Source organism: Lipophrys pholis (assembly GCF_963383615.2).
Source record: "Lipophrys pholis genome assembly, chromosome: 3".
NCBI classification, from domain to species: domain Eukaryota; kingdom Metazoa; phylum Chordata; class Actinopteri; order Blenniiformes; family Blenniidae; genus Lipophrys; species Lipophrys pholis.
The window spans coordinates 9,697,584-9,769,262 of record NC_137627.1 but is presented as its reverse complement, the minus strand read 5'-3'; the positions used below and the strand labels follow the sequence as shown (position 1 = coordinate 9,769,262).

Sequence of the window (71,679 nt, the reverse complement as noted above, 5' to 3'; positions counted from 1 at the left end):
TCTCAGTCCCTCACCCCCATGCATTCTCATCTCCTCCCTTTCTCCTGCTGCCCCCTCTGTTTTGACTACCCCGTCCTCCGTCACCTTGTCCTGTCATTACCTATTTTTTCCCTGCTCTGTCATCCTTGACTGCTTTTCTTTGCAGATCACCCTTGTTTTTGCACTTCCGCACATCCTGTGTTTGATGACGCATCTGCCCTCTGTCGCCTGTCAGAATTTTGTCCATTAAAGCCTGGTAAAAAAATAAATGAAGAAAAAAAAAGACAAATCTGGATTGCAATGTTATCTAAAACAACTCCTGTGTCATTGGTCCTCATTAACTGGTTCACTCATTAATTAAAGTGAGTTGATGGATACTGGCCAAGTGTGAAACCAAGCTGTTTTACCGCGAGCCAGCCCTGTGCTTCCTCACCCCTCCCAGCAATTGAAGCTCATGTGGAGAGGCTGAAAATAGAATCTGCTGCATCATATTCCCGGCGCTCATGGTAAAGTACCTGAGACTTAATGTGGTGCTGTGACTGCTGCTCTATGGATCTAGGTGAAATGCTCCCAGGATATATGCACATTTCTTTTTCCCAGTGGGACTTTATCTATCTATATTCCTATCCATCGCTCTATCAATCAATAGCACTTTCTGGAGGCAATTACATCTGTGTTTCGCCTAAAACCTATTGGGGCTAGATTGCTATTGTGCTTGGTATTGAATCTGATAATGGTCTCAGTTTCCTCCATTGTCATCACAGCCTATTCAGGTTCCCCTGGAAATGCATTCTTCAAAATACGATGTGGTGTCACATAAGTGTGACTCATGACTCTAAAACACTGCATAAAACTAAACAGCTTTGAATAACAAGTATATCCGAAAAAGGGCTTTACCTTTCTATAATGAAATGCAATGAAAGAGACACAGAGAGAAAGTTAGGGAGAGGGAGAGAGGGAGAGAGAGAGAGAGAGAGAGAGAGATAATGAGTCATCTCAAGCTCTCTTTGAAATACTTACCCAGTCAGTGTCAAAACTTCTGCCAAGACGGTTGCTGTAAGTGGTTAAACAAATCAAATGGGGATTTTAATTTTGAGATGTGTCCTGGCAGAGCTCTAAACTGTTAGATGGCAGCCTGTGATACTGTGAGGCTGCCAGAATGAACGCATAATGGGTTTAAACCAAGGGCACAAAGGCAGGCTCGCCTTCAGTGGACCATCAAGGTCACATCCTGGACCACAGCGCAGCAAACAGAACGCTGCGCCATAAGAACAGGTGGACATGGTAATTTTATCATTGGCATCCCAGTGTTGACATTGTGCACATGATTTCTTTCTTTAAGTGAAAAATAAACTCAAAAACACACATCGAGAGTTTTTATTCAAAAGCTGTAAACATGTGGCCAGGTAGTGACGGCAATCATACATTATGAATCAAAGAGTACAATTTGGTGCACTCTGATATTTTACCTTCTTGTGTTTCAAAAAGCGCTGTGCTGTTTTTAAGATGTGCACTAATCTAACATGTTCAAACAATTTAAAGTAAAACAACTCCTACAAATCACATGCTCTCGGTTTGAGCATTAACCAGATTTATGCTGCAAGTAAAGTTAGGCTCATACTCAGACTCAAACTATAGCAGGACCTCATCTCCATTTCTCCATTGTAGTCTCCTCAGCACAGCGAGCACATCCGAAAACCTCGCCGTCATTTTTTATTCTAATCTGACTTTCTTGCCTCACATAACAAGGAGTCTGCTATCACCTCATAAACTTCAAACTGAGCTGTTTGATCTCCCAGTACATTCAGCTGGTTAAATACCAGCAACGCCGTCTAACAAAAAAACTATTCACAAGCTTTAGCTTATTCACAGTCAGAGGACTGCAAAACCCAAAACAACTACACTGAGAAAACTCCACGGGCTTCCAGTTGGCTACATTATTCAAAATCTAAATATTACGCCGGGCCTATAAAGTACTTCACCGTGTGCAATCTCAGTATGTTTCAGGCCTGTTTTGCCACCATCCAACCGTATGATCAAGGCTTTTTGTGTGTGTGTGTGTGTGTGTGTGTGTGTGTGTGTGTGTGTGTGTGTGTGTGTGTGTGTGTGTGTGTGTGTGTGTGTGTGTGTGTGTGTGTGTGTGTGTGTGTGTGTGTGTGTGTGTGTGCATGACAGTTTTATGTTATATAATAGTCCTTTGATTCATGTCAAGTTTACATTAGTATAAAACGTGTTATTCAAATAAATATTGTTGCTGCGACTTGAGTTAATATTCAAATCAGAGCGTCAAACATTCTTTGGGGGGAAATTACATGCCATTTTAGATAAATTAATTACCAACGGTGGCCAACTGTGTTCTCGGGAGTTATTAAATATTCATCATCTGCACACTTTTTGTGGTTAACAGCAAAGTGCTTTTAAAGATTATACATGTTTAATAATCTGAAGAAGCCACATCTGTGTCTTCATCAGCAAACCAATCAAAAGTCCAGTTGTGGTAAATATATTTGTATCTGTGATGTATCTGAAACATATGTACTGTATGTGGTTTTTAATTTCTCTGTACAGAAATATGCATCCATCACTTTTCTTTACAGTTTCATCCTGTTCAGGGTTACAGGGCGCTGGAGCCCATCCAAGCTGTCTCTAGGCCAGCGTACACCCTGGATATGTTGCCAGTCCATCACAGGGCAAACACAGCGAGACGATCGCTCACTCTCACATTGACACCTACGGGCAATTTAGGGTCCCAAACTAATCTGGGCTATGGGTAGAAACTGGAATACTCACAGGAAACCAGGATATGCGTGGCAAAAACATGCAAAGCCTGAGAGCACAAACCACTGTACAGATTGTGCTGAAGTGACAATAAAAACTACTTTTGACTTCTGATTTCTTTGACTGGTAATCTGTATTGCTGTCATCACGGACATCACGGAGTCGGAGACATAAGACACCGTATCCAGATAACTCCCAACATGGAGTTTATTTAGATGGTACCTATGTTGTTCTACATGCTACACATGTGGAGCATGTGACTTTTCGCAGAATTTTCTCCCTTTAAGTAATTCTGTGCTGCTAAAATATTCAGAAAAATCTCTTTGATCATCAGTACAGGGCACATTTCTTTATTTAAATTTTTTTATCATAACGATTAAGTAAAACTCACAAATGTAGAGACGAGGTGCTAAGCTCAGAGGTGTTCGATTCAAGCAGGGTCAGTTCCAGTTTATGGAAAGAAGTCAGAACAGCTAAATGCAACAATCAGCAGGTGAAAAGTCTCAATCAGACAATCGGAGCACAGGGAATTTAACTGAACATGGGGGGACAAAATAAAACAGATATCAGACAACTATCAAACCTTGACGTAGTTAAAGTATGTCCAGTTTAAATAATACACACGAATCTGCGTTCATCTGTGAATAACATGTTATCTAATAGCAGTAATTAGTGTATATGATGTGACAAACAACTCTTAGACATTTTTCAGAGAAACCATCAAAAAATCTTTTTGCATTTTGTCAAAATGATATGACGTCACGATGTAGGTCTAATTCAAACAGGCTTCATTATATATAGATGTCATGTTATTGTGTTTATTTTTCGAGCTTAGAAGAAATCGCAAAAGTTAAACAAAAAAGAGCGAGGCGAAGTATTTTAATTCTCCAGTGTTTGTGTTTTCTCTAAGTATGCATCTCTCGCTGAAAAACTAATGTTTGTTCAGATTATGCTTCACAAATCCATTATGGGTAACCCACAGAGAATTCAAAGCTTGCTCTGTTTTTTTTCCGTTCGTTTTTTTCCGTTTGTTTTTTTTAGCACCATGGGGTAATGCTCGATAAATTGTAAATTGTTATAAACGCTAAATGCAGCTCAGAAACCACAACCAAGGAGCGATTAAGACATTCTCTGTGAGAACCACACCCTTTCAAAAAAATACCTTCATTACCTCATTTTTGCAGAGGGGTCTTTTTATTTTTTCCTTTCTTTTTTTTTTTTTTTTTTTTTTTTTGTCCAACGAACCTGCTGGTTGATGCTGAGTGTGAGGCAGCAATTACAATACTGCCTGTGTGCCGATCTTTGATCTTACAGTCCTAAAGGATTACCACAGTATCAAAGAGAATATCTGGAGTTGTTCAGAAGCTAAAAACAAATCCCAAATTGTAACCCGACAACAGAGACTGAAGGTGGTTGAAAACTCCCACACTTGATGTATGTCTGCTCTGCTCACAGTCCTCTGCTGTGATGCACCCGGGGATCATGATCTGATTGTCTTGATCTCAGCTTCATCTTTACCATATATATAGTGGCAATATCTTCAATCAAGGCTTAAAATCCGTGGTCCTAAATCATATGGTGAGAGGGGCTTGCGGACGGTCTTTGCCACATCTGAGATAATCTTCTGACCACCATCTCACGATAACGTTACTGAAACCACAAGTTAATAAGACGCAGAGAAAGATGCATGAATCAGAGCAACAACAATTTATTAGCTTGCAGGTTTCCTCGGAGGCAAAATGAGGACCACATCCACATGTTAAGTCTACTTCGATACGGAGGCCTTCGATTGTACATAAATGCTACATGTAAATTCAATTAATTATTTCCCGAAGACACATGCCGCACACATCTGACATTTTACATGCAACGCTTCTGTCAAACCCAGGTTTATGAAATCTGTGTCGCGGAGTGTCGAAGAATTAATTCAATTTAAAAAAAAAAAAAAAACAGTTCCTGTAGGAGCCCAAAGATTTTGCCCCTAATTTATGTGAAATGTGAAAGTGGAATATACAGATGCTCCATTCATTCTCATTAAGCTCGCATTCAAAGTCAAATATTCAAGCGTGCCTGCCTGCCTGCACCCATCGGTGATGGACCCTACAACCGCCTGGTCCTCCTGCTCCCCCGTGGCTGACGAGAGGCGCTTGAGAGGTGCCTCTGAAGAAGTTGTCCACACTCATTTGATCTGGTGGACAATTACTGTCCTAGCCGAGGAGCGCTTTAGTGTGAAGCTGTGCATCAGCGCATACATCCTCCCTGATAGAGATGCTGGCAGACGGAGTTTGTCTTTCTCCGTGTCACCAGAGCATCTGCCTGCGCGGTCCCCCAGGCCGCCGCCATTCAATCAGCAGCAGCTGGTTATTACGGCGAGGGGAGCTGAGCGGGCTCGCCTCTTTAGGCTTCAACAGGCTCTGGCTGGAGCCTCAGTCATCTGAAGCCTGTGGCTCAACAGCTAAAGAGCATATTTTCAACTCGCTCCTTCATTTGATTCCCGACTGAAAATACACATCTCTTTTGTGACGTGTCACTCTTCATCTTTCTCCGGGTGGATGTAATATGCCGAAGATATGAAGCAAATATATCTCTATGTTGTGACGTTTACTGTGTGACAACAGTATTTAATGGTGTGCAGGCCACATCCAGAGCAATTTACAATATGCATAATTTTTTTATACGTTGACATTGTGTGTCTTCATCAAGGCTCTGCAGTTATTTTAAAACAAACCCTGCGTTTATGGCTCTGGGCTCACTCCTGAAACTGTTTTCTCTGCCAACTACTCTTAAATTAGCTTGCTCTGCCAAGGTTTTACAACACAACACAACACAACAACAAGCACTGATTTCACACAATATTGGCCATAAAAGAAGCTCCACCCGTGATGAGAACCAGCATCACAATATGGCTTAGCACCGCTTAAAGATTTGTCAGTACTGGTGAATGGTCAAAATGTGCTAAATGCTACCTCCACAATCACTTCATCACTTTGTATGAACAACAGCACCTATATATATTTTGGCTGGAGGCAGGATTTGGAGAAATCCTCGTTCATCTATTTCTACACAAACATGCAGAAGGCAGAGAAAAAATTGCATTCTTGGCACATTTCTCTGGGTGGACAAGCAAATGTTTTCTTTTCTTTCTTTTTTCAAGATGATTAAATGAGCTTTGGACATTTCCCTTCTGCATGGTGTGATTTAAATTTTCGCAGACAGGCGCATATGTCAGCTTGTCGAAATGTCAAACATAACCTTCCTAGAAAATACACAAAATTAGACTGCTGGCTGCAGAGATGACAGACCACTCAAGTGTGTCATCATTGGCTATTAGTTTAAAGTTTAACTGGTGATGGGTTTAATTTTTAGAGCAAAACACCAGCGTGTAAACAATGGGAGGGACTATTGCGTGACAAATTGATTTCTTCACAGGCTGCATGACAATCTGCTCACATAGGCTGGTGGACACAGCCTAGGATTGCTTATAAATAGGAGGTAAGTAGAAAAAAAAGAGGCAAAAACAACTCTTCTAAATGACCCTTCCATGGCAGATAAAGCAAAAAAAAAAAAAAAAAGAGCTGCAAAAAGGGAGATAAGGTTGTTTTTTTTCTATCTCTGGGAGCAACCCTACTGGTGGAGGTTTTGTTTAAATATGCGGTCCATACCAGTGATTGGAGGCATGGCGGAGTGCTATAAATCAGAATATGGCCTTCAAACTACTATGAGCCATCTCACCTCAGTTTTGAAAAGGATTTTATCACCAGCTTTCACAGGATGAGGGCAAGAGGATAACAGAATCATCCCTCCTGCAGTGCTTTGGTCTTTACTCATTGTCTAAAATATGGGTGTTCACGGCGCTAAAAACAAGCTGCAGTTCACGTAATGTTCTTACCTGCCACTCCTTGTCTGTGCTGTTTTAAGCTCCAGGTGAAAAGGCTTTACTCAGGGAATTACGCAGCACAGCGGGAAATGTAGACGCACCCAGAAGACTTCCCCGTGTCAGAACTATTAAAACACAGAGGGTTTATTTCTTTCCTTTCAAATCACGTGTCAAGGCACATCGATGTGTGTGGACAGCAGCTGCGCCTACTTTCCATATTAGTTACGCGACGAGCTGCTTTTAAGACGAGGACAAGACAAAACTCCAGTTTTGTTGGAAATCACAGCATCTCAAACATGAGAGGACTGATTTTAGTTTACATCTGCCACCATAGACAGCAGAGCTAATGTAAAATCAAACCAGTCACCCACCAAGTTTATCCAACTTGACCTTTCTCACTAGAGATGTGCAGATCAATACAGAAATATTGATCCAAAATGAGTCTGTTCAAGAGTGTTTTGTCATGTTAAACGGTTGATATTCAAATGTGTATATTTTCAATAATAGAAGAAAGTTACTTCCTTGTAAACGTTATCTAATCTATTGGGCCGAATATATGAAGACCCTGATTACAAGACAACCCCAAACCCCAATATTTATTTTAATAAAAGGTTGGAAATAGGTTGCGCAGACCAAATTATAACACTTGGAACAGTAAAGGGACACACATATTTCACAGTGAAACGTCTCTGAACTGGTTTTGCATCACTGCCATGTACTGGTTTCACCTGCCCCTCCCCTCCAGCATCACCTATGCTGCCATTCAAAGGATTTGAGACACATCAGTTTGAAGCATTCAAATAGCTTTAAAAAATGATGTCTAGCAATTGTAGCTGCCTTGTCATTCCCTCAGTGTGACGACCCCAACACTGTTTATTGAGCGCACCTGACACTCCTGTTGTTTTAGTGGCCCTCTGCTGTCGTTAAGCACAATCAAAATATTGGACCCTGAAAAAAAGATAACCTCAGGAAAGAAAAGAAACTGTGCTATATTTGAACCGATATAGTTTTCATGAATGGTCAGAAGCTAATTCTCCTTCCTATCATGGTGCATAAAAGCATTAGGATTATGAAATAAGAAATACAGATTGATGAAGGCAGCTCTGAAAACAAGGACACCAAAGAAAACGGTCTGTTTGTTATTGTAGATGTCTTTGTATGTATATGAGGTTTTATAGCTCATAAGTTAAACTGTATTAGTATAACAAATATATTGTATTGGTGCCATATTGGTATTGTGTCTCGGTCTCATGTCAATATGAGATAGCATACATATTGTTATATAAAAATGACAATTGGTTAGATCACACACACGTCATGCTATGTGACGTCTACTTGATCCCATCATAATGACTTTATCCACAAGGTATCACATCCACATTCGTCCATCTTCTTCACCCAGCGAGCACAGAGCAAAAGGCAGGGGGTACCCTGGACAGGCCATAAATGCAAAATATTTCCATGGTGCTCCTCATGTTTTTCGAAGGAATGGACAATGAAGCCTTCAGATATGATGTAAATGTTTTATGTATGGCTAGTTTAGTCAACAAACATCTTCCTCCTGAACGTTTATTCGAGTTTACTCATCGCAGCGGCACAGACAGTTATCTTAATAGCTCCATTTGCTTTTTTTTTACTGCCCTCTCCGAAGTGTGTCCAAATCTGTAAATTGATTTGGAACCTTTTAGTTAGTAGCTGCCCTTCATTATTAGCCTTGGCAGTTCACACTGTTAAGAGACGTTTGCGTATTATCTAAGCAAGCAGCCACTCACGCCATCTCCACCACCCCACAGATAATCTACTTATCAACCGCTGATAGCATGAGCTTGAACGGGCTCCACTAATGGCAGCCACTCAAATAATGGTCTTTTCCGCACAGTAATACTCCACATTGTGTGCCGCTAAATGGAGCATGTATCAGCATTAAGGATTTAGATTTAACATAAATAAATATCTAAAATGAAAATGAGGACGTCATCACTTAATTGAACTATGTCCCTGTTGGCTTGTGAGATTCGGTGTGCCATGATGAACGTGGAGTCAGTCTTCATCCAATGTAATAGACATTGCCCTTTTATTCCGTGCACAGTGATTTTTTTCCTATTATTTTTGAAGTCGTGGGAGGCAAAAAAGAAAAATTGCAGAAGAATAAATATCAATATGTGGGTTGTTGTTCATCCTCGTGCTGGAGTACTCTTTATTGGTACTGAACCAGCAGCCAAAAATATTAGGTGAACTTCACACAGTCCAAAAACAAACGTGCTCTCCAAGTTTATTATTACAAATGAGTCAGACACAATGCAATCATTTTGTACAATCTGATATGGATTTGTGTAAGATCTGATCAGGCTAAATACTGAACGTTAGCAACTAGGTCACAATAAACTCTGTGTCTGCCTGTATGATGTTTCTGAGTTTAGGTGATAAACAACTTACCAGTAATACATTTTCTTTAAATCTATAGGTGTGCCATACTAGTAGTAGTCAGATGCTTCAATACAACTACTCCCACAGAAAGACAGGAACATTAAATGCATAGTGTGCAGAAAATGTAATGCACAAGACAGTGAAGAAACGTTTTTTTTTTCAATTGCAATTATATTTTACAGACAAATCTCCAGTAAATTCATAAGCTATAAAGTCTCGATTCATCTTGTACATTTGGTTTATCAAACACAGTTTCGAAGACGGCTAGAACCAATCCCGGGTGACATTGAGGGAAAGGCAGGACACACACGCACGCACGCACGCACGCACGCACGCACGCACGCACGCACGCACGCACGCACGCACGCACGCACGCACGCACGCACGCACACACACACACACAGGAAAAAACTGTGGAAACACCACACCAAAAGGCCGCAAGCCAAGAATTGATCCGGGGTTATTTTGCTCCAAGGTGAGAGTGCTTGCCACAAATAAATAAACAATCCCCTCCAAACAAGTGAAACAATACATTTGTGAACCCGTCTTTCAGATTTTTCCAGAAGGAAAATGTTTGAAGAAATTTGTTGATATTACCAAACAGAATATAAGCAACTTTAATGAGTGAAGCCATGCTGCCTTTAAAAAAACAAAAAAGGGAAAAGAAAGAATGTCAGCCGTCAGAAAGCTGCTGTTGACAGAGAAAACTTTATGTCGAAGCCACTCTGAGACAAGAAAAGGTGGATGCGATTATACCATACGTGTGTGATCGCTTCTTAACCTCCACATAACAGTTCTCCATCCTGAATAAAAAAAAAAATCAGCCTTCAAGTCATAAACGGAGTGTCACAAACACCACGTCCATCGTGTCATGTTCGGCCACGTCCTCCATTGGTCGTTTGGTGAATATCTGGAAATAGTTTTCCAAGACAACAGTGGCCCGCAAATAAAGCTACTGCATTGTCTACCGCTTTAAGTCGAAATACTTGGATACTCTACTCAGAATCGACCCAAACCGCATTTGAATGGGGGATATTCTCGCTGTAATGTCAGTGTGCTAAACATTACACCTCTCTGCAGCACACCACGACACCCGGCTTGTGTTATTTTCCCGTGTGTAGAGTTTTTCATTAGTTGGGCACCAGCCAGCTTGTCCTCCCTTCCTCTGATTTTTTGACGGCTTATCACACTTTGTGAAATTTGCCAACATGATCGCTCTGTCAGATATAACCAAGACAAAGTGTCGCTGCTGCATCGTGCATATCTGCGGGGGCTCTGACTGTGATTATAGCCTAACCGTGCTTCTTTTTTAACCCAGACGGTGGTCCGACACTCCAGTGTCTCCTCTGTCACAGTGCCTGATAAGATTTGGGTATGACAAGAAGCTGATAAGAAATATGAAAAAAACTTAAGGTACATCAATCATTGAATCACATCTGCAGTTAGTTGAATTCCTATTATTGTTATAATGTTATGATGATACTTTTGTTGTTGTTGTTGTTCTTTATATATGCCATCATATGTATTTGTGTATGATATACTAAAGTAAAGTCCTGTGAAAAGATCCATTGAGCAATAGAGAATTTTCCAGCCATCAGCACATTTCTTTTAAATGTCATCCCCACTTAAATAAAAGAAGCTATTTGGACTCGATCTATTTATAAAGACTTTCTTTGATGGCCTAAACGTGAGTTACATTCGGATGTCGCTGTGCGTTTTGGGGAACTGAAATGTATCTGCTTCACAAAGCCACTCCGGTTTATGTCTGACATGGATTTAACATCAGTGGGCCTAGGGACTACAAATCCTTTTTCGTTTTCAAGGTTAGTTCGTCTTTCTGTTTAGATTTAAAAAAAAGAAAAAACATTTTTTTAGGAGTTTATCTAAAGCTGTAAATCTGACTGAAAATAACGAAACACTCATTTTTCAAAACCTTTGCTGCACATACATGTTGGTGAATTTATTATAGAGAAGAAGAAAAAAAGTAGTGTACGCATGCTACTACGTCACAACAGACAGTATTTAAGTTTAGGCTGGTATATTCAAGATGAAATTAGTAAACACGCTCCCGACGAGAAGGAAAAAAACAAGTTAGGTTTAGAGTAACACAATTTTGCTTCTGTTCTTTTAAATATTTATGCTGTTGAACACCAACATGGAGCCTCAGCTCACACTTTAGCGTGAGATTGAAAAACTCTTAATGTCAAGACTGTTGCCAGAACTGAATATTTTAAGATAGCCAAAAACTTGGACTGAGTATAAGTACAAAATAGGAAACACGTCTTGGCCTTGAAATGTCAGAGATGGAAATGTTATTTACATTCTGCTATGCTGGACGTGTGCAGCTTATATATATCTTTATTCATATCACCATCAGGATACTTCACTTTGGCTCCAAATTGACTTGAAAATAAAGAGAAAAGTAGTCAATTATCCTGTTAAAAACTCAATGCAGTATGTGGATTTTATCAAGTCAATGTATGTATTCACAGGTCGCTATATTCTATGTACTGATGATGTAATTGACTCAGAACCGACTGACTAAAAGCAGGTTAAAAACACTTGCATTTTGGGATGAAAAACAGAAAGAGAAAAGTGGGAAAATATAAAATAATATTTTCACAAACTGGAATCTTAAACTTGACTTAACGTGTTAAAAAAAAAAAAAAAAAAAAACGAAATGCTATTTTTCACAGTAAAAACGACAACCTTTGTTAACGATAACACAATGTGTTAAGCATATTGTAAAACTGAGTTCTTGGAGCGCAGTCATGTAGAGTGCAAAGCACACAAGCCAGAAAATACTGGAGCTGATGAAGCAACTGTTAAATCTCTGGCTTCTTCAGTAGCTCTCTCAACACTTTCTCTAAAATAGTGGCTAGTTTTTATTTAAGTGCAGAAGGAACAAAAAAAAAAAAAAAAGACCATTTGTAACTGTAGTGCTTTAGAAAGATGTAAAGGTTTTTCTTTCTCTTTATTATCCATGTTAGAACCTAATGTAGAGAGAATGATGCCTGACCTGAGGGTGGAGTCCCATTACATTGCAGGACTCTCAGGAACCTTTTGTTAGGATGGTGTTGAAATAATAAAGGAGTTTTGGAGCCTCATCTGCCCATTACTGACTCTGTCTCTTTGGAGCTTTGAGTACCCAGCAGCCTAAAACTCTAAATAGCCAAAGCTTGTGATTGCATATCTCTTGTGGACAAAACAGGAAACAGAAAAAAAAAAAAGGCATTTGTGCACAAATGACATTTCCAGACTTTAACATGTTGCCATTCTGAATCCTATAATTCATCAGAGACATTTAAATGTTAAACATCAGCGATCCGGAGCTCTCGCTCCACGTGCACAGCAGGGCTTCAGACTAGAAAATGCAATTAAACCGAAGCCAATGACAATTTCTCAGTCCCCATTCTTGATTCAGAACAGATAGTGGACAAAACGGAAGTCTGATGGAATAACATGACTTTCACAATATTTATAAAATTGAAATGGGCAAGTATTTTTACAAGTGTCAAGATGTAGTCGTTAACTAATCTCCCCAACCAGCACTTTTATCTGGCCAACAGATAATTAGTCCAGACATAAACAGCCACAATCCATCTTTATATTTTGATTAAATTATACATCTTTATCTTATCCTCGCTGACAATTTGGATTAAATTAAATGAAAATGTTAAAGCTTGCCCAAACCTGATTAAAATCGGGAAACACGAGAGCATGTAAGTGGATAGATGTCTTTTCACAAGAGATGCAGTTCAAAGTCAGTCTTTCAGATAAAGCTATTAGTATCCTTGCTTCCTTCTCCTGCTGCTATTTCATCTCTCCAGAAATGTGTGAGCAGTGGAAAAAAATAAATAAAAAATGTGCACGCAGGGAGAGAATCTTTCACTTTGTAAATTAAAGGAGACAGGCTTTCACTACGCTGCCTTAAAAATGTGCCTCTCTCCACATTGCGTGGTTTTTGAATTTGAATTCGCTTTGAAGGCTTTTATTTGGAGACGCATTTTCTCATGTTGTCGTACGAGTAGCGGAGCATGATGGACTTTGACCGGTCTTTACTACGACCAAACCCTCCCCCACGTTTCATTGAATATGAAAGAAATTGCCTTGCGAGTCTCCCGAGCATTTAACCAAGAGGAAACTGCAACAAGGTCGGCAAGCATATATGACCCAAAGTCCTAACAAAGAGAGTGTAGGTCCAAGGTAAAATTGGAAATACTCAGTTAATTTCATCCAGCATGTGACCTCTGCTACTCTGGGACGTTAATGCTTTTAGTTCATCAGGGTTTTGACTCCTAGGTAATTATTCTGACTGGTCTCGGTTATTGCAGCAGCATACTAAGACCTACAGCACGATTGTATCAGCCAACTGAGATCACCTGACAGCTCATCGGGCCTGAATTGATGCATGATTGCTGCTGGTAAACCGCAGCAGATTCTCTACTTCACCTGGGCTGCATGAAGGGAGGAGAATTCGTGAAATAGATTGTATAATTGTCATGACGACAAGAGCAGGCTGTGATTTTCCCGATGCATGCTGAAACATTCTGTCATACCTAATAATGATTCACAGAAACGCATTGGTTAACAGCAGCTACCATTTTTCTAATAAAAAAAACAACAACCTCAAAACCCCCAAAAAAACAAAAAATAAAACTATCCAGTTAATTACAAGGCAATCATATCGATGACAATGTCTAATAATGTTCCACTAATTTGATGTTGTGTCACACGCTCTCTCTGTTCTGTGTTTACATGCAACGTTGTTACCGATTGAAATACTGATGATGATTGAATTTAGATGAAGCTTCATGAACAAGTAACTTATACAAAGCAGCATTACCTTCATCTTATCCACACACATACTTCTAGGGAAGTTTTATCTAAACAAGAGTACAAGTGTGTCTGTGTCACTGCCAGTTCTTCCTCTGGCGTTCTGTATATGAAAGGCCCACTCTCTGAATGTTTTAAGCAGACAACTATATTGGCGTCATATCAAAGTTGTATTTTGCTTTCAAAACACTACAGGTTATCAAAAGTGAGAGTCACATGATGATTTCTAAACTCATGTCATACGTCACTTGTCTAACAACAAGTTCATTTGGATTGATTTCCTGTATTACTTAACAAAATGTGATGCGTGGTGCTACTTGGCAGCTCTCACTATCAGTAAAAACTGCAATCTACCCGACTCATTTGTACAAAAGATTGCAACTTTACAAATTAGCAAACTGTCAAACCCCTTATGAACGAAATATTCTGTTTTATTTGCCACAATGGTTCACTAATAGGACCGATGTCGGCTGCCGCCTGTCGCTTCTGCAGCTGTGACAGTTCTGCAGCCTCCAGGGTGCACGCTTTCATAAACTCTCCCTCACACCGCGGAGGTCGAGGTGATCTTGCTGGTTTAAAACATCTACTGTATCTCCAGGAATCTGCTATTTAATTGTTGGTCTCAGTGTCCAAAAGCGGAATTGCCTTGTCAATGTAGAAATTTCTGCTTATTGTAAATAAATGGGAAATGCCCTCACAGAGATTGAAGGGCACCCACGAATGTTATATCAATGTGGTTGCAGATTTTGTCCTTTGATGTTGTGTTACGTCTGCTTATCTTATGGGAACTGTGACTTCACAGTGGAAATTTTCAAATAATATAAATGTCTTTTTTGTCCTTTTTGTCATCCTGCTCTGGTGTACTGACTGCAATTAGAGAGAAAGCAGCAGCGGCCACTGGTCGATGACTGAGAACTGACTGGATTCTTTTTTTTCTATTCAATAATGAACAGAACACATTTGCTTAAAGTTTATGTAATGAACCTTGAAAGAAAAGAAATTATTTCATAAACAAAGCAGGCTATATGTACACAAATGTTGTTTTTTTGTTACTAAATCCATTCATGTGGGAAGGCGAGGATAAAAAGGATAATGTGTTGGGTGTTTTTTCAGGGCACTTAGTGCTCCACTATCTCAGCTCCCGCTGCTATATCTGACAATCATGGTAAAGTGATTTCACACTGAGAGGCCTGGGAGCCTTTCCAAGATATTATAAGACGAATATAGCGTTCAGATACCCCAACTCTTGAATACAGTGCTTCACTGTGAGACAATATCCATATGTGATTCAACTGTAAAATCCCACAGTGTTGGTCAGGACGAGCTTATCTTTGCAGCCCGATTATTATAATCCCTACAACTGAAGTTCTCTTTGAGAGGCTTCGGATAAATTAAAAGGCAAAACACATCAGCTCCCCGAGAGCGCCGCATGATCTCCACCTAAAATAATCATCACTTTCTGTCAAACCATAAAGGACAATGCAGGTTTTACTGTCATGAGAGTGCCACCTGCTGATCTGAGCTATGTTCAGCATCCACGTGACTTCCCTGTAATGGTCTCATATGTCACAACTAAAACAGGGACGAGATTTGCATGGAAATAGCAAATTTAGCATTTTTGAAGCAATAATATATTATGATAATGACTCATGTCTGCTCTCTGTTTATTATTAAGCTTCTTAATTACCAGGGGGACAGAAATATCAGAGATATCAAAGGTGAGAGGCACTGCTGAAAGCAGCAAACATGTAATTGCCAGGATCTTTGATGCGGTCTAGTAATGATGAAGGAGCCGAGGAAATGTTCCTGTTTTATAAGAAAAAAAATCAATACATGTATGTAGGCCTGGCAGCATTCATGAATAAACTCAACGCAAGATGCCGCGCTAACACGTCTACCGTATGTGTTTTCATTCTCAAAACACAAAATGAGATAGCAATAGATGTAAACTCAGTTCTCCTCAGGCACACAAGACAAATTAAAATGTCCCAAGATGTTATACTTGATACCATCAAAGTTTTATGTGCACTTTATGGTGCAGGCTGCCACTGCAGCGCAGCCTTTTATAAATAACACACGTCCTCATATTCATGAGCACAGAACATGAAGCAGAGGGTATCTGATATGAAATGACTCTTTACTGCAGGTCTTCTCGTGGAGCTAATTGCATGAAGAAATAATTGCAGCCGTGTGTGCTGTCTGTGCATGGTATTGTTCCATCCTGCCGGTAATATAAAAGACCAATGGTCTTTTGTTTTCACGGGGAGAGGAGGGATGGTTGCTTGGCAACAGTGTGCATCAAAACCCCCCACAAAAATTAATCAATAAAAATAATAGCGAAAAATAAACTTTTTTTTGTGAATCCTTGCATGAGTGTGTGTGTGTGTGTCTGTGTTTGCACAGTCGTGTGTAAGTGTAAAAGTGTTATTCAATAAAAGGTGTGACTATAATAGAGGTGACAAAGTGTAAGATAAAAACAATGTTGAAAGTTTTTTTTGTGTTTTTCAAATCAAAGCTCCCATTGGTTGATGAATCAAATACCTCTGTCATTTACTTCGGTTCATGATTTGATGTCTTATCATTAATTAACATATTTGCAATTTGCTTGACTGTATATTGAATATTGTCTTTCTGGTTGTTTACGCTCTTTATCCCACTACTCTTAAGTCAGCTTTTGCTGTCACGTCAGGAGGGTGAAGTGCACCGATTAAGCGTTTCTCTGTATGGCCTCTCGTCCAGCTGGTTTCATTATGCTGCATTTAATGTGACAGCAGCCTATATAATTGTCAATCACTTAAATGGCTCATGGTATAAACGGTGTCAAACTTTGTTATGCACTCTCACTCCCTAATAGGTAAATAGACACACAAATTGTACATTGCGGCAGCAACGCCTTCATTAGGTAGTGATACAACCTTCTCCCCCACTGAGGCCAAGAATCAATTAAGATTTGTGTTGGAGGCTGAGAGCTGGAGAGGCTTCTGAGGCTGCACGTGACTGTGGACAATTCATTTAATTGAACGACTCCTGCAGAAATTATGAACTTTTTGTAGCATTTCTATTGAGTTTTCACGACATGGTACGTAAAGGAATGGAATGCAGAAAGTGCTAAAATCCATATGGTGACTTATAATTGTTGCTTGAATCTACTGACTTTCCATATTGATCTGTACATTTTGGATGTTTGATGTTTCTGTGTAGTGCATAGCAAACCACAGCTTGTACTACCAATATGATACAGATGCAATTCTGATGCAATATATAAGATACAGCTTAATTTGTTCAGGTCACTGTGCTTTTAGGTGAAGGAAAATTAGTTAAAGGCCTTTTATTTAAAAAAATAAAATGATTAGGGCAAATACTATTTTTCTTGGTCTCATGCCTCCAAACATGCCTCGGTTGCAGTCAGCAGTAATTTGAACACATTTAGCTTCTCATATTATGACGTGTGGCGCATTTATACTGCCATATCAGCATCACTAATTGCTTGTAAAAAAGTAGTAATGCCAACTTTTAAGAAATATGACCCGGATAGCATAATAAAGTTTAATAATTAATATGAAAATCACATTTAACTAAATTAGTAACTACAGCATATGTTGTATCAGAATTCTTAACATTATGGTACTGGTCTGCACCTCCGGGTGTCGCCAAATACTTGCACTGTTCGAGGGTCAGGACTCTTAACTCCTGGTCCTTAACCGTTAAACTAAGAAAAAAAGAAATAAAACTCATGCTTATGTAGCTGGAGTGTATTTACAGTGCAGTGTGTCTCCTGACATGCGAGGGAGACGAGGCTCCCCTGTGTGGTCCAATGAGAGAAAGGCGTCCAAATACACAGCTAATCACTGACCACTGCTGAAAGCGCCACGTGAACAGCAAGTCTAGATTTAGGAAAAATGGAATAAGACGTTCCAGTCTGATGATCACACTTTCTTCTAAAGCATGCCGATGGACAGGTGTGTGTGTGCATGCCAACAGCATGCACTGGGAACAGTGGAGACAGGCTGATGCTTTCAGTTGATAATACAGTATGCTTGGAAACCTTGGATCCTTCTATTGATGTAGACGTTCCTTTGACATGTACCACCTACCTGAGCTTTGTTGCAGACGATGTATGCCTTTTCTGAGAATCAGCTGTGAATAAAGCAGGCTGCCACAAAGGAAAATGGTTCAGGAATGGTCCTCGGTCCCAGGTGAGGGCTGCCTCACCATTTAGAAAAGGGACTCCAGCATAACATGTCATTCTGTTATGGCTGACTGGTAGTACATCACTGTATATTGTCACTGTACTGGTATCAGCAGGCTTCATGATGAAATGTTCGATATTTCAAAGATCTCACTGGTTGCCTGGCAACCTCTGAGTGATAGAGTTAGTGTAACTGACCCCAGAAAGTCACAAGATTAGAATAACAATACAGATGGAGAGGACCGAAGAGCTGTTTAAGGACACTTTTACTTTTCAACATTTTCTCTCAAATGTAACCATTTTAAAGCAGGCTGTCCTGTTTCCCCAAAATATAATCTTTAGATCACACTTGTATATATATATATGTTATAATGTCATCTTATTCATTATACATTTATTTGTACAATTTCACAGAACATTTTTCAAACACGAGAGAGGTTCCATGTAGGTTAACAGGAGTCATGTACACTCAAGCTACGAGTTTAAAATTGAAAATATGCATTGACATTTTTGCCAAAATCTCATCTTCAGTGTGTTGCTATTTGACAGAAGTGGGGCAAAGCGGTCTCGTGTGTCAACTGATTTAGGTGGCAGCGAGTGTGAAAGAGTGAGCGCGCGATGCGGTGTATGTTGCTGAGATGACGCTCGAGCTCCTCTCATCCACCTAATAGCTGCTGAGTGACTTAAAGGGAGGCGGTAATTCAAGGGATTTATCACATGATTGATGGTAGCGGATGTGTTAAGAGACCTATGAGGCTCCGAGACGGCGAGTCATAAATCTTGGTTCATGCTTGAAACCACAAACATATTTGCATCTCTCATTTCACCGCATGAAATTAGCTGTAAAATGTGATGGAACAGACCAGAACCCATTCCACGCATCACTGGAGGAAGGATAGCTATTTTCAACCCAATTTCTGCAATCTAATTTGAGCCGCGACTTGGACTCCGAAGTGGAGTGGTAATATTAAAGCATTACTCATATGGATAAGCGCCGTCGCATCGGCCCGATACTAAGTGCACAAAAACCTGATAAGAAAATTACTGATCTCAAGTGCTGATGATGACTTTCTTTTTTCATTTCAAAAATGTTTCCTATACGTGGATATTGATTTCAGTGTCTGTGCTTGAAGTGAATTAACTGATTGTGGGCTGCTGTTTTTCGTAAGGTACACTATGTAAATATGCGAAGAGGGACATATACAATATGTCCTGCGTTGCTCGTGGCTTTTGTCTTCTCGTTGTATTACTTAGTAAATATATTGCAATGTAGTGATTTCAACACCGTAGAAATGTGCCGCAGTATTGTCTGTGTGCTATTGTGATAGGAGTTTCATACGAAATGAGAGAGATGCGGTGAAAGTCTGAAAACTCTAACCTGTCTGTATTTCTTTAAACAGTCCTTAAATCTCTTTTAAGACCAAATTTTTTGATGAATTGGACATTTCAGATTTCTGTTGGGGCTTCGGCTCAGTTGAGAAAACTGTCTTTCATTCAAAAGGTTACAAATTCAATCCCCTATCAATTTCTTTCTATATGTCGATATGTGATTGAGCAAGACACTGAACCCCAAATTGCTCCCAATGGATGGATCGAATGCTTTGCATGGCAGCCGCGATTGGCGTGTGAATTTGTGAATGTGACGAACATGGGAAAGGACTCTGGGGGCTGGTAAATCAGTGGAAAAGCACTATAGAAGTGAAATCCATTTACCATTTGATCTATAGCCTCACCTTCACCAATGGTCATTCATTTTAAAAGACTTATGAATACAACAGCAACAATGATTTTTCGTCACAGACTGACGGGCCTCACTCTTGCCATAGCAGCAGCCTGTTTTCTCCCCACATGGTGGTAGTTGCTGGGAACAGAAATGTCCTCTTCATACTGCCATTGTGACCCTCAGGTGGACTGGGTGGAACCGAGCTGGATAGATGGATTGGCAGCTGTGGGGACTGCATCCAAATTCTTTACAGTAATGCATACAAAAAGTTGTAGACACGTCAAATAACACTTTTATGCGTTTTGTAATCTATCTATCTATCTATCTATCTATCTATCTATCTATCTATCTATCTATCTATCTATCTATCTATCTATCTATCTATCTATCTATCTATCTACCTATCTATTTATCTAAAAAAAATCAAGCAATCCTGATCTGTGATCACAAGAATCAGTTTTTCTTGTGAGTCTCTCTCGGGGAAAAGGTGTACACTGAAAACACTGAACCATAACTACTAATGAGATGAAAGGATTTCATTCCATAATTTACATCAATCGGTGATAACGTGCCTTTCAGAAACGTTCCCCTCTCCGAGTTCACAGGCACGCAGTAATTCCCAGTCCCTTTTCTCACCGTCACGTCTGAAGTAACATATGTTCAGCCGTGTTTATATCAGAAGTGGCTTCACAGAGGCTTGAACAAAGCGGTGGTACAATTCGACGGCCGTGTCAATTAGCAATTGGAAGCAGAGAGGAGATGGCCAAGCTCGTGAAATAGAGGTAAACACCAAATGCATGATTCCAAAATAGGAGTGAAGTTTTCCCTTGCCGGTACTCTATTTGTCCCATGAAAGAAGAATGGCATCAGGGAAGGGTGACTGCACACTATAAGGTGGAATTGCAAGTTTACAATTTCACTTTGATCAATGTGCCTGTGGTTGGAATAACTGGTGGGCATAGAAAGCCTCATCAATTTCCTGTTGTCCTCTGAGATCTTGCTGATTGCCCTTATTTCCGCCTCTGTACAGTTTATACTCACTTATAGTCCAACTGAAACATTTCACGGTCTCCAGCCTTTATATTCATCACTTATTCCTTTGTAAATATCAGTGTTTTCTGTTAAATACCGTGCCAACAGAACGCGATGTGTTCATTTGTCTTTACTGCAGGCAAATGCATGAAATCCTTTGGTAAATAAACACCTGGCTGGTAAGCTGTTGGATAATTAATGTCACACCTGCTCCCATTTTTCATGCTGTTTTTTTTAGTCTATAGATGTTAATTACTTTGGCCTTCATAAGGCTTCACTTCACAGCAGTCCACCGCTTTGGGTATATGGGGGGAAGCTTTGTTAATCTCTGTAATTGCTGCATGTTAGCAAGATTTTTGATTTCACCAGCAGCTTCTATAGCTGTTTAGGCTTTAAGGGAACTCGGGTATATTGTATAAATTTATTGATCATTTTAGGTGAGTCCACAAATTAAACTTCAATGGTGGCATTTTATGAGGCAACTTGCACTGAAGGTTTCACAAACACCCAAAAGTCAGGATTAATGGCCTTGTGCACCCTCGGGGAGAGAAACTGGGGGAGAGTGATTACTACAGTGTGAGGTGAATAAATTCAAGTTGTAAATATTGTTCTAAAACCGACACTATTTACTCTTAAAGTCTGTGTAACTTTATTGTATAATGACATAAGTGAAAACAGCTAGAAATAATTCAATAACATGTACTGCTCAGACCCTTTTCAAATCAGAATGAACTGTAAGATGGCTCCCCTCCTCATCATGGTGGTGTAGCCTGGGAGGTCCCCCCAGTGTTATGCGTGATCTTTGAGTATTTTGTACTGGGTGTATGCCTTTTATGTAGGACAAGAAGAATAGTTAAAAACTAATGGGGATCCTGAAACAATAAATAACACACATAAATGGGCAGTAGAATTTGATCCCATGATATTCTCACTATGAAGCAGGAGTGCTATAACCACTACAGCACCATGCAATACCTCCATGAGGAAGCGACCACTATCCCACACGTCTGTCTGTGAAAATGATTTCAACACAATTAATAGATTCTTGACAAATCCTATTTAGTATAAGTTTTTTGGGTTGTTGTTTTTTTTTTACAGAACTTCCAGCACATCAAGAATAAAGTGTCAGTTAGACCCATCAACCATGCAATATACAATTGAGAGAGCCAAACGGGAATGCATTAATACATTTAATATTTAAAGCACAGTAGAGAGTAAAAAGAGATTTTAAATCATCTAAATTAAATCATAGTCTTTTTTCCTTATTGCCATTTTGATTTATTTTTTTTTACCTGTCCCTTTAAGGTCTCCGTCAGATCACGTGAACGTTGGCGTTTCATTTCCTTTTTCTCATGCTTTAAACTTCTTAGTTTTGCAGCGGTCCTCCTCCACGGAGTCAGACTTGTCTCTCAGTCCCCGGGTCTGAGTCTCTTTGCCATGTCTCACGCGCTCTGTGCGCTTTTCCTATTGGCAGCGTGTTTCCACGGCTGTGGTGAGTTCACGCGACCATATATTATGTCCTGCTTGTTAAACCTTAACCTGGAAACAAGCAATCAGTCCCACCTTACGTACGCGTAATTTGTATTATGATTAACATTGGTTAAGTAATATGTAGAAAATAAGACGTCTTGTTAGTGGTCATTTGTCCTGCGCTCGTTTCAGGACATTAAAGCGTTAAGACGCTTCCTCAGACTTCACGGGGCATACATTTCCTGTTCACTATTGATTTAGAGCAAAATGATCAGAAACTTGTCAGCTATCATTTTAATCAGCATGCATGCATAAAGTTGTTGTTGGTTTATATATATAAATATATACAATTGGTTTGTGGGGCACAAGTGTGTCGCTTTACTCTGTTTTGTTATTGTATTAATGTCTTGCATGTTTTCCCCATGTGTGCATGTGTTTTCTTCCACAGTCCCAAATCATGCATGAGTTCTATAAAATCCTATGATTCTATAAAAAAAAAAAAAAAAAGGCCATTATTTACACAATACTTAATTGCTGAAGCCTCCTGACATTCACAAAACTCCATACCATAAAGTTTACCTCTCTTTCGTACAGTATGTCACCGTGCACTGTCCTGTGTATGCTGATGTGTCTTTATATCGATAAATACTGACCTATCTTGTTGCCTTTGTGCGTGCAGATGCTCACCTGCGCCTCGCATCCTCCTATGGAGACCACATGGTGCTGCAGAAGGCTCCGGCTCGAGCTGTGCTGTGGGGGTACGGCCCCGAGGGCGCACGCATCGCCGTCTCCCTGTCAGGACCTATACAGCAGAAAACCTCACCAGTCACTGTGACAACAGGTAAATACATCCAGTCATTGACAAATGGAGAGCTAATCCTGACATCTGCAAGGTGCCAATGAATCCGGACAGCAGCACAGAGTCCTTTTGTATTAGAGGTTTTGTTATGCGTCTTGCTGTCAGGGCAGACACAGAAAAAGAGATTACTTTATTTCACTGCTGCAGATGGAACCTTGCGACTTTGTCCAACTTGCATTTGGGTGAAAGCTTTCATTCATTCCTTCTGCCCTTTCAGTTTGTTGTCTGATCTGACTTGTTTTTTTTTACAGGCATCTGGCGAGTCACCCTCGACCCTGTTGCTCCCGGTGGGCCCTACATGGTGATTGTGTCCTCCGACAACAGTTCTGTTACTCTGAGAGATGTGCTGTTTGGAGACATTTGGCTGTGTGGAGGACAGAGCAACATGTACTTCCAAACATCTCAGGTGTGAAGAGTCTGATCAGCTTTCTGGCGTCTGTGTGGCACGATTTCCAAACATTGAATCCTCAATTTCTTTTACTTATTTACATTTATGAAATTAGCCCGGAGTGACTTTATCTCGGATTTAGTCCCAAGTGCAGCACAGAAGTCTGGGTTTGATTCTGGGCTGAGACCTTTCTGTACCTTCAGGGTTTGTATGGATTTTCTGTAATTCTAAGTTAGATCTAGTGGGTAAAGATGGATGGAAAGACAGTTTAGTGTAACAAGATTGGCCTTGAGATTATTATTGGCGTTACAAAGATGATTTCCAACATCTCGGTCACAAAGTCCTACCTCAAACTGTCAGGCTTTATGTGTATACGGTAGTTGGATTTCTATTGTTTCACGATGGGAATTTCTCTAAAATAATCAACAGAATTGAATGAAAGCAACTGTCATATGACAGTGTCACGCTGTGTTCCCATGTGAAGACATTTGACTGGTTAAACTGGTTTACCCGGGCTGTCTAATCTGGATTAAGAATACACTCACACACTGTACTTACACAATCTGGATCATGATCTAGAATGTTAGTTTACCTTGGAAGAAGAGTATTCCATCTTCCATTTTGAGAAGAAATCATGGTAAATAATCTAGAAGTGCAGAGTAGAATTGACATTAATTCTTAGCAAAACATGGAGTTTGTGGACAGGAAAACAACAAATTAAAGCGACACTTTATTCTGTACTGTGAACCCATGATTGTGATTGGTATATTAGTTTTAGGCGATAATGATAATAATAACTGACTTCTTTGTCAGTATTAATAATCCCAGTCAAATCATTTTTAAACAGATTAATTGATGGATTAATTGTTAAATGCCGTCATGTCTTCAATAACACATCGTCTACCAATAACAATAATATTAGCTGAAACCTTTATTCGACCACAATTATTTTTGTTTTATTTGTCTCATTGACATGCCTGCTACCGACATCTACTGAGGTTAACAAAGGTTAACTTGTTTGCTCACTTTCTGACAGATCTTTAATGCATCATCGGAGCTGGCCCTCGCATCGAAGTATCCTCACGTTCGGCCTTTCATGGCAGCCTTGAATATGAGTGAGACTGAGCTGCTAGATCTGATTCAAGTGCAGATGCCCTGGTCCGTGCCCACAGATGGTGAGGAAAGGATGGGGATTGTGTGTTTTTATTTTCCTGTGTAGAACTGCAACTAATAGAAACATGTTCATATTGCCTCTGTACCCAAACCAAAGCTACTATTCTGTACCGCTTGATCATGTGTCACTGACCAGCGTTACATAGATCGTGACGAACATTTGGATTGGCAGGTGTCCTCCATGAGTTTTCTGCTGTCTGTTGGCTCTTCGGACGTTACTTGTACGATGTCTTGAAGTACCCCATAGGACTGGTGGAGTCCTGTTGGGGAGGTACGCCAGTTGAAACCTGGTCATCTTCAAGGGCCCTTCATCGGTGCGGATCGGAGGAAATTGTTGGCGGGTAAGGACACAAGGACGACGAAAGGTCTCATCGGGACAAGAGTGTCTGTGGCATGAAATAACCCTGTTGCTGCTTCCTGCACATTAATCTCTTCACAGTCCAAGAAATGATTCTCTCTTGTGGAACGCAATGATCCACCCACTGCTCAATATGACCATCTATGGAGCCATCTGGTACCAAGGTGAGCCCTCTCGCAGGTAACACTCTTTTTGTGTAGCAGAGTCGGGTCTAAACGGTTATGTGTGAAACTTCAGGGGAGGCAAACACAGAGTATCGTCAGGACAAGTACAACTGTTCCTTCCCTGCTATGATCGATGACTGGAGGATGGCGTTTCACCAGGGCTCAAGTGGGCAGACAGATCTGGACTTCCCTTTTGGCTTTGTCCAGGTATGATCTACAGTAATCTGTTGATTTAGGTACATTTTCTCCCATTTGATGTGTTGTTTTTTGTTTTTCTTCTTGTGCAGCTTTCAACCTTCAAAAAAAACTCCACTGCTGAGGGCTTTCCAGACATCCGCTGGCACCAGACGGCAGACGCTGGCTTTGTGCCGAACCAAAGAATGAAGAAAACCTTCATGGCCGTGGCTTTGGATTTACCAGATGAATCATCACCTTATGGAACGTAAGGATTCTTTTCCAGCATTCACAGCAGGCAACATCCTCTGAAAAGCATTCAGCCGGCTTTTCAGTGAGTCACGTGTGATTGCACTTCAAGACATACAAGAGTTTTTCTCATGTAGGCTGTGCCATGGCCAGTGAGCAACCCCCTACCCAGGCTTTCAAAACTGTGAGAAAGCTCATTTCGTGTTGGGAGTATAATTCAGACATTTAGATAGAACTTTAGCATCCATGTAAAACTGTTGTAATTACTATACAGAGTTCCTGACCTGTTTATAGCCATTTAGTGAAATGTGAATTATGAAGAAAATAAGACGTGATGACTGTTGATCCCTCCAAGCTGCATCATGCAGGATCCTGTTGGGGTCATGTACATGTACTGAACTAGAATTAATAATACAACATTACAGTGTCTACAACTTATCTATTATCCAGCTGTTAGATACCATAATGCATGCACATCCCGCCATGAGATTTATCATGAAACACCTGAGTGATAGATTCTTGATAGACACATAAAAGTAGGAGGAGACATGTTTGAGATTTATTTTATATTTTCCTTAGCAGATCATGCCGATTGTGTTATACACGCATCCATCCATTCAAGCTTTTATCTCAAGGGGATACATGGATCTTTGTGGGATGCAGTTAGTGAATGAATGAAAGTGCAGGATGAGTGATCAGTGATTTTGGTCTTTGAGGGAATGTCTTCAGAAATAGCGGAAATGTCCATGTGGACTTGAAGCTGAAGTGGCAACATGCAATGTGGTTTCCTTCTTCAGGATTCATCCTCGGGACAAGCAGGACGTGGCCTACAGGTTGATGCTGGGGGCCAGGGCAGTGGCCTATCATAAAACTGACGTGCCCTTCCAAGGTCCTTTCCCCAAAGAAGTCCTGTCTCTTAACAGTTCCATCATTATTCACTACGACCAGGCAGTCTCTGTCACGCCGTCCAAAGACATCTTCGAGGTAAGGCTGTTGTGTAACTTAATCACAGACACACTAAAGGGCACAAGCCACTACCCGAGTAAGTGTTCCTGTGGGTTTTCCAGCCACATAAATGGAAGAAAGGCTTTTGTTATTCCAAAGACAGATTTACTTCTTCGCCTCTTTCCTCATTGTTTCAGATCTGTTGTTCGAGTGATCAGGCGCAATGTGGCCCGAATTCCCGCTGGGTTCCGGCTCCCATACTCCGGTGGGCTTCAAACGAAGTCTGGATAGCCACCGTTTGGTGTCAAGACTCTGCAGTTGCCGGTGTTCGATATGCATGGAAAGATTGGCCCTGTGACTTTAAAGCCTGCCCAATTTACAGCACTGACCATATGTTACCTGCTCCCCCCTTTATTATCAATTATTAATAAATGAGACCGTATGAAAATGCTATTTTGAGCACTCTGATTTGCCTGATTGTGAATGTAAAATGGCAGCTGTGTCACGTTGACTCTCCACCGATTGAATGATCAGACGTTTGCCTGTGGAAAGTTTTTTTCTTTCTTTCTGTAGTGTCAAGCTGATAAATCCATTTTGTTTGTTAATGAATAAAACATGAGCTCTGTGGTGTTAATTAACAAGGTCTAGATAAAACCAAATCCCATAAATTGCATCAAACCACCTTAATAAAAGAATCACTGCGAGAGTAACGCCATCTGTTCATGTTGGTATTTCATCTTGGATGAACATGCAATAAAGTTGGCTGTTGCTGATCTGGATCTTCTGGGGGGTTGGTTGCTTATGGAAGGCAACAATCATGGACGTCTTCTGCTTGTTGTGATCCTCCTGTATATTGATTAGTTGGGCTGAATTTATTCAGTATTTAACTGCTGCACTATTATAAATGGAAACTTCACTGTGAATGCTATTTTACATGTGTTTTTTTTTATTAATAAATTGTGCATGTTTATATCAAAATCAAAAAGCATGTCTGTGTGCATATATGCACTTTTAAGCACAGTGGGTGTTTTTCGCTGCAATAATTAATAAAATCTTACACAAATTAAATATGAAAAAGTCCCAGTTGGGACTCACTATACCAGTTAATATGCTTTCACATGTGGTTCTAACTAAGGAGACTCAACCAGTGAAAACCTTAACACAAGCTGTTTAAGGTTTGTGGAACCCAAATACTGACAAATGCTTTAGTTTTTACACCGTTTAATCCGGTAGAAGACATCAAAAGTAAAACTATGCAAATGTTGTAAATTACAAAAAACTAACTTGAATTAGTTCTTGAATTATCTGAACTTAGGAGTTGAAACTCAGGAGCTGAAATATGAGGTTGAGGGCTTCATGTTGGGGGAGGTCAGGTGGTGTTGAGTCGGGCTAGGAGACGGAGGCGTCTGTCCTGGGATGGAGAGAGAAAAATTAATGTCACACAGAATTATTGAAGATTACAATGAAAAGATTTTTTTTTTTTTGCATGGCATTTACACAAGCTGAAAGAGCAGTTGGAGGGGTAAAGAGGATTATAGACGCTCCAGCTGATCACAGTACAACTGAGCTGCTCGTCTGCTGTTGTGACATTTCGAGGACGGAAAGAGTTCGTGCTCGTCGCCACAAGGGCTTCAAACCTTTGCTTTCTACACGGTGACCTCAGATGATGATGATAATCATTTATATAGCACCCACATACGCAAAGTGCAGCTCGACCATGACGACATAAAACTGAAGAACTAAAGTATTAACAAAGGTAAAGACATTAAAAACTGAGATAAACGTTTTTTTCAAAGTAATTTAAATGCAACATTAAAACGCAGGCAAAGGAAATTAAGATGAGGATGAGTTCTGGGAGGTTCCCTTGTGCCACTTTCAAAGTCTTCTAAATGCGTCCGGTTATATATCCATTTAGGATTATTTCAGTACAGAAAACGCGCTGAGCAGACCTGCGATGTGCTCCGTCTTGATGCTTCCATCGAAGCCCTGGTGTCGCTGATAGGCTTCGAAGTTGATCGAAGCGTCGTCCTCCGACAGGCTGTGAGGGACCTGACCGTCACCAGGACGACACACCTCGAAACGAATCCATCTGTAGCTGGAAAAACAAGACAAAAGAAAAAAAAAGAAAACTGTGTTCACACAATAACACTGTCAACGTCTACAAACGTCATGAAACTTCAGATGTGCAACATACTGACATGAGTCAGTAAGTTGTTAAAGATGCTCGCTTGCGGCACTGAAGAGGGAGAAAAGTCAGCGCATGCAGCTTCTCACACTAAATGAATCTAAGGAAATACTTATTCTCTAATGCAAGAAGAAATGTACTTTGTTTACACCCCAAAAAAACAGATGGTTGGCCTCATCAGCAAACAAACATGACCTAAATTTTCTCTCAAACAAAAAAAAAAAAACTAAATCAAAGGACAATTTTAATTGTAGATTTTCCACGGCTGGATATGAACACAGAAAATGTTAAAAATATCTGCATTGCATTCAGAAATTATGATAAAGAACAATTAGAATCATGCTATCAAAGGGATGTTTGTTTGAGTTACTGGATTGCCAACAATGTTTTATGCTTTACCAACGTAAACGAATAAAACTCAAGACCTTTATTCTGACACGGCGTTCTTAAAGAAAGAGCTGCAAGCTTTGCACAAGGTAGAAAATCTATATCCAATAATAAGCTGCGTGTATTTACTTGCTACATTTGCGAGCTCCGGGACAACTCTGGATGAGATTCTGGATGGTGGGATGAGAGAAGCCAAAGAAGTCCGCTCCCGATGGCATGATTGGCACCACAGACTTAGAACTATGAGAGACGTGAAGAAAAGAGTGGATTTGGTCTTTTTCCAAGGCCAACCACGTCTGTCAGACACGCAGCGAAAAGTCAAAAATACTCCTAAGGCTTGGAACCCCCGGCCGGCAGTGTTTGTACCTGACGGCGGCGATGGCCTTCAGCAGGTTGGAGTGGCACGTGAGGGCAGATGACGCCACGATGGCGTTCTGAGGATCCTCTTCGGGCACAATCTCAAACTGGAGATGGAAGCCCGAAGGTTTGCAAGGATCAAATGGAACAGAAACGTTTAATAAGAGCTGACGACATGTTGGATAATGGTGACATATCTCTGGGCGTGTGTGCACCTGTGGGCCTGTTCCTCCATCCTTGATTTGGCAGGTGTAAAGGCACTGCTGGTCGGAGATTTTCATGCTGGCAAAGACGCGGGTGCTGCAGAAGCCCACCGGGTAGATGGCACACTCGTCGTGGAACAACATTCTGTCAGTGATGATCTGAGAAACAGAGGATTAAAGTGCATTCAAGTTGCCGATGTCAGCAGGATTTTAGACGGTGGTCGACTTCTCTGGACCTCAATCCATTATACTGGTCACCGTAAAGTTGAAAAAGTACACTGGACTGCAGTGGTGTTTGTAAATCTGTACAAACATGTGACGTATATCATACGCTGACCTCTCCCAGACTGTACAGCGTTAACCCTCCCAGTACGATGGGAAAGACGGGACGACCGGACGAATCGAGAGGGATGGGCTGCACCAGCTTCCTGGAGCCATCGGCGAGCTTCCTCTTCTTGGAAATCTTCTTTGGAACTGAAAGCAATTTGAAAACAGCTGAGGACTTTTTTTTTTTTTCTTCTTTCTATCAACACTCCATAACCTCATCCATAATGTTACACAAACACTCACGTTCTTCCTTTCCGTTCTCCTTCGCTCGCTCTTTCCTTTCCTTCTTGGGTTTTTTAAGCGGCGCTTCCTCCGCTGTTGACACCACTGATGTGAGGCTATGAGACCCGGAGAGGCTGGGAGCTCCAGCGGGGCCTGAGGTTAATGCCACAGGCTGCACAGGCAGGTGAGTGCTTGAGCTCGGTGTAGGAAGGACGTCCCCCTCTGACAGGGACTGGTACTGCAACAACGACTTCAGTAAGAACCTGGAAATGGAAACAAAGAAAGTTTAGGCACAGTGAAATTGTCTTTTCAGTTACAAAAAAAATAAATCACTTAAGCTCCATACACTCTATGTTTTTAGAAAAAAACATTTAATAAATCATACAACTTGCTAAGATTTTTTTTTGAAGAAAAGTTTAATAGTACAAGTTTTCAAACTTTAAAAACCTGATGAGTCACAAACTCAATCAAGCAGAAGTGCAGACGCAGTTTTGTCCGTGTCTACGTTGCATTGACAAGCAAATCCAGTGTGATTTCCTCCTGAAGAAGTCAATCAAATCTCCAGCACAACTCGGACAACGTCTCACGGTGTGGCTTCTGCACTCACCTGCGCTCCTCCTTTGCTCTCTGAAACTTCTCTTCTAAGTGAGCAACTTCGTCACAGAGAGCTGCATTCTCCTGCAAATGAACCAGCACAATTCTAACTGAATTATACTGAACACAACTCCAAAGATATACTGTCATTCCATTCTGTGAATCGCAGCTTTTTCTTTCACGAAACACACGGATTACTCACAAATATCATAGCGCGAGCAGCTTTCCGCAGTCTGAGGTACTTCAGCCTGTACTTTTCATTCTGGTTTTTCCGCTGGCCTCTCTTCATTTTGGCTCGATGTTCAGAGGAACTGGCGGGAGACGGGAAGGCGGCTGCTGAGGTGCCCGAGCCAGAGCTGGAGATGGTGCTCTGCTGAGGAGAGCTGAGGAAAGACTGGGCGGTGAAGGCCTGCAGGGCCTGCTGCCGCTCCTCGTCGGTCTGAAGGGACACAGGGCGGACAAGGGCAGAGAGCGGTTCATATGTACCTGCTGAGTCCGAGGTTAATGTCGTCTACAGGGCGGTGAAATGTAGACAAACAAAAGTAACAAAGATGCAGCTTCCACTTTAAGTGCAAAATGACAAACTGAAATCAAAATGTGTCCGGGTTTTTGTGAAGACAATACACTTAAAAACAAAACCAAACAGGAAATTAGTTATTTTGAGTTTCTCTAAACAAGAACTAGATATTTTAGACTGGAGCGCAGATCCTTACAAAGCAACCATGCATCCCAAACTGGTAGGCAGTACCAGTTTCACTGAGTTTTGTATGGAAATATGTCTCTATGATTGGTTGTGTTGCACCTTGATGCATATGTCACAACACTTCCAGACCCATGCGTGACTGTCAGAGAATCCTATTCATCATGGGTGTTCAACAAATGGCCTGTGGGCAAAGATCAGCCCAATGCAGGCCCCAGAATATTCTAGTATATTAACTATTGCAATTAATTTGTATATTAACTGTAGTTTTATTTTATTTAAATTTTTTTCAATGAAGGATACAGTTAGAATTAACACTAAACAAGAGCAATCAGAGATTTCTGACTTCCACCAAAGGTTGACACAGACACAGAAAAAAAAAAGCTTCCCGCTCTTCTATGGCCTAATGTCCATCTGTGGTGATAATTCAGACAATATCCGTGCAGTAGTTTTGATATTATCTTGCCAACAGACAGACAAACAAATGTATGCAGATGATTTTATTACATCCTTGGTGAACGTAGCAACATTTACAACAATAAAAATTTGCGACCTTTTTGAAAGAGAAATGGCATCAGCATGAAGCCTTATAAATGTGGATTTTTTAAAAACGTCTACACTGAAGTCTCTAGAAAGAAAGTGACACACCTCGGCTAACACTAGTTTGGAGAGAAACACTGTGAGACAGAATTTAAGATTTTACAAATTTTTCAGGGATTTTCAGGCTGTGTATATATATATCAGGTTTTGGAATCAAAGAATTCATTAAATATGAACATTATAACATAGAACCAAGGACCAAACTCGGAAATGGTGATATTTCTTCTCTCTCCCTCTCTCTCTTTTTTTTTTTTGCTGATCTGGCCCTGCTGACAAAACACTGGACGACTTACATTAAAACGAGTTGGACATCCCTGCTCTACATGTTTAGATTTTGTGTAAAAGTTGCATCAGTATCCCAGAAAACTCACCAGCAGTGCAAAGACTCCGTTTCTGTTTTCAATCCTCTTGAATCTCCTGCTGCCTTTTTGTGTCTGAAACATAATGTGAGACTGAGGCCAAATGCACATGGGCTAAAACTGCTAAATTTGATTTGCTGGGGATCAATTCCGATTAAGTCAATCCTAATTAGGAGAGGCAAGTTTAAGACTTCTACATCTGAGCAGTGTTTGGTTCTAGTTATAGAAGCACAGAAATGTCTACCTCCTTTTAAAGCTTTAAAATCCAGTGAAAGAGACACGATGGTGAAACATGGTTAAATGAAAAGTTACAGACAGAAATACAGACGATGCATGTACGACTCACTGAACATATGACGGTGCAAGTTATAATACTCAACAGCAGAGGCTGCTGTTAGCCTGAGCCTCAAACACCTTCCTTACCTCGCGGTACATGACAGCTTCCAGGCTTGATTTTGCACTGGTGAAAAGAAAGTGAATAAATAATCAGTCTGAATGGAGATTCAAGTGCAAATTCATATTACAATACACAACAGAAACCCTATCCCCCATTATGACTTGATCATGTTCAGCTACCCATGTTATCAAGCACCACAGAGTTCATCTTCACTTTAACAGATGGGAGACAACCAGGCTGAATCGCCAGTTTATAGTTTGGCTCATACATGTGCACAAAAACGGTTTAGAAGAAAATTTAGTCAATTTCACTGCTGTACTTGGATTGAACGAGTCCTCTGTCGATAATTCTCTGTTTTATCTCCTTTATGTGCATGGGCCGGCCCGCCTCCTCCAACACAATCTGCAGGAAAGAAAGGGAGAAAAGCAATTTTCATAACCGCACACACACACACACACACACACACACACACACACACACACACTACTGTACACATAGGAAAACTATCTGGCAGATACCTGAGCAGCATCCAGCCACGTGAGATTTGGCTTCTCTGCCATTTCACTTGGTGGTTCACTGCAAACACAAAAAAAGACCCATCACCCCCAGTAATCAACACATTCATCTGACTTGACTGACACACACAACCTGTGATTGACATATACAACCTGATACGTGTACTGCACGTCATACCATGGTAATCACATAAACACAAATGTATAAAAGTAAAAAACTGCAAAAAGTTTAGACACCTTAGACAATGGGCAAGCTTGAAGCAAATCATGGTTTTAAATATAATTTGGATTCATCTCGATACTTGACTGTATTAACACCGACACCATTTATTTATGTGACCGTATGCTGTGAATGAAGTCGGACTATTTTAAAACCCACAGTCTTGTGCAGTGCACTACCTCTCCAGAGTTTCCGCGGCCCCAGAAAGACCAGCTATGCTGTCCAGAGCAGGAAACAGAGAGTAGCTGCCCTGGCCATCACCCTCCATCTCTGACTCAAACGTGTTGAGAGACTCCATGGAGGAGGAAGGTGAGCCTGGGCACTGAGAGAAGAGCGGAACTTTATTCATCAGCGATTTGAGCGGAGGTGCATGATCCGTTCAAGGAGCTACACGGACAAAGGCGAATGGCTGCAACAAGCAAAGTTTACTTACCGTAAATAAACTGAAGGAAACGCACTTGTTTTGACTCCTTGTTGTGCGTTTGAAACATGAAGCGGAACTATCGACAATCTGCGTCGCTTTGTTTACACACACACACGGAGGCTACATGCTAACTTTAGCTCACAGCATCCTACAACTTTAACTTTGACATCAAGCTGGGCAGAGAAACAAATTTTAAAGTAGTCAATCTCAAACCACGCGCGTTCGAAAAAACATGTTACGAAGCATTAATGATACTGTGCATGTTTCTCCCTACCGTAAAGGCATGTTTATTTGTAAAGAAGGAAGTGTTTCAACCCGGACATTGTGAGCGACCGTACGAGTGTTGTATTTCCGGTTTTCATTAAACGCAATAAAAGATGAAAATATATGCATGTAAAAACTAAATAAAAAGAGTGAAATAGGATAATAATTAAGAAAAGAATCAGTTGATCATCAGAAATTTTCAGATTAAATTTGACGTTAGTCGATCTTTACAGAAAAAGACACTTGAAACGTTACTTCAATATAAAAGCCTCCCTAAGAGGTGCATGTGTATTTTATTTTTCTCTGCACCTGTGAGCTTCCTGAAAATTGTTGCATAAGATAAGCCGTACATTTTTAATTGTTCACAACAAAACTTAACTTAACTGCTGCGTTTTAGTTCATTTTAATGTATTTGATCTTACTGAACTTGAATAGCTTTATTGGATACACCACATACAATGAATTTACAGGCACTGCTCCCTTTGTGCATCAATATAACGTGAGACAACCAAGTAGACAAATTATACACATAAGACAAATTACAAGATAACGTGAAACAGAATTACATATGATGAGGATATTAAAACACTAAAGTCCAGGTCAGCATTTATCTAATGATCTGATGGTCCAAGAATAAAAACAGTTTTATAATTTGCATGTGGGAGGAGTCTTTGAGGATGGCAGTTGTCCTTCTCAGGCATCCGAGCCGATGATTTCCTTGGCTATGTTCATGACCCACTGCAGCGCCTTCCTGTCTGCAGCCCAGTATGTCCCAGCATATGAGGCAGGCTGGGATCCAGTAGGTCAGTATGCTCACATTGTTGCTCCGATTATAACTGCATGCAATAAACTGCTTTCTTGTACTTTTAACTTTAGTTCTACTTCAAACTGTAATTCGTCATCCATTTTGTAAAACCACCAAATAATTCCTTCTGTATTGTCACACAAATTATTCCCAAACATTCTCAGGAACACTCATATGGATGGAGCTAAAGAGCTATTCTCCGAATGTCTTGAGAACAGCAAACGTGAATCACGTGTTTGTCATCTTGTGGTTCTGGATAGTTCACACTCCTGAGTTATTTCAAAACCGTGGAATTCAAATTTGTTAGTCTAATTTATCCAATTCAACCATGTAAAGAGCCTCTGTTCTTGTAGAAATCCTCAATTTGTCCAATTTTATGGATGAAATAGTGACTCCGATTTCTTTTTAAACTGGCTCTACTGTTATGTGGTTGAACAGGCCCTGTGGTCCGAGCTTTTAAATGCCAGTGTTCCACCAAAAGACCAGGTTATTTCACAACATTATAGTTAAGACGTGGTTAAAAACAACCTTAACCTAAAGGACTTAAACTGAACTGTTTCTCAACAGTTGTTGTGTTGCCTCACCCATGCTGGATAAGGCAACGACAGAGTAACTTCTATTATGACAAAAGGGACAGTTGAGCGTTTGCACAACTTAACGTTATGATATTCATATCATAACATGTGACTGCATTTTTTTTTTTTTATTATCATCAGAAGCAGTTTAATTCAGCAGATTTGACTTGCATTAACATCAAAACAAGCACAGTTGTTATCAGCACTTTCAAACATCAAACAAACAGGTCAAAGATTATTTACAATATTGATCAAATTGTAATCATTTACTGGCCATTGCCTCAGTTTGACTCTTTATATTTGCTTTACCATTCGCTGGACTACATCTTCTCAGAACTGTTCTCCACACCATAAAAAAACATCTAGCATCATGTGACTCTCACGTAATTTTTTTTCATTAACTGTAGTTTTTAATTTTGCATGCAGACTGTTGGGTTGCGGCGTCTGTGGGTTTTTCAGTAACAGTTGAGCCAGCCGTAGTTGAGCAGCACACGCATCACTCTCCTGTACGGCAGGTAGTACTCACTCTGTCTCGGACCGTCTGAGAAATATAGATATCCTGTAGAAGCAGAGATCCGGCTTATATTCCACCATGCAACACTATTTATATGTATTTTATAGGCAATTGTGGTAAACCAACTTTATATACACAACATTCACATGTGAAGTTAATGAAAAAAAATAACTTTTTCCCTTTAAAACTCTTTTTTGATCCACAACAACATTTGGGAAATGATCCAACTATTTTGCTCTTATGCATTGCTACATTTGGGAATTAGTAACCACATTCTTTAGTTGTCTCCACTTTGACATTTAAAACGGAATTAAAAGAGGAACATTAACAGATGACAAATCAAAACAGTGATGCTGGGAAGCTGAATTAAGCAATGATTCTTTGTCACTTTGTCACAGTGAGCTCAAAGTGACCACAGCTATTTGACCTCGCTGTAACTTACTTATGTGAATTAGTGTTGAAACAGAAAAAAGTAAAAAAAAAAAAAAAAAAAAGAACAAACCAAAAATTTGCTTTTCTTACCATAATTCTCAAAGGCTGCATCTACTTTGGAGCCAATACCAGGGAAGTCCTGACTGATGAATTTTGGGTACCCAGTGTCCATTCGGTTACTTCTCTCATCATAGCTGTGGGGAAAAAAAAGTCTGTTCAGGTGCCTGGTACACATTTTGTATTGGTATTTCCTTATTTTCTGTTCATAAAAGACCAGTGGACACAAAGCAGCACTCACCTCCAATACTTATTATTCACAAAAAAGAGGGTTTTTCCAGTAGATGTCACATGAACGGCAGCATCCAACTTACTGACCGAGGAGGGGAGGCCAAGGCTGGTGATAGACTTTGGATAACCTGGCATAACTGTCTTTGCATAAGCCCTGATGCCCCAGTATTGCTGTCCTGTAGAGAAAAACCAGCACGTCCTCATTTCTTATCCAGCTCGTGCTCCGCTGATAATAGTGAAAATGTTTCCGATCATGAGCCTTACCCTGAAAGAGATATGCCACGTTTTTGGACGGGACTTCAAAGGCAGCATCCACGTGGCTGATTTGCGACCACTTTGTGTTCACTTTAATTAACCGGAGTCCTGCGAAGCTTGTGCTCTTCCTCCAGTAATACCTTTTAAAGGGGTTTGCATTGAATTGGAGTATTTTCATTGAACACATAAATTGGCTCATCATTGTGTATCGGAGAGGTACCCGCTTTTGAAGAAGTACAGGTCTCCCCTGATCGACGTGGCAGCGTCAAACACCAGGTCGCGGCTGCACTGATCATCCGTGGGATTCTCATTCGGGTCCTCGGTTGGTTCCTCAGGTTCAGGCTCAGGCTCAGGTTCAGGACGAGGTTCGGGCTTTGGTGGTTTTGTTGGTACTGGTGTGCGGCTGCCTGAAAAAATATAGCAAAATATACTTTAATATAGGTAAACCCATATAGATGCACTTTAAAAAGCGCTGATTGTTGAGATCTGCTTATAGTTTCTGTTTACCATAAAGAGCTTGAACGCCTCGTCTGTCATCGTCTGGCAGTCGGTAGCCATTCGTGTTCACATATTTGTAAGTGGGATACATCAGTGCATTTCTGTCCCGGGAGTGATCCAGACCCAGAGCATGGCCAAACTCATGAGCTGCCACCAACAGCAGATTCACGCCTGAACACAGCAATCATAGCAACCATACTCTGACACCAGTGCAACCTTCACCTGCAATTAGTTCTTCAGTGAGGTTAATTTAGAGACAATAAGCATGGCTTTTTTTTTTCCAAATTGAGAGGACAGCTTCAGTTTTGCTGAAGAAAGTTGCTTGCGGTGTTAAATATTTACCTCGTTGAGTTGAAGTCCATGTTTCATCATCATCAAAATGCGTGTCCCCTCCCTGATTGCGTCCGGGCGAGTTAGCATGAGCTAAGACTCCACCTCTGCCGTCGAAAGGGTAAAAGTCCCCGTGATCTTCAACAAGACAGAACGGAATGTCTTAGACCTAAAGTCTGAACATACAAATACAAACCAGGAGGTCACCTTAAAGTTGGAACACGTCACCCTGCTCAAGATCTATTCTTTCAGTTTTTCTCTACGTTCAGTCTAAACTCACATCCACCCTTGAAGAGGATCATGATGTCCGCAGTGCCGCTGTAGATCTGTTTGAAATCCAGCGGGATGATGTCGCTGTAGAGCTTGAAAGCTTGAGAGATGGTTGCGTCTACCTGACTTTGCGTCAGGTCTGGAGTGTACAGAGTGATCCTGTTCAAACCACACACGGTTATCACCACTACCTGCTTTTGTCAGGCCACATTGTTCACACATTACAGCATCGTATGGCTGAGGCAATATTGGTATGTATTGATAATTACCTGTACGTGATAAGCCTTTTTTCCCATTTGGGTTTCCCAGGAAAGTGTCCGTATCGGCTGATGTCTGACACGCCACACCTCGGTGCCCTCATCACCTCAATGGTCTCATTATTCAACACACCGGTCACCTGGTTTCCGCGGGGTGTCGAGTAAGGGCAATGTCAAGATTTATTATTGAAAGCTATAGACCTTATTCACGTGAATGATTCCCAGTATGAGACATTTGTCGAGGAGGTTTTTGTTTACAAGAAAGCTTTGCATTTATCGCTTTACACTATTAGTTATAGTCATAAAAAAAAACAAAAAACATTTGCTTTACCTCCAGGCCAAAGAAGGCCTGCATGGACTGGAGATCTTGGCTGAACGAGCTGTTAGAGATGCGCCGCAACGTGGAGTTCGTCATGCCGACATCGCCATAGAACTGGGAGAGGTAGTCCTGATGCAGGCAGAGAAAGCACGATTCCATTCTTTTATATGACGATGACAATTCAATCCACAGTGTTTCATATATCTCCCCAAGGGGCTGACAGCAGCTCCTCATGTTTATATTGATGTTGTATTACCTTGGCCAAGTCTTCTTCCTGAGGCGAGGTTGTTGGAGCGATCGTGGGTGCTGCACAACACACGCATAAACAACCCAGCAACACTATCCAAAACTCAGCAAGAGACATCTTGTTAAAGTGCTTTCTTCTGTCCATGCACTCTCTTTTTCAAGAGGAAGCCTCGACAGCCCGAGGTGCGTGTAGTCCTGATAAAAGCCATATAAGAACACACTGTGTACTCTGGAGAATTCAGCCAAAATGTTCAGTGAAGCCCCGGCACTCGCGGGGGGCACGGGGAGTAAAGAGTAGCTCCTCTGATAACACAGTGGGAGGAGATGTGCTGTCATTTATTGAACTTTGCTGTTGAACCTGTTCAAAGACCTTGCTTTTTTTTCTTCTTTTTTGAGATGCAAAGATGAATTTATAGCTGTCTTTACATTTTTCACAGTTTTAGCTATATTTTTCAAAGATACTCACAGAAGACAGTGTAGGAATCCCAATCGACGGTGACTCGTTTGCCTTTTTTAATTAAACTTCCTACATGAAAACTGTGATTTAATCAAACTTAAGACATGAATCGACACGTTTCTCACATGGAAAATGACACAACAATGCAATATTTATGATGTTCCTTTTTTTTCTCCATAGTCCATTCTGATGAGTAAACATGACCCCAAAAGTGAACTGTAATGACTTCAGGATCTGAAGGCCACTGACGGAGGCTGGAAGTAACCCCTTACTGCCTTTAGAGGGCGCCACTGCAACTGAACATTTAAGACACACACACACACACACACACACACACACACACACACACACACACACACACACACACACACACACACAAAAACAACCTACAACTTTGCACAAGAAATGAAAAGGGGCAGGCCTCACTGACTGCAAAGATGAAGTGATTCCTTATGACTGAACTGAACTCAATTTTCACTGTAAAAGTTCCCTGAAATGACTGTGTTGCATTTAGCGCTATACCGATACAGTTGAATTGAATTGAATTGAATAAAAACAACAAAAAGTGTTAAAAAAAATTAAAAAAACTTTAAAAAAAAACTTAAATGCAGTCGGAAAAAGGTTTTATCATCAAAGTTTGACGAAAGTAAGCAAGTTTGACGATTGTAGTTTGCATGCACATGTGATAGTCATGCACAAACACAACTTAAAAATAGTTAGAATCCCGTTACTACAAACAGAGTATAATTATTTGCAAATATCATAACCTTAGTTATATTTGATCCTTATAGAACAGACCCACGACTGCTGAGCCGCTGCAATCCTGCATCAGTCATGAATGTGTCAGCATTTCTCTCCTATAACTCCTGCAACTATTTTCCAATTATTTGAAATTTTTTCCAAGAGACAAGTTTAACAAAATGTAAACTACAGACAGCTGTTGAAGGGAGAATGGACGCTACACATTAGCATACATATACTTTTTTTAATATGCTGCCATCACAAATTTAAAAAGGCTCATATTTTCATACAAGTGACACGTTGTTTATGTCCTCAAATACAACATGCTTTATGTTTTTCAAATCCTTGCATTCAGTTTCTATCAGAGCACCCCAGCTTGTTTAAGGAAAAAAAAAATCCCTTTCTGTGTTGAATATCTACAATAAAAACAGAATAATCAATCATGCTTAAGCACAAACATTGCTTCTTTTATTGAGCCCACTTCAATAAAACACATACTATTTATACATATTTAGAATTACGTGTAAACATCATGTAAAGGTAATTTTCCACAGTAACAAATGTGATATGTAACACAATTTCAGTACACAAAACGTCTACAATATATAGAAAACAAGATATACATCACGATTGATTCTCATATTTTAAGCCCTCAGCATTGTGTACTCTTGCACATATACAAAATATAAGCATACAAGTACTATTGCATGCAGAAAATATCAGATATATTTTCATACACATGTAAAAATATTGTTTTCAATTTAACACCAAATACATGTAAACTATATTTTCTTTATTGTAATCATATGAAGTACACTTGCAAGTCTTAAATCAACATCCCAGCCAATTATTTCCTGGGATCACTTTCACCACCCGCTTCTGTCTGAAGTCATACTGGTAGGATTTGGCCCCACTGAGCAGGAAAATGCTCCCTGTTAAAATAAATCACACAACAACAGGTCATCAAATCTCAAATATCATTAACTATGACAAGTATCCGTGAGTTCGTTGTTTGTTGTTTTGTGTTGTCAACATAGTTCAGCTGCGACTAAAAACGTCCATAAAACTGGGTCAAACGGTGATTTTGGTATAAAAGTGTGTTGAGAGTGACAAACTCCACCCATTTACCACCAAAACGTGTTAATAGCAAGAAATTACAAGTTCTATTTCAGTTGTGCTCTATATGCATCCTGCTGCCCGACTTAAAGTTCATAGACGGTCATAAACTGGGCTTCTCTTGTTTTTACCGTGTAACTTGAAGGCAGCGTCGACCCTCCGCGGGATTCCAAGCCAATCTTTTCCGATGACCCTGGGGAAGCCGGGGTCCATCCGTTTCTTCTGCTCATCGTATCTGAGGGTGGGTCCATGCAGAGAAATGCATGTTTGTACTATTTTTTGTTTTGTTTTGTTTTGTGGGTGTGCATGTTTTTAAAGAGCACATCAAAATGAAACCTAACAGTTTTCTCTTGTAGAATCGACAATATAAACGTTCCCCTCGTACAGCCATTCAACTATTATACAAACAAATTGAGTTTAAATATCAAGTATTTTAATGGTAATAAATATACGTAGGTGGAAAACAAAGGTGATGCATCAGGGTGAAGAACTTTTCTTTGGAAAGATAAAAACAATACGCCACAAATGTATCACTTCAGGGAAATAATTCTTTTTTTGATCTTTCAATAGTAAATAACTATAAAAAAATATTGTTTAATAAATGTTTTTCTGAATATTACTTCTATTAAGATTAGAAATACACCTGACTATGCTGGATTGAGCTATTTATCTGTCAGTTAATCTATCAATTTCTTGTTCTACCAAGTTATGAAATAGAAAGCTGGCCACCCTTAAACAGGCATTATAATTTAAGTAAAGAAAATATTCATTTGGAAGGTGAAACACTAAGTGAGTTAATGAAGAATCGGAACATCAATCTCTTTCTAGGAAATGATGTACTATGTAAAAAAAAAATTCATCTTATTTTAAAGCTATAGTGTCAACCTAAGTTTGCAAATTATGCAAATAAAGGAATTTATTTGTCGAGTTGTTTCGCGCATGTTTGTTTTCAGCTAAATTTGTCGAACTTTCTTTAATCACGTTGAACATATTGAGGAACACAATCATTTCTAAACAGTCATTCTTAAGAATTACCTGTAATAAAACTCCCCTACGAAGAACATAGTTTTGCCGTATTCACTGACGTGCACAGCAGCGTCGACCTGCCGGACACTGGAGGGGAGGCCGTACTCGTGGATGGAGCCACCACGGGTTTTCTTCTTAAGCTGTTGAACCACCCAGTACTTACGACCTGGAAAAACACAGCCGTGTCACTACATTTTGGGATGCTGTGTAGAAAAAAAACCCAAAACCCAGCAGCAGCACACCACAGGCGCTGCCAAACTGAATGAGCCTCTTGCATGAACACTTAAAGTTACACAAGGCTGTAATTTGGCAGCAACATTATGTTCTCCCACTTGGAAATTCAGCCTTGTCATGCTGACATGGTCTAATCGGTGCTTTTGCAAGACTGCCCATTACTCTACCGGCGAATATGTACGCCACGCCTTTGGCTGGTATGTCGTACGCAGCATCCACGTGAGCGCGGACGCTTGGAAAGTATGTGCTGATCGGCCCGTCCCTCAGGCGATTCCAATATGTTGACTTTGTTGTTCTCATCCACATGTGCCTGCATTGAAACAAGAGTCAGTCGTACGTCCAACGTTGTCGAGATGAGTTGCTCTCGTGACGTAAATCAAATCTTACTTGTTTTGAAAGAAAACAATCTCCTTTCCAATTATTGCTGCTGCATCATAGGAAAAGTTGGGGCTGCATTTTTGTGAGGATCGCTTGGTTTCCTCTTGTTTGTTGGGCTTGCCTGAGAAGAACAAGTGTAGAATTTGATGGCATATGTTCACGTACTGTGTGTTGTTGTTGTTGTTGTCGTTTTGTGTCTATTGTGTCATCTTGGACTCACCATAAAGTGTTTGGATCCCTTGCTCATCGTCTGCTGAAAGAGAGTACTGTGTGCTGCTGTGATGCCTGTAGGTGGGGTACATGATGGCTGAGGGGTCTTGAGAATGAGTCAAGCCCAGTGAGTGGCCAAGCTCATGAGCCGCAACAGCAAACAGGCTGTAACCTGAAATACAACAACCGATTGTGTCAGTACATTTATTGAATTGAAGTAAAGATACTGAAAAACTTCCTCCTCTCAGCTGCCTTTTGCTTTGTTCTCCTTTTCCACCTGTGGCCACAGCTTGATGAGCGGTTCAGGGTCAGTTGGATGATTTTATGTGTCTTTTTTTACGATTTATTAGTTTTTTTTGGCAGCCTGTTTTGTCAAAGGCAAGATCTGTTGTGAAGCGCTACTACAAGAGACCAGCAAAGAGACTTTACATTCCCTTTGGGAGAGGCTGGTTGTTCAAAATGCTTCGGGGAATAATTTACCAACGGGACCACATCCTTCCCTCTGTGCTTATTTTGCCCTCAGGCTACCATTTCCTCTTGGCAGCACCAACGAAGACAAAAAAAAAATAAAAAGTCCTTCGTTCCTTCAGCCGCCAGAATCTCCAGAGCTATGCAGGGGACAGATGAGGTATCTTGTACCCGCGTGTTCTCGCACTTTGAAGAATTTTGACTTTGATTATTCCTGAACACACACTGAGCATGTTATTAATTATGTTTTCTTTTTGACTGATTTTTCTCAGCTCAGATTGTTGAAATGGTGAAATGGGTCAACGCTACACGTATAATACGACTAAAACATTATTACACAATGCCTATGATACGATGCAATATGCACAATATGTATGATTGTTACAGTAAAATATAGCATAAGCTGTATTGAAATGGAATTTCAATTAAGCATAAAATATTGCACCATTTTCAACATGTCAATTCCAAAACTCTTGGCTGTGGGACATTTTATATTGAATATTGCGAACGTGATTATATGACAAACCTTGCTTTCCTCCTGTCCAAGTTTCATCATCATCAAAGTGCACGTCTCCACCAATCCCGTCTCCCGGCTGAAAGGCATGAGCCAACACCCCCTGGGGTCCATCGAAAGGAAAGAAATCACCATGCACTGCGGCAGAATAACATCAAATCAAGAGCCGCCTCAGTCTCTGATTTCTTATCAATCAGAATGGGAAAGAAAACATATTTTCAGACTTACTTCCGCGGGCAAAGGTGAAGACGATGTCGGCCCGGCCCTGGTTGACCTTGGTGAACTTTAGCGGTGTTGCATCACTCCACATTTTCAGGGCTGAACGAAATGACTTCTCCACATCCTCTTTCTTCATGTCTGGAGTATATCTGGAAATCCTGTATGCAAGTTAAACAACTTTTACATCCCCTGCTGCACATTTATCCTGTGTTGACTGAAAACAAAAGAAAACCCCAAACAAAACAACATGGCAGAAGAATCCCTGTGCGTAAATGAGTGTTGCAAAGCCTGAGCTCACGTGTACGTGATGGAGTTCTTCTTCCACTTAGGCCTGCTGGGATAAAAGCTGAAGTTGTCCACATCGGGAACACCACAGCGTGCTTTCTTCATCACATGCAGAGTGTGAGAATCCAAGTTTCCTGTTTCTTTAAGGCCAAAGAAGCTTTGCATTTCTCTGATCTTGTCCTCCATGGCTGGAGCAGACCTGATCCCTCTTGCTGGAGCTCTCTGGTTTCTGCCTCTGACCTTCAAACTGTAGAACCTCCTCAGATAATCCTGTGGAGAAGTGGAGTTCAGGTCTGGGTGCTCTGGGAAAGATGGTCAAAATGTGTCTAATGTGATGTGGTGTGGTATATATTTAAAATATGATTGAGCCTGCTGAGTTTTTCATGCAATGATCATATAAAATAAGCAAGAGTGGCTTGATTGTTGTTCATGAAAATCGTTTTCCTCTTGAGCACCAAAAATCTTTTTTCCAATAATATTAAATAGTAGTACAGTTTGTTTTGCAAAGCAACACATACATAAAGGCTAGACCGCTGTGTCCAAGCTTATTGATGGAAATCAGCAGCAAATACTCAGCAAGTCAGCAAAGAAATACTGATTATATTCACCCTCTTTTTCTTATTGCTGATATTTTGTATCCAGCACAATCTCAAATTTGTCCCAAAGTCAGTTTCTACTGGCTAATTCTGAATTTTCGGTTGCTTCTAGTAGATAACTATGAGATTCTTAATCACAATCAAGCATTAAAAAAATAAATAGATATTTGATGATCATGCTGAGATTACAACAACGATGCAACTTATAATACACAGTTTGTCACAAAACCTTCACATTGAAGCTCGCCCCCCCCCCTCAAAGAGGTCAAATAAAAAACATTATCGCTGTTTCATTAAAGGCACAATTCACATTAAAGATTTGGCACCACATAATAAAAGCGCTAACAAGATATGTAATCTGTATTAATGCCAACATGGATTAAATATTCCAGATGACATGGTTCTCACATATACTCAAACATGCCCACAAACCTCAGCAAGCTCCACATCCTCGGGCCTCGGCTGCCGCTCCTCAGCGATGGGTAGACTCCACGAGACTAACATCAGAGAGCCCAAAACCAGCATCCACAACAACTCCATGTTTTAAATGCACATTTGCAGCGGGCTTCACATTTTTTATATGGGAGTATTCTTGAACTTGTTCGGAAATCACATGGCCGTAAAGTGTTCAATCCTGGTAGTTACTGCCGGGTCTCTGGGCCCCCCTTTTGAGGAGGTTTTGTGGTTAAAGCCTCTCAATCAAACATCTGTAAATGTCTGGGCTTTCCGTCTGTAACGGGGAAAGACGTCTGTGTGTAAAGCGTTTCATCGTATACAAACCAGAGGTGCTTTTTTAGTCTTCTTTGCGAGTCAAAACTTGCAGGACTTGTGAGGCAAACCTTATTTCCTCTCTGCGTCGTGATGCATTGCATGCATCTCACACTTCGTGCAAAAGAAGTGACACACACAGCAACAACAAAATACACTGGAAAAAAAACTTGTAATTCTTTATTACGATAAAAGACGACATCTGATAAATAAAACTACACTCAAAAGTGATGTGTACAGTGTTTTCCCCCTGTCTTTTGAATAATTTAGTCAAGATTTCCAGGTGATGTCCTCATTATATGGATTTCATACAGTATTTAAACAGCCAAGCCAGGAATTTGCTTTCTCAACTCCAACAACATGTTTTTGGGTGTAGTCGTACTTGTAGACTTGTGGTCCCACAAAGAAGTAGATGAAACCTTGGATTGAAAAGAAACAACTTTAGCTTCTCAAGTAGCAAACAAAAATAATTTACATATTTCCGTTTTGGGATGTTGTGTTGCCTCCAGTTTAATTTTGTTGATGATGATTGCATTGAAGAGTATAATTCTGGACTCAAATATCCACTTTTGCGGGCGGCTGAAATTACAGTTTATCAACTGGAGGAATTTAGGAGGTAAATTATACCGTTTGAATCACAGAGGGAAGCCACATGTTCTGTACCTCAGCTGATGGTGGATGTAGGTTAACATTCCCCGGCTAATAATCACAATGTTTCCTCTATTCACCCCTCTATTACTGTTATTGAGTTAATATACTGTACATATGTATATACATTAACTTATGAGAACTATGATTAATACCAAAAAGTAATTCAACTGGTTATTGAACAAACTGTAAAACTGGTTATATGTGCTCACCCTCCTTGTGAATAGCTGCATTGATTGTAGTATTGATTCCAGGAAAGTCCTCACTGATGTACTTTGGGTAGCCGAAATCCATAACCTTTCGGTTCTCGTTGTAGCTGGAAAAGATGCAAACAGTGCTTGTCAGAGCTCGTGAGTCACAATCGTCAGCTCATCATTCAAAGCTTGGAGTAGACTTTATCATCTCGTCATCAAACCTCAGAGGTCCAGTTGAGCCCTTTGCTCTGCGAGTGAGGTCCAAATGACGGAGTGAATCCTTTAGTCAAACCTGAGTCAACTTTTGTGATCTGTGCTGTGCCATTTTTTCTACATTTACTGTTAACATTTTTTTTTTTTAACCAGCTCTTCATTTAGAATAACATGAGCAGAGAATGAGTATAATTTGATTTGATTCATCCTGCAGTGCTCACATACAGTACACGCGTTTATGAAAACAGCTTTGCCAGGGGCAAAGTTCTACAATGCTGTAGTACAGAGAGGGAATAAACCGTTCGCTCCAGTATCTCCAAATCATCAAAAGCAGTGCGGCAAACTGTTCTGATGTGTGAACACGCATGTAAATCAGAGCAATCGCAGTTTGATGCCACTTTGACGCTGAGCATGTGCCGTTTAATTAAAGTCTCACCTCCAGTAAATATCATGCATAAAGAAGAGGGTGCGTCCTGTTTTGACTATGTGCACCGCTGCATCAACGTCTTGAACCCAGGCAGGAAATCCAAAGTGTGTGAGCGCTCTGGGCTTTCCCTTTACCAGAGAGCCTTTCACTGTCCAGAACATAGATTCTGCGAAAGAGTAAAACACAGCATGATAAAAACTGATCATTTACTGATTAACTAACACAAAAAGTGTATGAATTATATAGTGTTATGTGTTGTGTTACAGGGCATGTAATGATTTTGTGACTTGAATCTATGCTCAAAATTGCTGGATGATTATTGGATTATTCCTGCAAAAACATTTGCCATCATGTGTATTTATAAAGATACATAAATATCACCAAAATGCATATTGTATTAAGAGCTATTGCAGCACTGTGCCGTTACCATGAATGAGGTAAGCAGTGGACCTGCAAGGTATCCAGAAGGCAGCGTCGATACCAGTCTCAATCTTGGGCATGAAGTTGGAGATGGGTCCCTCCTTGATGTTGTACTGCTCTTTATGTTTGATCCAGAGGTATCTTGTGGGGAAAAAAGGGGAACAGCATCAATGTCTGCTATATGCTGCTGGATTGCATCAAAGTTATTGGAGAATCTAAAGTTTAAAAAAAAAAATGGGGTCAATATACCGTTCTCTGAAAAAGAAGGTGGAATCCCCAACAGTAGTCAGAGCATCAAACATCATGTCTGGAGCACATTTGTCCTGCATGAGTCGAGGGAACAAGGATCCTGGCAGCCACGGCGGGAGCTGAACTCGGACAGGGTCTACGAACCAATCGTACATGTTCACGAATCTGATTTCAAGACGAGAGCAAAACTCAAGTATTTAACGCTGGTGGATTGTTGAGATATTTACTGTAAAGTGCATTAATGTTGGCTATATCTTCTCTGGACAACAGGTGGGCTGGTCGACTCTTTCTGTAGTTTGGAAACATCAATGACTCCGGGTTTTTAGAGTGCTTAAGGCCTAATGCGTGGCCAAACTCATGAGCTGCTACCAGACGCAGATTAAAACCTGCAACAGCACAAAGAAGAAAGCAATCAGATAGATGCCGTCGCCTTAGTGGGATGACTTGGCAGTGTTCCGCTCTGGTGTTGTTGGGTTAAGCACCTGTATCTCCTGCTGTCCAGCGCTCATCGTCGTCAAAATGCGTGTCTCCTCCGACGCCCAACCCTGGACCGAAAGCGTGCGCCAGCGTGCCTCGTGGTCCGTCGAAGGGATACAAGTCACCATGCGCTGCATGACATGATTTATGTGAAACGTGAGACAGAAACCAAAAATGAAATCACAGGCCACTCCTCGTCCCCTTGGAACGAGCGCAGCAGAGAGTGATGACACAGCTTTGTGCGACATTTGATTCACAGCCGATGTTATGACCAATAATCTGTCATATTTGCAAGATACGCTGATTTATCTGCTGACAATTCATTTTTTTGGGTCTGTTCCCTTCTGTCACTTTGCAGAAGGAAAACACAAGTCCAACCCACCAAAGGTCACAAACTCCACCATGATGTCAGCGTTGCGGCTGTGTGACCTGACAAACGTCAGACCGCTGGCCCTGGCCCACACGCTGAAGGCTGAGTCAATCGAGGAGTCTACAGTGCTGCGAGGCAAATCCCTGGTGTACCTGCCAATGCTGCAAGAAATACAAGTGGTCGATAAACAAGAACGTTTGGACTAAATGTAAAGCCAACGAAAAGCACAGACACCACATGCTCATGTAAAAATAGCAGCAACCCCAAAGCACAAAGCCGAGAAAAATGAGACCACATGTGATTATACGGCCGTTTGAAAATCCACTGTTACATTTTAAAACAATGGTTGCGGCTGCCTTCCTCAGTTTGTCCTTAATTATACTTCTGTTGTACAGGAATGCCTCGAAGAGAGTCTGTACAGAGAGTCTTTACAGGACAAGAATATTTCAGACAATGTTACATAAGTTCAAGCATGTATGGTCAACTTAGCTTTCTGGCAAGCCCATAATAACTGTAACAGGCAGGATTCCCAAACCCAGAAGTCTGTTTGCCATCATGACTCGTTGTGCTCGCTACTCCCTGTTTTTATTGCTTGCGGGCTCGACATGTCCAGGCACAGTATTGGTTGGGTTTCCGTATTTGCTGGGCTGTTTTATTTGTTTTGGTTGAGTTCACTCCAGGCGCAAGAAAGAATAGAGTGACAGCAGTGGTATCATCAAGCAAGATGTAAGGCCGGAGACGATACCTGTATGTAATGACATTCCTTTTCCAACGTGTCCCCTGGACGTGTCGGTACTCCTCCACATCGGGAACGCCGCACCGCGGGCTCCTCATCACTTCCAGTGTGTCTGAATCCAATACACCTGTTGCATTAAGACCAAAGAAAATCTGCATGTCTTTCACCTTGGAGGTGAAGGAGGGTCCACTCCTCTTCATGCGCCCCAGAGGATCTTTTTCCAGGTTGTAATACTGCTGAAGATAATCCTGTGAGCAGATGTAGTGGCCATATCAGATAAAGCTTTTAGACAAAAAAAGAAAATGATCTTCTAACAGTGTTTTCCAGCCCTTCCTCGAGGGGTCCTCTACCCTGCACGTTTCAGGTGTCATCCTCAGGCTCTGCGGAGGCTTCATTACACCCCATTCCCTCCTATCTGGTGTACGGGAATAAACAAGCAGGCCAAGGGTACCTGAGGACAAAACCTAGGAAGCATTGCTCTATAACTATAATAAATACAGTGGTTCCTTTCTCTAAGGCAGCACGTTTTATAAGTTATGCATTGCAGTAAAAATTTAGCAGTTTCATTTGATCATATAATTTATACACTGCTATAACTTCTACACAAATTACTTCATTTGCATTGCTTTTAATGACCAAATTTACAGCATCATCTATCTTTTGCACACACCATTACTGCAACAGTATCATATTCAGAAAAGAACACATTTAATGAGGACTTAGCAGGCAACTTACTTGAAAAGAAAAACACATGCATATTTATGAGGAAAAAAAGAAAGGAAATTGCAATGAGCACAATGAAAGTGAGGATACTTGAAGAGTCAGCAAACTTGACAGCATCAGACGGGCAATCCAGTTACGACAAAACATTACCCCGGCGTGCATGCAGGCAACCATGGATCCTTGCAAGGTTGCAGAAGCTCATTCAAACTGCACTGGTTTTGCATTTTTTACGAGAAACGAAGTCGCACACAGTCCACTCTCAAGCTTTTGTAACACACTTCATGCAATTATGCACTTACTGCGGCCAGCTTCAAGTCAACCTGTGGTTCTGGTGAAGAGGTGCTCTCTTCTTCCTGCGGCATGGATGTGGGTGCTGCAGAACATGGACGAGGCAGAAGCAGGACCAGGACACAGCAAGAGAGCAACATGACATGCATTTCAGACACCACATACGTGGAGGGTAGTTCACCAAGTCGCCTAGTTTCAACACATCGAGATGGTGGTTCTGGTTAATGAGAAAGCCTTTTAAATGGTTATTGTGACTCATTCCGCTTGCAAATCCTAGAGAAGCCTCTGACAGTCGTATGGAATTAGGGAGGGGTTTACAGGGAGCCAGGGACAGCAATAAAAAAAAGAAAAAAGAAATGAAATTTGAACAGTTTTGGCAATGTGTCATTTTCACTGGTGACGCTTCACAAGGATGACATATTCTTTGTATCTGATCAAATTTGTTGTTAATCTTTTGCTATTCTAGAGGAAAAGAGAAACTTCTAACGCATGTTGAGATATTGGACATACATTTTGTTCACCTTTATCATTATTAATTAAATTTTGTTTTCCTTCTGAAAATACAACTGAGTTGTTTCTAATCTTTAAACCTTAATTTAATTAGCTGCAGCCACAGTCAGGCTAAAATATTATTACTAATGGAGGTTTTAGGATGCAAAACATGAATTCATAAATAATCCTGAATAAGAAGCTGGAACTACAGATGAGGATTTAACCTAATCTAAACGAGTTTTACTATCACAACAAATGTGGTTGACATACATTACGAACAAAGGGGTTCTAATATCGTGCAAATATTTTCCCCATCTGAGCTTTTGTAGCGGATTCTCAAATGAACTCAGTCAGGACTGATGCAACACCAGCTGGATAGCGCGGCGGAGTCCCACGCATTCTGCGAAGGCTCCCGAAATAACACCATCAAAGCCCATTCTCATCCAGTTTTAGCACGAGCATGTGAGAGAGGTCGATGAGAGACTTTGCAGAATGGGGACCTGAAATTGTAGGGGTGGATTTAAGGCCTTCGCAAAATAAAATGGTTGTCGGCCAGGACGCCTAGACGAACAAGGGTGGTACCGCGGTAAATTCAGGCTACAATTACAGCTGATTGGCTATTGTGGGGCCATTATGGGACAAGCAGCATTTCCCTGCAGGGCAACTCGGGCTGACTTCTCCTCAGAGTGCCACACTCTTTTGCTCAAAGTCTTGAGTGATTAGTGCTGCTTTGGTTTTATGGACAACGAAGAAACGAGGTAATGTAGTCATTTTAAACACAGGTGATGACTGAGAGTATAGTTTAGAGATTACAAGGTTACAAGCTGGGAGAGACCAGCATGGTAATTTCAGCAGTAGAAACATCTCTGGTTTTGACCCAGAGGTACACTTTTGCACTCACAAAGTACCGAGGAGTTTTCCATATCAGATAGGAAACCAAGAAAGTCTCTTTTTTTCTTCTGAAAATTACAAATCATCCATTGAAAAGCTTGATCTCTTTCTTTTTAATTCTGAATAGACCTAAAGTCGAAAATTAGGTGACAACGCCTTAAATAGAAAAGAAACTAGTCTTTGCATGAGTCAGTGAGTTCAGATTTTAGTCACTCGCTCCATCTCTATTTGAATTCATTCTGGGAATTCAGTCAACCAAGGAAGATTTGGAAATGCTTGGAAGAAAAAAAAAAAAAAAAACTTTGGCAGGTTCAAAACAAAAAGCACCAATTTTTGTCTGAAACATCAATTCAAATCAACGTAACACACCTGTGCAATGCAAATGATGTTTTGCAATTTTACAATCACAATTTACATTGTTTGTGGACAGTCATCTATATTATATGTAAAGCAAAAAAAAGAAAGAAAAACCCTTTAGAAATTTACCACAGTGTTTTAGAATATACGGTGTGGTTTCCAGAGATGTAGAGTCTGTTTTTTCCCCTCCTCCTTAAATATTTCTCTTTGTAAACATGTGAAATATGCCTTAATTTACATTGTCAGCAATGACATGAGGTTGAACTCTTCATCATCTGCCTATTCATTGTAGTTAGTGGGCTCTTCACCAGAATCCTGACTAGTTTTACAAGTGGAAAACAAGTTAAACACCATTGTAACATTGCCCATTTTCACAAGTGTGGGCAACCTCGGCCACGGTTGCCACGGTTGGAACTATATTGTTTGAAATTAGTTGTCATCAAGGCAAATCCCTGCTAGAATCTGGAAGCACAAATGAATCCCATGCATATAAATGTGAAGGAGACAGAACAGTGCTGGTGCATCTCTTCTGAGGATTTTGGAATGGATTCTCCACCACATCCCATCACAAACCAAACCATGCGGAAAAAAACCTGCTGTAACTTCAATGAGTTAGGATTACTTTAATCATGTCAGGCCCCTTTTGTCAGTAGAAGTGAATGCACTAGGGGGGGTCAGCTTGGTGTCTTCTCATATATGTTTATGTTTATCTATTGCTCCAGATGCTGAGAAAAGGTCCATGTCGGACTAAAGGTGTTACTTTATTAATTCATTAATTAATTAATTTAACTTAATAAAAGGACTTTACACAATGATTGGCATCACTTACAACCAATGCTTGTTGAAGTTGCACTTAAGGTGGCCAATTAGCTTGAAGTAAACATTCTTCCAATCCAGAAACTAACGCAGCCTCATGTTGATAACGATGATGAACTGGTTGTTGATTGATTGAGTCAGTAAAGAAAAGCACCTGTCCCATTTCTATGAAGTATTCAGATTTTTTTTTTTTGCTTATCTATATATTCTAAAATAATATAAAGTTAAATATTTTAGTTCTGGTGCAAAAAAAAGCCCCTGCTGATATTACTAGGATTGCATTTAATCATTCATGTATAATATATTCCTTTGAATTTCATAAATTTGGATTTTCTAATGCTCCAATATATTCCCTTTCTTAAAGTATTGCAATGAAGTTTATTGATATATCAACTTCTGTGTGAAAGTTTGTGTTGCCAAATTCTTGCAAATACACAACCCATTTCCTTTTTTAATGTCTGACTATCAAAACATTGCAGCATCATGACCTCGCAAGGGTTTATAATAAGTAACAAATATATCAGGAATGAAAAATAAAGCTGCTGGGAAGATGCATTACACAGAAACACAGGGGTTCCAGTGTAATATATACCAGTGAGGTGCATGACGACTGATCCTCTTTCTAATCTGATACCAATAAAAAACATAAGTGGTATCATCAAGACGATACGATCCCGATATTTTACTCACATGATACCAATATTTTGAACAACGTTGTAATATGTGGAGTAAAGAGCATGAGTGGTGATAGAACTGTATTTTCTATCAAATTCTCGTGATTACAAACCAAGGCAAACAATTCTCTCTATTATTATTTATTTCATTTCAAACAATGACTGTGCTCGATGGCAGCCATCATCTGAAGACATCTCAGTTTCTGACATGAAGATCTAGAGATCCAGGTGTGTGTGGGGCATCAATCCAGTTGTATCATCTTTAATAAGCAAGTCTGAAGATGAAAAAAATAAACACAAATGTATCATAAAAATAGTCACAGTAACAAACTATTGATATTTAACATGGGAATCCTTCCAAAAACTTCCAAAGTACTGAAGTGTCAATGTTTCAGACCTATGTTCATTCTGGCTTGCCTTGTGGCGAAGAGGTCAGTGGTCTCAGTGTGAAAATGGCCCCGGTTCAATTTGGGATTTGGGTCTTTTCTCTGTGTTTTCACTGAGTGTGGGGTTTGTCCAGGTTCTGTGGTTTCCTCCCATAGTCCATAAACATGTACACCTAAGTGTGTGTGTCATTATCTGAGTTTGACCTGCGATAGTGACCTGTTCCAGGGTGAACGAGGTCAAATCTTAAAATCAGTGCCTTTATGTCCCTCTAGTGGTTCCATGAAATTAGTGCAATGGCGTGTCTATAGTTTCTTTCAGGCTTGACAAGACAAAGGAACATATTTTGTTGTATTTCAACACTTGCAAATCTACTGGAGACAGGATATGATTCCAAAATTTGGTCCCATGCCAATTGGTGTCTCATTGTTTGTCACCTAATACTGTAAGTTATTTGTACATAGTGTTATTATATGTCCTCACTTTGAAAGGAATTACGTGTTTCATAGGCATCCATAAGTTATTTAGTCTTGCTCATTTGACATTAAAAAAAGTCATTAAAAATAAAAACAGGAGGCAACGACCACCTCACAGGGGGCAGCATTGAAAAAAAGCAATTTCTGAAGCCACAATGTGAAGCTCTAAATGTATATAGTCTGACAAAATCAAATACTGGAGTCATTAAATCATACAGATTTAGAACAAAATAAAGTAGTAACACCCTCTGACCCCTCAAGGAACCTGCTAATCAGTATCTTGCCGCAGTCTGTGGCAGCCACCCCCCAAAGAAATCTCTTGTCACCAAAGAATTCACATGATTTGCATTGTGACATTTCCCTGGCACTTGAAGTTGCACAGCAAGTTCAGTTTCCTTTTGTATTGTTCTTGGTACTTGGTCCTTTCATGTACATATTAAATTATAGGTTCTCCTTTGTATTTCGATGGCATTCAAGTAATTCAAGTCGTCCTTGTGCTGTAGGCTGCTGCCGATTCACTATGCATCTCTGCTCAGAATGTCTTCAGTCATCATCATGTTGAATTACATAAGGAATCACACCAGACAAGATGCTCCTGTCAAGAAAGACAAAGCAGTTCTAGCCCTCTGGTGATTCTTGTCAAAGGAATGGGCCAGCCATGAGAGACCTGATACGAATATATGTTCTCGAAAGTTTTTCCCCATTAAGAAGCTTCTCATATCAGTGTGTGGAGGTTTTCAACTATAAATAAAAGGTTTAGTATATAGGTGTCCTGTGTGCAAGAATTGGTGAAAACATGGAGTCTGCCAGAAAACGAGTAGTCATGTTAAGATGTTTGGTAATACTGTATATGTGAAAAAGAATTATTAGCTCTTTTCTATTTTCATAATAATTTCCAACATGGTGGCTTTCACGTGAAAAAGGCAGACAGCTTGAGATTATATTCTGAATTTCTTACATTTTGTACATATCATAGAGGACAACTGTAAATATGCAGCAGCTTTATTGGTGCGTAATGTTTCCTAACGCCTCTTTAACAATTGTTTTGTGGCTCTGAAAAATGGCTTCAGGCTTTCTCGCACTGTAATTGCTTGACTGGTCATCAACAAAAGAAGACCTTTGTTGCAGCCGCTCACACTTTTCTTATGAGATCATGGAAGCTTTTTTTTTTTTCTTTTTTCTTTTTTTCATCTGTGCTTCTCTGAAGATCTTTGTCAACGTTCAGAGCTGACTTTGCTCTTTCTGGAAGTGGAACAGTGGGTAAAGTGTGCAGAAAGTGTCAGCGCCTCCTTCCCAGACCTCCCAAGACTGACTAATGTCTTGTGGTTCAATGAATTTCAAAGGTGAAGCCAGGAGACATGAAGTCTCCCTTTGTCTTCTTGTACAACAGTGGGACTCCTTATCCGTTGCTAAAAGTCTCTCCACATGGCAGCTTGTGCACCGTGTTGTTACTTTGCCGACACCAAAGGTGTCATCTCCACTGTCGCGGTCACAGACATATTTGTTTTTACATTCCCCGACAGTGACGAATGAAAAAACTGTTATTAAGACTATTCAGGAATACTTATCCTTTTTAGAACATTGCAATCAATTCAATTCACACATGAAGGGAAATTAACTGACACCTGTCTTAGTGAGTCCATCATCATCATCATCATCATCGCCAGTGTTGGAAACAAGACATTATAAAGGTACAACTTACTGAAACAAACAACTTTTGACGATAAAATGTCGGTAACGAATTGATTACATGAAATTATAATACAACAGACAAACATTACTAACACATGCTATCATGTTTATAATATCCAATTTGCTAAATCAAAGACATGCAGCTTAGATTTCTAACCTGTTGCATTATTAACAAATCCCATACGCCATAATGAAGGACAGCATATTCTAGTTTGACCCTCTGGCTCAAATGTCTTTTGAGCTGACCATTCTTCTTTATTTGTAAATGTATTTAACAAACTGAAACCAGGCTTATATTTCTGAATTCTGCTCGAAGTGTGTATCCTTTTATATCGTCATTATCTCTTTATGGTCAATTTGTGTGTGAGGCCTAACGTGAAAGATCTGTACCAGCTGAATTGTGAGGAATGGACAGAAGGAATGACTACATAGATTCTGGTATTGGGTAACACATTTAGTTGTTATTGGAGTTGTATTTGGAACATGTTCTTCAATCCCAGGTTGTCCTGTCCCCGTCACTAAATCTTCACATGGCTATTGCATTGTTTTACGCTGTTTGTAGCAGAGCTGTCAATCCGACTCCCACCTCAGGGGTAAATGTGCAAGAGTTTTTGCCAAGAGTCTATTTTTCATCCGCAGAACCTGGACAGATATCACAGAGTCTCCTCAAAAATCAAACTCTGACTATGGCACGTTAATAGTCATACAGACTAAAACATGAAATTAATAAAACAAAGTATATTAAAAACAGATTCAAAATTAAGCTGTGTCATTGCACATACACAGTAGAGGCACAGAAACAGCAGCCTGCCCTGTTTGTGAAAATAAATGTCTTTCTACTTTTGGTTACCGGGGCAAACCCAGGAATGTGAATGTTTTGCATCCAGGAATTGAAGTAGCAGGGTCTGTGTCACTGCAGTGGTCAGGGAAAAACGTTGACCATGCCTAGGTTTATTTACCGTCTGTCTTTCCATCTGGGAAAACATGGAGCAATGTTAAAAACTGACAATGAAATAATAAGCATTCAGACGTAAAGCTCAACAACCACGTAACTTCAAAGTCGCATCAGAACAAATTTTAAGGATTCATTTGAGGTAGTTTTCTGGAATTGTGCCACATTTGCCTTGTAGGCCAGCTGTTACATGTAATAAAGTCCGATCTGCACCATAGTCCCCTCACTCTTTACAACGCTTTATCCGGTATTACGTCATGGAACACAACAAACTCGGGGGAATAAATAATCTGCCCGTCAACTGTCAACAAACGCATATATGTGTCAATCCGTTGAACACCAAAATACAATTTTCTTTCAGAACCACTTGGAAACATTCGATGTTACCTTCACAGTAACACAAATACTTTCCATGTATCATCCAGCTCTCCTCAGGTTCAGTGTTTGTCATCATGTCATGAGTTTGTCCGAGGAAGTGAGGAAGTAGGACAATATGCCTCCCAAATGCGAGAACTCAGCTTGCTTCATCAGTCTAGAATTATTCTTTCCTTTCTCCACTAAGATTAGTATCCAGATCTCATTCGACATGTCAACATATATAGTCGCTGAATTCTTCAAATGCAAAAAGTGGGTCACAACCCAAAATGGCAAGATCTGTGTTTTTCATCTAAGTGTATGTTTGCTGGTGACCACTTTAAAATAACAGTGAAAAATCCCCTCCTGCTAACTTCCCCTGGCATGAGTCAGACACACTCTGTCAGCCCAGCCACCACCTACACACTGATGTTACTCTAAAAATATTTGTCTCCGCAGGATGTTGAAGCGAATGGTCACACTGTTTGGTAGAGACGACAAATGTGCATTTCCAAATAAGATACAGATGAGCATCGTTTTGATCGTCGTTATTGTGATTCCGTCAAGTGACTGGCAGCAATACATTCTTTAATGCTTAAACCAAGAAATATTGCTTATGTGATTTTGTATGATTTGATATGACAGATTTGAACAGAGTTCACCACTGAATTGTTTCGCTAAAGAATTCCTTTCTTGGGCAAGGAGCAAATGATTATACACTTTGTAAAGGAGTAGACATAATGAGCAGCGTGTCTTGACCTGCGCCGAGAGACCAGAAGCACCTTTAGTGTTTTCTCATTGTAATTGTCTGTCTTCGGGGACAATGCAGTCAAGGTGTGGCGCCTTGAAGGTTACGAGTGGGTGCAGAACAAAGGAGGGATTCAAACTTGTATGAAGTGTTTGAATTGAAGTCATTTCATTCGGTTTTTGTGAGGAGCATAGTTGGTTATGTCTGAACTCTTGAGATATATTGGCCTCCAGGTTAAATAGCCAACATGGCCATGGTGTAACAGTTTGATGTCTTTGTTCTATGAGCATCCATCCATCCACCCCGAAAAAAGTCTATTCATGTACTGGGTACCATGCTGAAAAATAGTATTCAGTTACTTATTTAACAAGGACAAGAGTAAAATCTATTTTTGAAATTAAAGTGTATGTCACGTGTCCATATGTTTGTGTATTTGAGCTAATTGGTCATCAAACGGCTGAGATGAACTTACAACATTCTGACAACAGAATACTCTTGATTCAGTAACGTAACTTAAAGGAAAATGTATTTACAGCTTCTTTAAAGAGAAAAAAAAAATCTGGGTAATCCTGCAGCAAAAAACTGTTCACAAATATGTTTCTTCAGGAATTGTAACTTGAGTATTTTTCACATTGTAGTACTGCATGTTACTGTGACATGTTACTTTCGAGTGCATTATCCTATAGTCGTAGTACACTGAAAATATGATTTGTTACTTCTCACACAGAGGAACTGAAGTCATTCCAATCGACGTTTAAAGCCTTTGTGGATCAATCGATTCTTGTGCAAAGAAAAAGATCATTTGCAGATATTTTGAAATTTATGAGGCTTGACCCAATATATTTTATGTTAAAATCTATTAGCTTTAAATCAATGGACTTCCTGCCTTTTTTTAAAAAACAAAAACAACAAAAAATTTTAAAATATATATATATATATACACTTCTTGGTAAAGCCCCATGAAATTATCTGTCGTCATTGCAAATATTTTCTCTCATATTCAATTTGATTTATCCCATCGCGCCTTAAAGGGGCTTAATTGTAACTTCACAGCAGTGTATCACCATCCTGGTCCATCCTGAGGGGCTGCTCTCCCGGCACAAAATGCATCTGATTCAAATGAATGAGTCACTGTCAGGAGTCTGCAGCTTCGTACAGCTCATTCCCTTCTATCAGGTGTTGGAGCAGAGGCACATCTGTAACATGCAGGTCAACAGTTCTACTGGACCAGATCCAGAATAAGCAAGGTTTAGCAACCTAACAACAGTAAAAATAAATAAATGAAAATGTTCAAGTAAGCACTTTTTAAGATAACAATTTCCTTTTTTTTTTCACCTGTTTGAAGCGATCACTACGTAGCTAATACTGGTGTTGAATATAAACAATGTTTCCTCAGTGGGATCAAATCCTCCTTCAGAATCCGTTCCAGGGAAACGTGGTCCCTCGTCGTCCTATTTACGCGCTGTGTAATTTTGGGAAATGTGATTCACATTGAATTGTGTGAATACGAACACCTGCATCCAGAAGCGTTGCTTTTAATTTAGCACTCAACAAACCCAACGCAAGTTTGTATGCCACCAACTTGATTTTCGTCTGCATGCGGTGTACTAACAGTGTGTTGAATTATTGTCATATTTTCATCACGTCTTTCTTTCTGATGTGTGCTCGTCAGTCACGTGTTCTGTCTCAAATAAGACACGGACAATCATAGGACAAGATGCAGTATGAAATAATTCCCTCGAGTTCCCAATTTAAGAATAGAACAGAGGTCTAGTTTTGGTTTTCCAGCTGAGGAAAGATGTTCAGATAATGAACCAAAGATCATTCCCAGTCAAGAAACCCCCCCCCCCCCCCCCCCCCCCCCGAATATTTCTTGAATGTTATTCCTTGGAAAAAGTTGCCAAAGTAGGAAAAAGGTCGGCAAAACAACATTTTTGCCTCATAGACATTTTTATCTAATTTATTGGCCAACTCCTCAAGTCGTGATAATTTGGGAAATGGGGAAAATGTTTATTATCAAAGCCCTTCTGAGTTCAAAGCAGGGCACTCAGACCACAGCTGATGGAGTTTCACAAATACAAGCACATTCTCCACACACAAAGGAGGAAGTGGTTAGGTGCTTTTACATGAATCACAGGGACTCTGAAAGAAAAAAAAAAGTGGACTTTAACACTATAAATACTCCTCCAAGCTTCTGTAAGCCAATGACTGGTTTGCACACAGAGGTGACAACAATGATCTCTTGGCTCCTGCTGCTGGCGCTCTTCTCTCCCTCCTCGGCCCTCCCTCTGTCATCGGGGCAGAAGGACAACTGGCACTTAGCAGAGGTAAGTCTCTAACACAGTCAAATGTTTAGATCTTCAGGCTGGATATGTTGTTGCAGTCAATAATAAGACATGTGCGATTTGTTCAAGAAGGTTTTGCTCCCCTCTCATGCAGAAATATCTTCGTCGCTTCTATGGGCTTCCAGCTGGTCTTCAGGGGAGGCAGACGTCCTCAAGTCTCTTTCAAACAAAGATCAAGGAAATGCAGAGATTCTTCAACCTCAAGGTGAAAAACATTTTGGAAACTATTTGAATCCCGTTGAGAATTCCTTCCTTTGAACAACAATTTTAAGTTTAATTGGTTTTCATAGCTTTCGCTCTGTTTATATCAACATTTGGGTAGATAAACAAAGTAGCAAGTGAATATCTGCTGTTCAAGGCTTTAATAGTATCATGAGATGTGACTCGTTTCAGCAAAATGTACTTCGAAGCAATACTTTTGACCATTTATTCTGTACTTTAGCCACATATATACACACTCTGGAATTTACTAGGTGGGGTCAGAAGATCTCATCCCGTCTCATTGATGTATTTTACCTCCTGTTGAATCATTTCATAATGAAATGAAACCTATTTTATCATCCGGATGAAAGCGACGTCCTCAGAAGACTGGTTCCAACGCATCGAATAACTGTCTTTGGAACAAAATTAATTCATTAACAGCAGATCCGTGTTGGACTTGATAAGAAGTGTCCCATTAAGAGATCCAATTGTAAATGTCCGTTTGAATCAATAAACAGGATAAAGCAGTTTAGAGATGGATAGCCGGATCCAGATGCCACTGGTTTCTTTACCATTTGAAACCTACAGACATCGACATAACATGTTTTCTCTCCAACCCACTTGCTTATAAAGGTAACGGGGAATCTGGACGACAACACCTTGGCGGTAATGCAGCAGGCCCGATGTGGAGTCCCAGATGTTGGGGAGTACAATCACTTCCCTCGACACCTCAAGTGGCAAAACAATAACGTCACGTTCAGGTATGCACCTACAAGAGACAATCGCATCAAAGGTGTTCATTTGACTGAGCATCATTGTGATTTATTCGCTCCTGCTCCTTGTCCCGCGCCCCGTCATGTTTCAGGATATTGAATTACACACCAGATCTGAAGAAGTCAGACGTAGACAGGGCGATCCGCACTGCACTGAACGTCTGGACTGATGTCACTCCTCTGACGTTTAAGAAGCTGCACTATGGGAATGCTGATATAATGATCAGCTTTGGATCAAAAGGTACAAAAGGACAGCTATATATCATGGTACGCACATTGTGGGGTTTCTTTTCTCAGCACATACCGTATATAACAGTTCTTTTACTTCTATTCTGAAGAGCATGGTGACTACAACCCTTTCGATGGACCCAATGGCCTGCTGGCTCATGCGTACCCTCCTGGCCAAGGCATCGGTGGAGACACACACTTTGATGAGGATGAGCAGTGGACCAAAGATTCATCAGGTGAGAATCATCTCGAGGTCATCAAACTGCAATGTGATCCTATAAATAATTGCTCTTTCCTAAAATCTTGAATTTCTTTGCAGCTTACAACCTCTTTATAGTCGCAGCCCATGAGCTGGGCCACGCCCTCGGTATGTCCCATTCCGCTGACCCAGGTGCTCTGATGTACCCCGTCTACGCATACACAACAGGATACCCGCTGGCTGAAGACGACATTGAAGGCATTCAAGCGCTCTATGGTGGGGTGGCAAGAAATATGTGGTTATTTCTTTAAAATGACTTGTAATATGAAATTAATTGTGCATTAATCTGTGATGTCAACTGCAGGCCCCAACCCGGATGCAAAGAAAGTGAAGCCAAAGCCTGACGCGCCGGACAAATGTGACCCCATGTTGACTTTTGATGCCGTTACCGAGCTCAGAGGAGAAACCATCATCTTCAAAGACAGGTACACTACACAGTATCAATCTCAAGACACAATAAACAGAGTATATGATCGAGTAACAGCCCATGCTGGAATAAGGTTTTCTTTTGAAATTGCAAAAAGGTTCGATAAATTCATCTGTTACCATGAAGTGACTGCAGACTTCCTTCTGTTGAATTTTGCTCACGTGCCCTAACTGGTTGCAGATTCTACTGGCGCCTCCATCCCCAGATGCCAGAGCCTGAGCAGACCATGATCAAGTCCACATGGCCCTCCCTCCCGAACAAGGTGGACGCAGCTTACGAGTACCCAGAGAAGGATGTGGTCACCATATTTAGTGGTGAGTTACATACTCAGAATATTGTCATTGCTTAAACACCTGTTGCTGTAAATGTAAGCCAAATGGCTGCTCTATGTTTCAATAGGGATTCGAATGTATGCCTTGAATGGATACAACCTTGTGGACGGTTATCCAAAGTACATCCACAAACTTGGTCTGCCCAAGAGTGTTCGGAAAATCGATGCCGCGGTGCACATTCCAGACACAGGAAAGACTCTGCTCTTTACTGAAGAAGACTATTGGAGGTACAGTATGTGGGGATGAATTTCACATGGCCTGGTTGTGGTGACACATTAACGATGCAATATTCTTGTGACTCAACACGGGATAAATTAATAAAGTACAGATATTCACACTACTGCCTATAATTCTAATTAATAATTTGTTCTGCATTTTTGCAACCAATACATGTATTGTTTTATATGTTAGCTGGTTGACATCCACAATCACTTACCACCATGCAGTTATTATATATATATATACAGTATATTGTGTTGTTTATCTGAGAATATTATCAAAGTTTCTATTCTATTCAGGTAAAATGACTTTGCTAATGACAATGCAATTAAAAGTCATTTTAAGTACTTTTTCCTCCTCTGGCGGTTAAAAGTCATGTGTGGCTCATGACTTTCTGTATTTCTGTCGCCTCTAGCTATGATGAAGCAACAGGCACCATGGACAGTGGTTACCCACGATCCATTGAGGATGACTTTCCTGGAATGGAAGATGAAGTTGATGCTGCCGCTTATCATTACGGTAATAGAAAATCCAAACGAGCTCATATTTGAAATGTAGTCGTGGTACACTAAAAAGTAGTTCTTATGTTTGTTTTTTCCCTGTATACTACAGAGTCTGACACCTTCTACTCTGCTTTCTTTCAGGATACTTGTACTTCTTCCATGAACACATGCAGTACGAGTACAGTTACAACTCAAGGAAAGTCCTGCGCATCCTGAGGGCCAACTCAATCCTCAACTGTTGATGAGCTGGACTGTGACCCTCACCTGTTATGTGGAGATATGTTCAAATATAGCTGGCTATATGTTTATTACTATTTATTATACACCGGTGTATTACATAAAAAACTTTTGACAAATACATCAAGAACTTTAGGATGTCAGGCTTCTTGACTGCAGTGTGACAACCTCGTCCACGGATATATTTATAACAGTTAAAGAGATGCTGTGTTTTTCCTTCATTTCTGATACATTTCTATAAATGTAATCGACATTCCATTACAATGGAAAAACTAGCTTTGGAATGCAGGGTAATACTTTGTGTAGCTGCCAGGTTAGTGGCAATTTGAACTTGAATAAAGGTGTAAAAGAATTTTGGGTTTGCAAGCAAATTGAATTTCAGCTCCTTTCATTGTGTTGCTCTCAGTCTGAGATTCACTCCAGGCAAATGGAAATGTTAGAACCATTTGAGCCGGATCATTGTTTGATCACATTTTGTTTAAGCACTGGGAATTTCTTCATTTGTTTGTTTGTTTTTGGTGAATTTTATGTCTGTGTTTGAAAAGAAACAACAAAAAACTTTTAGATATGACATATTAAATACATTTTGAAGAAAATTGTCGGCATTCTCTGTGATCTGTGTGCAAACTAATGCAAGTCTTTACTTTTGATACTATGACCCAAACAGTGAGAAATAATTTGTTTCTGAAGTGATTCTACTAGTTTAAAACACCAAAAGCCATAACAAAAACTACAGTTTCTCTCATTTGCTTGCTGACATGTAAGAACTCATTTGTTTATGATTATAAGGTAGTCATCCAAAATAACCAAAATAAATACAAACACAAATAAAGGTATTTATAATCCTTTACCAGGCAATTGTAATGTTTCCTGAATGCCACATAAAACCATCACATGATCATGATGGGCTAATGGCTGCTCCTCTGGTGAAACATACAGGACATTAAAGACTTGCCTGCTAAGTATAGAGGTACAGGTACATCTATATGATTTATTACACAAGTGGTGTAATGGTTGGTACTGGCCTCCCAGGGAGGAATATCCCGGATTGGGGGCTTTTCTGTGCTGAAATGTTCCTGGGAGTGCTTTCTGGGTGCTCGAGCTTCCTCCCACAGTCCAAAAACAAGCATTCAGAACTAACTCAGTGACTCTAAATTGCTTGCAGGTGTGAATGTTAGGGTATGTGACTGCCTGTCTCTCTGTGTTTGCCCTGTGATGGACTGAGCTGTTCCAGGGTGTACTTTGCCTTTCCTCATAGTCGGCTGAGATCAGTCCTAACGATGGATGAGTGTACAGATGAAAATCCACCCAATCCTTTATGACATGTGTCTTTCAAAAACAAATTTAAATCTGACAAATATCTTAATGAGAAATGTAATGTAGAAGCAAGTATTCGTGTACTCACAAGTGATGTGACCACACATATACTGTACACTACAGCCTGGTATGGAATAGCAGCTGCATTTTCAACTATCTTCATTGTGGCATGCAGCTACACCACTAGCCCACTAGAGCGCGCTCCTGTCAACAGTTTGAGCAATATCATACTGAGGCGAAAACATATTGCTGATTTAATCAGAGCCCTGATTTTGTAGCAGGTTAAGTATTTGCAAACAAGTTCGAATATTTAAATTCTCCTAAGCGTTGGCCCTCACAGCACAAAATGTCTTAATGTAATCCTGGATTGGACTCTGAACTTATTAACACCGAGTACATCTAACAAATTAAGCACTTATCACATGAATAAAGACGGATTATTAATGCCCCGGCATATTGTCAGCTAATCACCTGAACAGAGAGCGTCTGACTTTGTGAGATGTGTCGTGGAAATGAAGGAATCGTGTCCAGTTCGTCTCGCAGAAGTTTAGGAAACTGTAGCCTGAACTAGGCAGCATAATCCACAGGCCCAATCATGTGGATGTAATTACAGTGCAGTGAAGCAGTCACCTCATTTGCTCATTTTCGAGGTCTTGCGTGGTGTCGGTCCGCGTCACCAGCTCTCAAATCCCATGTGTTTGTTGCTGGTGTTGACTCTGACGGTCTGAAGTTTACAAAAACACACATGGTTCACTTTAAAGTAAAATCAGACGGATTAAAAATCTAATTATCACAGTTGCTCCAGAGTATACTTCAGTTCACCAGTTTGAGTATTATTGATTTAAAAAAAAAAAAAAGAAATTAAGTTTGCAAAAGCGTGAGACATGACAAAGAAAACACTTCAACAATAGAAGTTTTTGTCTCGGGCAAACAGCGCAGGCTGGGGGAGGCTCAGTAACCACTGCTGCTGTTAGAATTGACTCCCGGCCTCCACTTAAAATGGTCACAAATCCTCCATTTCTCCTGCAACTTTACTTTGTTGCTTAAGCCCGTGTTCAGGGGTGAACGTTTGTGGCCTAGAAAAACACAAGCAGACCCAATTCAGCTAAGTGGCGAGCAAAGAAGCACTCACAGTCGCTCACTTTCATTCGCACACTTGGAGGCTTTCCCCCCCCCTGGGGAAAGTGAAGCCGACAGCCGCTTGTCTTTAGATGTTGTCCCCACTCCTTAATGGTTGGCACAAAATGCACAACTTTTAGTTGACTTTTGTCAAGGGATGCAGCTGAGAATCATAAAATGGCGAGATACTTTTAGCCCATGTGGATTTAGAGGTCATGTAAGTCCTCTTCTTTTCATCCCGCTTCATTCACTGGATGGGCACCTCTCTCTCTCTCTCTCTCATGCCGCTCTCTCAGTCAGAAGTCATTATCATAACCAGGTCTTTCAACTTGTCCAAACTGCAGAAGGATTTAAACTAGAGCCAAATGAGAAGATCATAAACCCTAATGAATTTTAATGACCCTATGCTAGTTATGCTGCCTTCCAGTGGCCTGGGAGTTCGGAAATCCAAACACTTTTTGCTCTCGTGCAGCAGAAGCGTGAGGTCGGCATCCCCAAGGTAAACTCCAAACAGCTTCAGCTTCTTCTTTTCCAGATCTAAGTATTTCTGTTAGCATTAACATTATTTCATTGTTGTAGTTGATTAATGGATGTTTTTTCAATCTTTTCAGGGACATAAATACAGTCTTGTCATGGTGTGACTTTTGTGTATCACGTGACTGAAACTTGGCGTATTCCATTTATTCTCAGAAGAAAACCCTGGAACAACAGTTTTACTGGAAGCATCAAGGTTTGTAGTGACGTGATCAACTGAAATGTTTCAACAAAGTTAAAATACATCTAAGATAAGAATTGTGAGCAGTGAGTTCACTGGAAAAATGCACATGGTTGGGAAGTGATGTTGGCTTTTAGTAATGCATAACTTGGCCCATGAGCCAAAGGTTTAAATGCTGCAGCAGTTCAGATCCACCCCTGTTCATTTCCCAAACTGGAAAACGTGGGTGTGGTTTGGTCATCAACAACAATTACTGCAGTTTGAATGTTCAAGACAAAATCAAACATTACAATATTAATTTTCTATTTTACGGTTTCCCCTTTGACGTATCTTTATTTGCCATTTGACAATATGTTTATTTTATATAGCTGTATTTGACTTGCCATACTAGTATTAAAGAGCTTTGGCTTTAATAAAAACATAAAAAGTGAGGATAGAGACAGATAAATGAGGTCAGCAAATGAAAAAGTCAAGACAAGAAGAAAAAAAAGGACAAAGAAAAAATGAGGTATCCTCCTGGGAAAACCCTCACAGCCCAGCTCCTGATAGAAACCAGATGGAGGGGAGAATGACAAAGGGGCAGCAGCCTGACTATATATCCATTTTCCTCTGGGAAACTCCCTCTGCAGACCACCAGAGTGAGAAAGGTGATGCAAGAGTACCTCTGACCCAACCAGGAATGACTGAGCAAGCAACACGGTGACATTTATAAAATGTCAACAAGAATACCTTTGCTTGTATTTTTCAAATGTGATTGAATTCTCATTTAAGTGGTGGTTGAGAATTTCGGCGTTTTAATCGTCCCGAGGAACATATTTGTTTGCTGAGTGACTTCTCTGTGCTTGTATGTGTACACAGCTTATTTCCTTCTTAAGAACTTGACTCAACATGGCTGCGTTTGTTTACTGCTGCCTTCTGGTCTCCTTATCATGCCTGCCTGTTCTTCCACTTTCCTCCGTGACGGATTAGAGGTTGTGCTGTTTGTAAAACAGTGCTTCCCTGAAAATTTTCTTACCTTGAATGTGAGTCCAATCTGACTTTGCTTGTTAAGACTCGCAAGCGTTGATGAGTCTGATCTATGGCAGTATCATGAAATTGACCCGTAAACACATGTATTATCTTGAAAGAGATTTATCTTAGACACACAATGTTCTTCAAAAGCTTTTTTTTTTTTTTTTTTTTTTGAATTCCAGTTGATGCTATTTCCTTTGCCCTGGTCTTTTTAGTGGTCTCGTTGTTTAGTACATATCACAAACAATATGCATTATTTCCCTTTGAATTCCCTTTCCTGAGGAGCACTTTCTTATGACTCACCAGAATCCAAAAATCCTGCTTCGCTTGAGCAAAGTCTCAATTATCTATAACTGCAAACCCACAGTCCCACTACCTGTTGCATGTAGTGTCAGGCTACCTTGCAAAATTTGCATTTTGGGTACCAAACGTGCATATCGGGTAGTGGAAAACAACTCTGGGCCTTGTCGTGAAGTCTGCAAAAACACCTTTCATTTTGACAACAGCCTCGTCATCTCATTACAGTCTACCAGCTGCATCTTCCATTAAAGTCAGTTGTTGAACAGTTACATGTTACATGCGGTTAATTTCACCTTTGGCATATTAGCAACATATGATATGAATACCCAACAGTGTTACATACTGTATGTGACAGAAACCATAACAAAAACGTCTCTATAAAGCCTCTTATCTCCTTATGTGATAGCTTTCGCAAATCCTGAAGGACCATACTTTTGTATCATATCACTATGAATAGACCTTTTAATGAGAAATGCAAATGGGAACATGATAGTTTCTTGAAATATGCTTGAATAACACATTTGCAGGCGAACATGCCGTACTGACTGGGTCATTTCGTGCATGCAGCAGATTTTATTTCAAGCGTTTCCTTTTTGAATGTAACTCAAGATGTTGTAGGGCAAAAACAAGTGGCCGACATGATCTTGATCATAGAGGAAACTTTAGAAACAATCATTAGAATTCAAGGGAAGATAGATACTGTCACTTACATATATTTACATCTACATACAAATCACTTGTCAGAAGAATACTAATCGTTTGGGAGCATTAGAAGCTATTACAATTTTAAAACAACTGGGGTACTACTGTAAATGCTTGTACTGTTTAACACTAAAAAGGAAAAGGAGTTGAACTTGTCATTTGTCATTTGGAAAAACAATATTTCTCCTTTTCTGCTTCACCGGGTTTGAGGTCAGAGTATATTCCGGAGTCGTGTCTTCTAATCATCTACCTTTAAACTTGAATGTGCCATAACTGTAGCTTCATGTGATGTCATTTGCATCATAATGCAAATGCACTCTTCAATCACTCCAGTGGCTTTTAGAGAAACAAGCATCCCTTTGTGGCCTGTGACGTGTTGTGCTGGTCTTTTGTTTGTCTGAGAAACAAAACCTCTGTGCTGAGCTGTACTTCGCTGACACAGTGCCTTGGTGTCTATTGTAAACAGCAGCTTGCCAAGCCAAAGGGCACATTCAGAGCATCGATACGTCAGGATTACTGTTGCCAGATGAACATTTTAAATCTGTAAATGTTAACTCTTGCCTTTCAAACAGAAACTTTGGAAAACGGGGCCTCTTACGCACATTCTTGGATTTCACCACCTCTCCGAGGACGGAGAAGCAAAACGCTGCAGTGTTCGGAGCAGTATGGGTTCATTGTTGAAGCAAAGTGAATTAGCTGCTTGGATAACTTGATTCTCCTGAGGATCTATCCCGGGAAGGTCAACTTACATTTGTTTGATATTTGTTCAAGCAAGAACAGGGCACTTAATGAAGACACCCTGGTTCTGCTTGCCTGGATTAATTACGCACAGTCCAAAGCTTCCCCTCTTCGAGGTAATTATGCCTCACAGCCAGACGTCTGCAGAGAAGCAAGTCATTACCTTTGATTTGGGTTGGGGTTTTTTATGCCCACATGGCTCACGTCTCTTAAACAGCTTGTTCAAATGAGCTGTTTTCAGAGGTGAAGATTAATCACGTTGCTGGCTATGGTTGAACACAATAAGAAAACTTGCAAGATCTGGCATTGTATAATACTGTCCAACATATTTTATTTTCAGATCTCAGGCTCGGTATGGTTTAAGCCTAAATGATGGGTTGTGTTGTTTTTCATGATTGCACCTCTTTGTGACTATTTGCTGTAAGATGCCATTTCATTATTATTATTATTGTTAATATTATAAGTATCCTGTGTAAAGCACCTTGTCATGCATTCTATATGGAAAGTGCTTTGTAAATAAAGTTTGAATGATTAATTAATGGGATGATCAAACCAGGAGCCACATTTCTTTGCACTAAAGCTCATTTTACAATGCATTTGTTTCTATTTCACTTACAATAAACCCAGTCCTAAAAATGTGTGTTTGAGTGAAATAATTGAAAGTCCTTCCAGGTATTTATTCTTATGACTGCTTCTCAAAAATGAAAAAAAAAAAAATGAAAAAACAACTATGCTGAGCGAAGGCATGCCCCTGACCCCTAGATTTTTCCTGCTGCCGTGTTTCCCTTGAAGTCCCTAAGGGAGGCCTGCTCTACATTTTGAAAACCACTGCTTTAAACTACACAGAACAAGCCACCGGGATAAAACCTGTTTGGACATGTCAGCTTATTTATCTTCTTTAGAAGAAGGTTTGTGAACCATTTGTCATCATTTTCTGTGACACGTCAGTGTCTTGTCCTGTTTAAGGTCAGATAAAGAATGAGTTCAAGGCGGTGATAAGCTAAGTGCAAAGAGTGAGACAATCTGCATAGAGTGAGACAATCTGCATATGAATACGTGGGATGTTGTGTATTTATCCTGTATAAACTCAGTGATTACATGTACAAGCTTGACAAGTAGAACTACATCCCTTGCAGGCTCCCTCCACTTTCGGATTACTACTGTGGCAGCACACTGCATGTGTAGTTAAGGTTAACTATTGACAGGATGGGTTAAAAACAGAGAAGTAATTTTCCAAAGAGGATCAATCCAGTATTATTTCTGTTTTATGGGTGTTAGCTTCAGCTGCAACTGTTGCGTTAGTGTGCGTTGTGTGACTCTAAAACATTCTTATCTGACTGTATCCATGGTACCTATGAGATGTATTTATCGCATTATATAAACAATTACTTTCCTTAATCAAAACATCTTCTGATGACTGCTTGTATGTAGTTTAGCTGTCTTTGCAGATTTTGCTCATTGTCATCAGTTGATGATTCGGTTTCTTTTATAACACC

The 71,679-nt window shown here is 40.3% G+C and overlaps 4 protein-coding genes across 5 annotated transcripts; 2 read left to right on the top strand and 2 right to left on the bottom strand.

Annotated features, from left to right (window-relative positions):
- The first annotated feature begins 22,145 nt into the window (after positions 1-22,145).
- Positions 22,146-27,726, top strand: siae (sialic acid acetylesterase). The gene is made up of 10 exons (XM_080460351.1): positions 22,146-22,333; positions 22,991-23,152; positions 23,422-23,576; positions 24,595-24,733; positions 24,904-25,072; positions 25,171-25,253; positions 25,327-25,460; positions 25,541-25,695; positions 26,474-26,660; positions 26,819-27,726. Exons 1-10 carry the CDS (start codon positions 22,279-22,281, stop codon positions 27,047-27,049), a joined length of 1,470 nt encoding a protein of 489 aa, XP_080316477.1. The 5' UTR covers positions 22,146-22,278; the 3' UTR covers positions 27,050-27,726.
- On the bottom strand, positions 27,546-34,471 carry tbrg1 (transforming growth factor beta regulator 1). Of its 2 annotated transcripts, none has more exons than XM_080460349.1 (15): positions 34,121-34,471; positions 33,867-34,009; positions 33,471-33,528; positions 33,272-33,354; positions 32,979-33,015; positions 32,568-32,630; positions 31,099-31,335; positions 30,910-30,980; positions 30,324-30,565; positions 30,091-30,227; positions 29,766-29,912; positions 29,560-29,657; positions 29,323-29,433; positions 28,571-28,716; positions 27,546-28,032 (listed from the first exon to the last, which is right to left on the bottom strand). In XM_080460349.1, the coding sequence occupies exons 2-15, from the start codon at positions 33,983-33,985 to the stop codon at positions 27,947-27,949; spliced, it is 1,635 nt and encodes a 544-aa protein (XP_080316475.1). In that variant the 5' UTR covers positions 33,986-34,009; positions 34,121-34,471; the 3' UTR covers positions 27,546-27,946. The 2 variants fall into 2 exon arrangements, with proteins under 2 accessions (XP_080316475.1, XP_080316474.1); XM_080460348.1 differs by having other exon boundaries at positions 27,829-28,032; positions 30,091-30,248; positions 34,121-34,441.
- Positions 34,472-34,632: 161 nt separating this feature from the next.
- Positions 34,633-51,070, bottom strand: LOC308107372 (uncharacterized protein; the record flags this gene model as incomplete). Its single annotated transcript, XM_080459692.1, has 31 exons — positions 34,633-36,314; positions 36,792-36,895; positions 37,000-37,165; positions 37,254-37,384; positions 37,465-37,651; positions 37,752-37,913; positions 38,085-38,210; positions 38,353-38,501; positions 38,612-38,739; positions 38,931-39,047; positions 39,175-39,282; positions 41,227-41,294; positions 41,610-41,713; positions 42,514-42,670; positions 42,906-43,048; positions 43,126-43,237; positions 43,337-43,498; positions 44,321-44,446; positions 44,537-44,685; positions 44,826-45,082; positions 45,841-45,951; positions 46,489-46,595; positions 47,037-47,140; positions 47,668-47,824; positions 48,086-48,219; positions 48,328-48,463; positions 48,555-48,713; positions 48,810-48,935; positions 49,187-49,335; positions 49,920-50,158; positions 50,933-51,070. The coding sequence occupies 31 exons, from the start codon at positions 51,068-51,070 to the stop codon at positions 36,211-36,213; spliced, it is 4,320 nt and encodes a 1,439-aa protein (XP_080315818.1). The 3' UTR covers positions 34,633-36,210.
- Positions 51,071-60,966: 9,896 nt separating this feature from the next.
- Positions 60,967-65,128, top strand: mmp13b (matrix metallopeptidase 13b). Its single transcript, XM_080460163.1, has 11 exons — positions 60,967-61,084; positions 61,197-61,307; positions 61,937-62,064; positions 62,169-62,317; positions 62,415-62,540; positions 62,624-62,779; positions 62,868-62,988; positions 63,171-63,304; positions 63,390-63,549; positions 63,957-64,060; positions 64,186-65,128. Exons 1-11 carry the CDS (start codon positions 60,992-60,994, stop codon positions 64,284-64,286), a joined length of 1,383 nt encoding a protein of 460 aa, XP_080316289.1. The 5' UTR covers positions 60,967-60,991; the 3' UTR covers positions 64,287-65,128.
- The last annotated feature ends 6,551 nt before the right edge of the window (positions 65,129-71,679 follow it).

Bases quoted from the DNA above. Each gene is read 5' to 3' on its own strand.
- siae (XM_080460351.1), top strand. From the start codon at position 22,279: ATGTCTCACGCGCTCTGTGCGCTTTTCCTATTGGCAGCGTGTTTCCAC. The intron at 23,577-24,594 runs GTGTGAAGAGTC...ACTTTCTGACAG, and splicing joins TGTACTTCCAAACATCTCAG to ATCTTTAATGCATCATCGGA. The intron at 24,734-24,903 runs GTGAGGAAAGGA...TTGGATTGGCAG, and splicing joins CTGGTCCGTGCCCACAGATG to GTGTCCTCCATGAGTTTTCT.
- tbrg1 (XM_080460348.1), bottom strand. From the start codon at position 33,985: ATGGAGTCTCTCAACACGTTTGAGTCAGAGATGGAGGGTGATGGCCAG. The intron at 29,913-30,090 runs GTCAGCGTATGA...TCTGTTTCTCAG, and splicing joins CGCTGTACAGTCTGGGAGAG to ATCATCACTGACAGAATGTT. The intron at 28,033-28,570 runs GTCTGCTCAGCG...TCTCCATCCCAG, and splicing joins CAAGACGGAGCACATCGCAG to GACAGACGCCTCCGTCTCCT.
- mmp13b (XM_080460163.1), top strand. From the start codon at position 60,992: ATGATCTCTTGGCTCCTGCTGCTGGCGCTCTTCTCTCCCTCCTCGGCC. The intron at 62,318-62,414 runs GTACAAAAGGAC...TCTATTCTGAAG, and splicing joins GATCAGCTTTGGATCAAAAG to AGCATGGTGACTACAACCCT. The intron at 62,780-62,867 runs GTGGGGTGGCAA...TGTCAACTGCAG, and splicing joins AGGCATTCAAGCGCTCTATG to GCCCCAACCCGGATGCAAAG.